Genomic DNA, 72,089 nt, shown 5'->3' on the forward strand with positions numbered 1-72,089 from the left:
ATATTGTACATATAATATTAACTAAAAGTACACCAAATATATTTTATATATTGTAAATAAAATATCCAATAGTACAGTAAATATATGTTACATACTGTACATAAAATGTCAAAAAGTACACCAAATATGTGTTATATATACTGTAAATAAACTATAAAAACTACAGTAATTATATTTAATATACTGTACATAAAATATAAAAATTATTCAAAATGTATATTATATACTGTTAATAAAATATCAAAAATTACAGTAAATATATATTACACATTCTATTTAAAATATCAAAACTACACCAAAAATATATTATATAATTTACATAAAATACCAAAGGTACACCAAATAGATATTATATACAGTACATAAAATATCAAAAAGTACAGTAAATATATTTCATATATTGTACATATCATATTAACTAAAAGTACACCAAATACATTTTATATACTGTAAATAAAATATCCAATAGTACAGTAAATATATATTACATACTGTACATAAAATATCAAAAAGTACACCAAATATGTGTTATATATACTGTAAATAAACAATCAAATACTACAGTAATTATATTTAATATTCTGTACATAAAATATCAAAAATTACACGAAATGTATACTATATATCATAAAAAAAATCCATAATTACAGTAAATATATATTACACAATCTATGTAAAATATCAAAAACTACGCCAAATATATATTATATAATTTACATAAAATATCAAAAGTACGCCAAATAGATATTATATACAGTACATGAAATATCAAAAAGTACAGTAAATATATTTCATATATTGTACATATAATATTAACTAAAAGTACACCAAATATATTTTATATACTGTAAATAAAATATCCAATAGTACAGTAAATATATATTACATACTGTACATAAAATGTCAAAAAGTACACCAAATATGTGTTATATATACTGTAAATAAACTATGAAAACTACAGTAATTATATTTAATATACTGTACATAAAATATCAAAAATTACTCAAAATGTATATTATATACTGTTAATAAAATATCAAAAATTACAGTAAATATATATTACACATTCTATTTAAAATATCAAAACTACACCAAAAATATATTTTATAATTTACATAAAATATCAAAAGTTCACCAAATATATATTATATACTGTACATTAAATATCAAAATGCACAGTAAATCTATTTCATATATTGTACATATAATATTAACTGAAAGTACTCAAATACATTTTATATAATGTAAATAAAATGTCCAAAGGCACAGTAAATATATATTACATACTGTACATAAAATACCAAAAAGTACACCAAATATGTGTTATATATACTCTAAATAAACAATCAAAAAATACACTAATTATATTTAATATAGTGTACATAAAATATCAAAAATTACAGGAAATGTATACTATATACCGTAAAAAAAAATCTAAAATTACAGTAAATATATATAGCACACTCTATGTAAAATATCAAAAGCTACGCCAAATATATATAATATAATTTACATAAAATATCAAAAGTACACCAAATAGATATTATATACAGTACATAAAATATCAAAAATACAGTAAATATATTTCATATATTGTACATATAATATTAACTGAAAGTACACCAAATACATTTTATATACTGTAAATAAAATATCCAATAGTACAGTAAATATATATTACATACTGTACATAAAATATCAAAAAGTACACCAAATATGTGTTATATATACTGTAAATAAACAATCAAAAACTACAGTAATTATATTTAATATACTGTACATAAAATATCAAAAATTACATGAAATGTATACTATATACCATAAAAAAAATCTAAAATTACTGTAAATATATATTACACACTCTATGTAAAATATCAAAAACTACGCCAAATATACATTATATAATTTACATAAAATATCAAAAGTACACCAAATAGATATTATATACAGTACATGAAATATCAAAAAGTACAGTAAATATATTTCATATATTGTACATATAATATTAACTAAAAGTACACCAAATACATTTTATATACTGTAAATAAAATATCCAATAGTACAGTAAATATATATTACATACTGTACATAAAATATCAAAAAGTACACCAAATATGTGTTATATATACTGTAAATAAACAATCAAAAACTACAGTAATTATATTTAATATACTGTACATAAAATATCAAAAATTACACGAAATGTATACTATATACCGTAAAAAAAATATCCAAAATTACAGTAAATATATATTACACACTCTATGTAAAATATCAAAAACTACACCAAATATATAATATATAATTTACATAAAATATCAAAAGTACACCAAATAGATATTATATACATTACATGAAATATCAAAAAGTACAGTAAATATATTTCATATATTGTAGATATAATATTAACTAAAAGTACACCAGATATATTTTATATACTGTAAATAAAATATCCAATAGTACAGTAAATATATATTACATACTGCACATAAAATGTCAAAAAGTACACCAAATATGTGTTATATATACTGTAAATAAACTATAAAAACTGCAGTAATTACATTTAATATACTGTACATAAAATATCAAAAATTACTCAAAATGTATGTTATATACTGTAAATAAAATAACAAAAATTACAGTAAATATTTATTACACATTCTATTTAAAATATCAACACTACACCAAAAACATATTTTATAATTTACATAAAATATCAAAAGTACACCAAATATATATTATATACTGTACATTAAATATCAAAATGCACAGTAAATCTATTTCATATATTGTACATATAATATTAACTGAAAGTACACCAAATACATTTTATATAATGTTAAAAAAATGTCCAAAAGCACAGTAAATATATATTACATACTGTACATAAAATACCAAAAAGTACACCAAATATGTGTTATATATACTGTAAATAATCAAAAAATACACTAAATATATTTAATATACTGTACATAAAATATCAAAAATTACACGAAATGTATACTATATACCGTAAAAAAATATCTAAAATTACAGTAAATATATATTGCACACTCTTTGTAAAATATCAAAAACTACGCCAAATATATATTATATAATTTTCATAAAATAACAAAAGTACACCAAATAGATATTATATACAGTACATAAAATATCAAAAAGTACAGTAAATATATTTCATATATTGTACATATAATATTAACTAAAAGTACACCAAATAGCTTTTATATACTGTAAATAAAATATCCAATAGTACAGTAAATATATATTACATACTGTACATAAAATATCAAAAAGTACACCAAATATGTGTTATATATACTGTAAATAAACAATCAAAAACTACAGTAATTATATTTAATATACTGTACATAAAATATCAAAAATTACACGAAATGTATACTATATACCGTAAAAAAAATATCTAAAATTACAGTAAATATATATTACACACTCTATGTAAAATATCAAAAACTACGCCAAATATATGTTATATAATTTACATAAAATATCAAAAGTACACCAAATAGATATTATATACAGTACATGAAATATCAAAAAGTACAGTAAATATATTTCATATATTGTACATATAATATTAATTAAAGTACACAAGATATATTTTATATACTGTAAATAAAATATCCAATAGTACAGTAAATATATATTACATACTGTACATAAAATGTCAAAAAGTACACCAAATATGTGTTATATATACTGTAAATAAACTATAAAAACTACAGTAATTATATTTATTATACTGTACATAAAATATCAAAAATTACTCAAAATGTATATTATATACTGTTAATAAAATATCAAAAATTACAGTAAATATATATTACACATTCTATTTAAAATATCAAAACTACACCAAAAATATATTTTAAAATTTACATAAAATATCAAAAGTACACCAAATATATATTATATACTGTACATTAAATATCAAACTGCACAGTAAATCTATTCCATATATTGTACATATAATATTAACTGAAAGTACACCAAATACATTTTGTATAATGTAAATAAAATGTCCAAAAGCACAGCAAATATATATAAAATACTGTACATAAAATACCAAAAAGTACACCAAATATGTGTTATATATACTGTAAATAAACAATCAAAAAATACACTAATTATATTTAATATACTGTACAAAAAATATCAAAAATTACACGAAATGTATACTATATACCATAAAAAAATATCTAAAATTACAGTAAATATATATTGCACACTCTATGTAAAATATCAGAAACTACGCCAAATATATATTATATAATTTACATAAAATATCAAAAGTACACCAAATAGATATTATATAGAGTACATAAATTATCAAAATGTACAGTAAATATATTTCATATATTGTACATATAATATTAACTACAAGTACACCAAATACATTTTATATACTGTAAATAAAATATCCAATAGTACAGTAAATATATATTACATACTGTACATAAAATATCAAAAAGTACACCAAATATGTGTTATATATACTGTAAATAAACAATCAAAAACTACAGTAATTATATTTCATATACTGTACATAAAATATCAAAAATCACACGAAATGTATACTCTATACCGTAAAAAAATATCTAAAATTACAGTAAATATATATTACACACTCTATGTAAAATATCATAAACTACGCCAAATGTATATTATATAATTTACATAAAATATCAAAAGTACACCAAATAGATATTATATACAGTACATGAAATATCAAAAAGTACAGTAAATATATTTCATATATTGTACATGTAATATTAACTAAAAGTACACCAAATATATTTTATATACTGTAAATAAAATATCCAATAGTACAGTAAATATATATTACATACTGTACATAAAATGTCAAAAAGTACACGAAATATGTGTTATATATACTGTAAATAAACAATCAAAAAATACACTACTTATATTTAATATACTGTGCATAAAATATCAAAAATTACACGAAATGTATACTACATACCGTAAAAAACATATCTAAAATTACAGTAAATATATATTGCACACTCTATGTAAAATATCAAAAACTACGCCAAATATATATTATATAATTTACATAAAATATCAAAAGTACACCAAATATATATTATATACAGTACATGAAATATCAAAAAGTACAGTAAATATATTTCATATATTGTACATGTAATATTAACTAAAAGTACACCAAATATATTTTATATACTGTAAATAAAATATCCAATATTACAGTAAATATATATTACATACTGTACATAAAATGTCAAAAAGTACACGAAATATTTGTTATGTATACTGTAAATAAACAATCAAAAAATACACTAATTATATTTAATATACTGTACATAAAATATCAAAAATTACACGAAATGTATACTATACACCGTAAAAAAATATCTAAAATTACAGTAAATATATATAACACACTCTATGTAAAATATCATAAACTACCCCAAATGTAAATTATATAATTTACATAAAATATCAAAAGTACACCAAATAGATATTATATACAGTACATGAAATATCAAAAAGTACAGTAAATATATTTCATATGTTGTACATATAATATTAACTAAAAGTACACCAAATATAATTTATATACTGTAAAAAAAATATCCAATAGTACAGAAAATATATATTACATACTGTACATAAAATGTCAAAAAGTACACCAAATAGGTGTTATATATACTGTAAATAAACTGTAAAAACTACAGTAATTATATTTATTATACTGTACATAAAATATCAAAAATTACTCAAAATGTATATTATATACTGTTAATAAAATATCAAAAATTACAGTAAATATAAATTACACATTCTATTTAAAATATCAAAACTAAACCAAAAATATATTTTATAATTTACATAAAATATCAATAGTAAACCAAATATATGTTATATACTGTACATTAAATATCAAAATACACAGTAAATCTATTTCATATATTGTACCTATAATATTAACTGAAAGTACACCAAATACATTTTATATAATGTAAATAAAATGTCCAAAAGCACAGTAAACATATATTACATACTGTACATAAAATACCAAAAAGTACACCAAATATGTGTTATATATACTGTAAATAAACAATCAAACAATACACTAATTATATTTAATATACTGTACATAAAATATCAAAAATTACACGAAATGTATACTATATACCGTAAAAAAATATCTAAAATTATAGTAAATATATATTGCACACTCTATGTAAAATATCAAAAACTACGCCAAATATATATTATATAATTTACATAATATATCAAAAGTACACCAAGTAGATATTATATACAGTACATAAAATATCAAAAAGTACAGTAAATATATTTCATATATTGTACATATAATATTAACTAAAAGTACACCAAATACATTTTATATACTGTAAATAAAATATCCAATAGTACAGTAAATATATATTACATACTGTACATAAAATATCAAAAAGTACACCAAATATGTGTTATATATACTGTAAATAAACAATCAAAAACTACAGTAATTATATTTAATATACTGTACATAAAATATCAAAAATTACACGAAATGTATTCTATATACCGTAAAAAAAATCTAAAATTACAGTAAATATATATTACACACTCTATGTAAAATATCAAAAACTACACCAAATATATATTATATAATTTACATAAAATATCAAAAGTACACCAAATAGATATTATATACAGTACATGAAATATGAAAAAGTACAGTAAATATATTTCATATATTGTACATATAATATTAACTAAAAGTACACCAAATATATTTTATATACTGTAAATTAAATATCCAATAGTACAGTAAATATATATTACATACTGTACATAAAATGTCAAGAAGTACACCAAATATGTGTTATATATACTGTAAATAAACTATAAAAACTACAGTAATTATATTTAATATACTGTACATAAAATATCAAAAATTACTCAAAATGTATATTATATACTGTTAATAAAATATCAAAAATTACAGTAAATATATATTACACATTCTATTTAAAATATCAAAACTACACCAAAAATAAATTTTATAATTTACATAAAATATCAGAAGTACATCAAATATATATTATATACTGTACATTAAATATCAAAATGCACAGTAAATCTATTTCATATATTGTACATATAATATTAACTGAAAGTACACCAAATACATTTTATATAATGTAAATAAAATGTCCAAAAGCACAGTAAATATGTATTACATACTGTACATAAAATAAAAAAAAGTTCACCAAATATGTGTTATATATACTGTAAATAAACAATCAAAAAACACACTAATTATATTTAATATACTGTACATAAAATATCAAAAATTACACGAAATGTATACTTTATACCGTAAAAAAAATATCTAAAATTACAGTAAATATATATTGCACACTCTATGTAAAATATCAAAAACTACACCAAATATATATTATATAATTTACATAAAATATCAAAAGTACACCAAATAGATATTATATAGAGTACATAAAATATCAAAAAGTACAGTAAATATATTTCATATATTGTACATATAATATTAACTAAATGTACACCAAATACATTTTATATACTGTAAATAAAATATCCAATAGTACAGTAAATATATATTACATACTGTACATAAAATATCAAAAAGTACACCAAATATGTGTTATATATACTGTAAATAAACAATCAAAAACTACAGTAATTATATTTAATATACTGTACATAATATATCAAAAATTACACGAAATGTGTACTATATGCCGTAAAAAAAATATCTAAAATTACAGTAAATATATATTGCACACTCTATGTAAAATATCAAAAACTACGCCAAATATATATTATATAATTTACATAAAATATCAATAGTACACCAAATAGATATTATATACAGTACATGAAATATCAAAAAGTTCAGTAAATATATTTCATATATTGTACATATAATATTAACTAAAAGTACACCAAATATATTTTATATATTGTAAATAAAATATCCAATAGTACAGTAAATATATGTTACATACTGTACATAAAATGTCAAAAAGTACACCAAATATGTGTTATATATACTGTAAATAAACTATAAAAACTACAGTAATTATATTTAATATACTGTACATAAAATATAAAAATTATTCAAAATGTATATTATATACTGTTAATAAAATATCAAAAATTACAGTAAATATATATTACACATTCTATTTAAAATATCAAAACTACACCAAAAATATATTATATAATTTACATAAAATACCAAAGGTACACCAAATAGATATTATATACAGTACATAAAATATCAAAAAGTACAGTAAATATATTTCATATATTGTACATATCATATTAACTAAAAGTACACCAAATACATTTTATATACTGTAAATAAAATATCCAATAGTACAGTAAATATATATTACATACTGTACATAAAATATCAAAAAGTACACCAAATATGTGTTATATATACTGTAAATAAACAATCAAATACTACAGTAATTATATTTAATATTCTGTACATAAAATATCAAAAATTACACGAAATGTATACTATATATCATAAAAAAAATCCATAATTACAGTAAATATATATTACACAATCTATGTAAAATATCAAAAACTACGCCAAATATATATTATATAATTTACATAAAATATCAAAAGTACGCCAAATAGATATTATATACAGTACATGAAATATCAAAAAGTACAGTAAATATATTTCATATATTGTACATATAATATTAACTAAAAGTACACCAAATATATTTTATATACTGTAAATAAAATATCCAATAGTACAGTAAATATATATTACATACTGTACATAAAATGTCAAAAAGTACACCAAATATGTGTTATATATACTGTAAATAAACTATGAAAACTACAGTAATTATATTTAATATACTGTACATAAAATATCAAAAATTACTCAAAATGTATATTATATACTGTTAATAAAATATCAAAAATTACAGTAAATATATATTACACATTCTATTTAAAATATCAAAACTACACCAAAAATATATTTTATAATTTACATAAAATATCAAAAGTTCACCAAATATATATTATATACTGTACATTAAATATCAAAATGCACAGTAAATCTATTTCATATATTGTACATATAATATTAACTGAAAGTACTCAAATACATTTTATATAATGTAAATAAAATGTCCAAAGGCACAGTAAATATATATTACATACTGTACATAAAATACCAAAAAGTACACCAAATATGTGTTATATATACTCTAAATAAACAATCAAAAAATACACTAATTATATTTAATATAGTGTACATAAAATATCAAAAATTACAGGAAATGTATACTATATACCGTAAAAAAAAATCTAAAATTACAGTAAATATATATAGCACACTCTATGTAAAATATCAAAAGCTACGCCAAATATATATAATATAATTTACATAAAATATCAAAAGTACACCAAATAGATATTATATACAGTACATAAAATATCAAAAATACAGTAAATATATTTCATATATTGTACATATAATATTAACTGAAAGTACACCAAATACATTTTATATACTGTAAATAAAATATCCAATAGTACAGTAAATATATATTACATACTGTACATAAAATATCAAAAAGTACACCAAATATGTGTTATATATACTGTAAATAAACAATCAAAAACTACAGTAATTATATTTAATATACTGTACATAAAATATCAAAAATTACATGAAATGTATACTATATACCATAAAAAAAATCTAAAATTACTGTAAATATATATTACACACTCTATGTAAAATATCAAAAACTACGCCAAATATACATTATATAATTTACATAAAATATCAAAAGTACACCAAATAGATATTATATACAGTACATGAAATATCAAAAAGTACAGTAAATATATTTCATATATTGTACATATAATATTAACTAAAAGTACACCAAATACATTTTATATACTGTAAATAAAATATCCAATAGTACAGTAAATATATATTACATACTGTACATAAAATATCAAAAAGTACACCAAATATGTGTTATATATACTGTAAATAAACAATCAAAAACTACAGTAATTATATTTAATATACTGTACATAAAATATCAAAAATTACACGAAATGTATACTATATACCGTAAAAAAAATATCCAAAATTACAGTAAATATATATTACACACTCTATGTAAAATATCAAAAACTACACCAAATATATAATATATAATTTACATAAAATATCAAAAGTACACCAAATAGATATTATATACATTACATGAAATATCAAAAAGTACAGTAAATATATTTCATATATTGTAGATATAATATTAACTAAAAGTACACCAGATATATTTTATATACTGTAAATAAAATATCCAATAGTACAGTAAATATATATTACATACTGCACATAAAATGTCAAAAAGTACACCAAATATGTGTTATATATACTGTAAATAAACTATAAAAACTGCAGTAATTACATTTAATATACTGTACATAAAATATCAAAAATTACTCAAAATGTATGTTATATACTGTAAATAAAATAACAAAAATTACAGTAAATATTTATTACACATTCTATTTAAAATATCAACACTACACCAAAAACATATTTTATAATTTACATAAAATATCAAAAGTACACCAAATATATATTATATACTGTACATTAAATATCAAAATGCACAGTAAATCTATTTCATATATTGTACATATAATATTAACTGAAAGTACACCAAATACATTTTATATAATGTTAAAAAAATGTCCAAAAGCACAGTAAATATATATTACATACTGTACATAAAATACCAAAAAGTACACCAAATATGTGTTATATATACTGTAAATAATCAAAAAATACACTAAATATATTTAATATACTGTACATAAAATATCAAAAATTACACGAAATGTATACTATATACCGTAAAAAAATATCTAAAATTACAGTAAATATATATTGCACACTCTTTGTAAAATATCAAAAACTACGCCAAATATATATTATATAATTTTCATAAAATAACAAAAGTACACCAAATAGATATTATATACAGTACATAAAATATCAAAAAGTACAGTAAATATATTTCATATATTGTACATATAATATTAACTAAAAGTACACCAAATAGCTTTTATATACTGTAAATAAAATATCCAATAGTACAGTAAATATATATTACATACTGTACATAAAATATCAAAAAGTACACCAAATATGTGTTATATATACTGTAAATAAACAATCAAAAACTACAGTAATTATATTTAATATACTGTACATAAAATATCAAAAATTACACGAAATGTATACTATATACCGTAAAAAAAATATCTAAAATTACAGTAAATATATATTACACACTCTATGTAAAATATCAAAAACTACGCCAAATATATGTTATATAATTTACATAAAATATCAAAAGTACACCAAATAGATATTATATACAGTACATGAAATATCAAAAAGTACAGTAAATATATTTCATATATTGTACATATAATATTAATTAAAGTACACAAGATATATTTTATATACTGTAAATAAAATATCCAATAGTACAGTAAATATATATTACATACTGTACATAAAATGTCAAAAAGTACACCAAATATGTGTTATATATACTGTAAATAAACTATAAAAACTACAGTAATTATATTTATTATACTGTACATAAAATATCAAAAATTACTCAAAATGTATATTATATACTGTTAATAAAATATCAAAAATTACAGTAAATATATATTACACATTCTATTTAAAATATCAAAACTACACCAAAAATATATTTTAAAATTTACATAAAATATCAAAAGTACACCAAATATATATTATATACTGTACATTAAATATCAAACTGCACAGTAAATCTATTCCATATATTGTACATATAATATTAACTGAAAGTACACCAAATACATTTTGTATAATGTAAATAAAATGTCCAAAAGCACAGCAAATATATATAAAATACTGTACATAAAATACCAAAAAGTACACCAAATATGTGTTATATATACTGTAAATAAACAATCAAAAAATACACTAATTATATTTAATATACTGTACAAAAAATATCAAAAATTACACGAAATGTATACTATATACCATAAAAAAATATCTAAAATTACAGTAAATATATATTGCACACTCTATGTAAAATATCAGAAACTACGCCAAATATATATTATATAATTTACATAAAATATCAAAAGTACACCAAATAGATATTATATAGAGTACATAAATTATCAAAATGTACAGTAAATATATTTCATATATTGTACATATAATATTAACTACAAGTACACCAAATACATTTTATATACTGTAAATAAAATATCCAATAGTACAGTAAATATATATTACATACTGTACATAAAATATCAAAAAGTACACCAAATATGTGTTATATATACTGTAAATAAACAATCAAAAACTACAGTAATTATATTTAATATACTGTACATAAAATATCAAAAATTACATGAAATGTATACTATATACCGTAAAAACAATATCTAAAATTACAGTAAATATATATTACACACTCTATGTAAAATATCAAAAACTACGCCAAATATACATTATATAATTTACATAAAATATCAAAAGTACACCAAATAGATATTATATACAGTACATGAAATATCAAAAAGTACAGTAAATATATTTCATATATTGTACATATAATATTAACTAAAAGTACACCAAATACATTTTATATACTGTAAATAAAATATCCAATAGTACAGTAAATATATATTACATACTGTACATAAAATATCAAAAAGTACACCAAATATGTGTTATATATACTGTAAATAAACAATCAAAAACTACAGTAATTATATTTAATATACTGTACATAAAATATCAAAAATTACACGAAATGTATACTATATACCGTAAAAAAAAATCCAAAATTACAGTAAATATATATTACACACTCTATGTAAAATATCAAAAACTACGCCAAATATATATTATATAATTTACATGAAATATCAAAAGTACACCAAATAGATATTATATACAGTACATGAAATATCAAAAAGTACAGTAAATATATTTCATATATTGTACATATAATATTAACTAAAAGTACACCAGATATATTTTATATACTGTAAATAAAATATCCAATAGTACAGTAAATATATATTACATACTGTACATTAAATGTCAAAAAGTACACCAAATATGTGTTATATATACTGTAAATAAACTATAAAAACTACAGTAATTATATTTAATATACTGTACATAAAATATCAAAAATTACTCAAAATGTATATTATATACTGTTAATAAAATATCAAAAATTACAGTAAATATATATTACACATTCTATTTAAAATATCAAAACTACACCAAAAATATATTTTATAATTTACATAAAATATCAAAAGTACACCAAATATATATTATATACTGTACATTAAATATCAAAATGCACAGTAAATCTATTTCATATATTGTACATATAATATTAACTGAAAGTACACCAAATACATTTTATATAATGTCAATAAAATGTCCAAAAGCACAGTAAATATATATTACATACTGTACATAAAATACCAAAAAGTACACCAAATATGGGTTATATATACTGTAAATAAACAATCAAAAAATACACTAAATATATTTAATATGCTGTACATAAAATATCAAAAATTACACGAAATGTATACTATATACCGTAAAAAAAATATCTAAAATTACAGTAAATATATATTGCACACTCTATGTAAAATATCAAAAACTACACCAAATATATATTATATAATTTACATAAAATATCAAAAGTACACCAAATAGATATTATATACAGTACATAAAATATCAAAAAGTACAGTAAATATATTTCATATATTGTACATATAATATTAACTAAAAGTACACCAAATACCTTTTATATACTGTAAATAAAATATCCAATAGTACAGTAAATATATATTACATACTGTACATAAAATATCAAAAAGTACACCAAATATGCGTTATATATACTGTAAATAAACAATCAAAAGCTACAGTAATTATATTTAATATACTGTACATAAAATATCAAAAATTACACGAAATGTATACTATATCCCGTAAAAAAAATATCCAAAATTACAGTAAATATATATTACACACTCTATGTAAAATATCAAAAACTACACCAAATATATATTATATAATTTACATAAAATATCAAAAGTACACCAAGTAGATATTATATACAGTACATGAAATATCAAAAAGTACAGTAAATATATTCCATATATTGTAGATATAATATTAACTAAAAGTACACCAGATATATTTTATATACTGTAAATAAAATATCCAATAGTACAGTAAATATATATTACATACTGTACATAAAATGTCAAAAAGTACACCATATATGTGTTATATATACTGTAAATAAACTCTAAAAACTACAGTAATTATATTTAATATACTGTACATAAAATATAAAAAATTACTCAAAATATATATTATATACTGTTAATAAAATATCAAAATTACAGTAAATATATATTACACATTCTATTTAAAATATCAAAACTACACCAAAAATATATTTTATAATTTACATAAAATATCAAAAGTACACCCAATATATATTATATACTGTACATTAAATATCAAAATGCACAGTAAATCTATTTCATATATTGTACATATAATATTAACTGAAAGTACACCAAATACATTTTATATAATGTAAATAAAATGTCCGAAAGCACAGTAAATATATATTACATACTGTACATAAAATACCAAAAATACACCAAATATGTGTTATATATACTGTAAATAAACAATCAAAAAATACACTAATTATATTTAATATACTGTACATAAAATATCAAAAATTACACGAAATGTATACTATATACCGTAAAAAAATATCTAAAATTACAGTAAATATATATTGCACACTCTATGTAAAATATCAAAAACTACGCCAAATATATATTATATAATTTACATAAAATATCAGAAGTACACCAGATAGATATTATATACAGTACATGAAATATCAAAAAGTACAGTAAATATATTTCATATATTGGACATATAATATTAACTAAAAGTACACCAAATATATTTTATATACTGTAAATAAAATATCCAATAGTACAGTAAATATATATTACATACTCTACATAAAATGTCAAATAGTACACCAAATATGTGTTATATATACTGTAAATAAACTATAAAAACTACAGTAATTATATTTAATATACTGTACATAAAATATCAAAAATTACTCAAAATGTATATTATATACTGTTAATAAAATATCAAAAATTACAGTAAATATATATTACACATTCTGTTTAAAATAACAAAACTACACCAAAAATATATTTTATAATTTACATAAAATATCAAAAGTACACCAAATAGATATTATATACTGTACATTAAATATCAAAATGCACAGTAAATCTATTTCATATATTGTACATATAATATTAACTAAAAGTACACCAAATACATTTTACATACTGTAAATAAAATATCCAATAGTACAGTAAAAGTATATTACCTACTGTACATAAAATATCAAAAATTACACGAAATGTATACTATATACCGTAAAAAAAATCTAAAATTACAGTAAATATATATTGCACACTCTATGTAAAATATCAAAAACTACGCCAAATATATATTATATAATTTACATAAAATATCAAAAGTACACCAAATAGGTAATATATACAGTACATAAAATATCAAAAAGTACAGTAAATATATTTCATATATTGTACATATAATATTAACTAAAAGTACACCAAATACATTTTATATACTGTAAATAAAGTATCCAATAGTACAGTAAATATATATTACATACTGTACATAAAATATCAAAAAGTACACCAAATATGCGTTATATATACTGTAAATAAACAATCAAAAACTACAGTAATTATATTTAATATACTGTACATAAAATATCAAAAATCACACGAAATGTATACTATATAGCGTAAAAAAATATCTAAAATTACAGTAAATATATATTACACACTCTATGTAAAATATCAAAAACTACGCCAAATGTATATTATATAATTTTCATAAAATATCAAAAGAACACCAAATAGATATTATATACAGTATATGAAATATCAAAAAGTACAGTAAATATATTTCATATGTTGTACATATAATATTAACTAAAAGTACACCAAATATATTTTATATACTGTAAAAAATATATCCAATAGTACAGAAAATATATATTACATACTGTACATAAAATGTCAAAAAGTACACCAAATATGTGTTATATATACTGTAAATAAACTATAAAAACTACAGTAATTATATTTAATATACTGTACATAAAATATCAAAAATTACTCAAAATGTATATTATATACTGTTAATAAAATATCAAAAATTACAGTAAATATATATTATACATTCTATTTAAAATATCAAAACTACACCAAAAATATATTTTATAATTTACATAAAATATCAAAAGTTCACCAAATAGATATTATATACTGTACATTAAATATCAAAATGCACAGTAAATCTATTTCATATATTGTACATATAATATTAACTAAAACTACACCAAATACATTTTATATACTGTAAATAAAATATCCAATACTACAGTAAATATATATTACATACTGTACATAAATATCAAAAAGTACACCAAATATGTGTTATATATACTGTAAATAAACAATCAAAAACTACAGTAATTATATTTAATATACTGTACATAAAATATCAAAAATTACACGAAATGTATACTATATACCGTAAAAAAATCTAAAATTACAGTAAATATATATTGCACACTCTATGTAAAATATCAAAAACTACGCCAAATATATATTATATAATTTACATAAAATATCAAAAGTACACCAGATAGATATTATATACAGTACATGAAATATCAAAAACTACAGTAAATATATTTCATATATTGTACATATAATATTAACTAAAAGTACACCAAATATATTTTATATACTGTAAATAAAATATCCAATAGTACAGTAAATATATATTACATACTCTACATAAAATGTCAAAAAGTACACCAAATATGTGTTATATATACTGTAAATAAACAATCAAATAATACACTAATTATATTTAATATACTGTACATAAAATATCAAAAATTACACGAAATGTATACTATATACCGTAAAAAAATATCTAAAATTACAGTAAATATGTATTGCACACTCTATGTAAAATATAAAAACTACGCCAAATGTATATTATATAATTTACATAAAATATCAAAAGTACACCAAATACATATTATATACAGTACATAAAATATCAAAAAGTACAGTAAATATATTTCATATATTGTACATATAATATTATCTAAAAGTACACCAAATACATTTTATATACTGTAAATAAAATATCCAATAGTACAGTAAATATATATTACATACTGTACATAAAATGAGAAAAAGTACACCAAATATGTGTTATATATACTGTAAATAAACAATCAAAAAATACACTAATTACATTTAATATACTGTACATAAAATATCAAAAATTACACGAAATGTATACTATATACCGTAAAAAAAATCTCTAAAATTACAGTAAATATATATTGCACACTCTATGTAAAATATCAAAAACTACGCCAAATATATATAGTATAATTTACATAAAATATCAAAAGTACACCAAATAGATATTATATACAGTACATAAAATATCAAAAAGTACAGTAAATATATTTCATATATTGTACATATAATATTAACTAAAATACACCAAATACATTTTATATACTGTAAATAAAATATCCAATAGTACAGTAAATATATATTACATACTGTACATAAAATGTCAAAAAGTACACCAAATATGTGTTATATATACTGTAAATAAACAATCAAAAACTACAGTAATTATATTTAATATACTGTACATAAAATATCAAAAATTACAGGAAATGTATACTATATACCATAAAACAAATCTAAAATTACACTAAATATATATTAGACACTCTATGTAAAATATCAAAAACTACACCAAATGTATATTATATAATTTACATAAAATATCAAAAGTACACCAAATAGATATTATATACAGTACATGAAATATCAAAATGTACAGTAAATATATTTCATATGTTGTACATATATTAACTAAAAGTACACCAAATATATTTTATATACTGTAAAAAAAAATCCAATAGTACAGAAAATATATATTACATACTGGACATAAAATGTCAAATAGTACACCAAATATGTGTTGTATATACTGTAAATAAACTATAAAAACTACAGTAATTGTATTTAATATACTGTACATAAAATATCAAAAATTACTCAAAATGTATATTATATACTGTCAATAAAATATCAAAAATTACAGTAAATATATATTACACATTCTGTTTAAAATAACAAAACTACACCAAAAATATATTTTATAATTTACATAAAATATCAAAAGTACACCAAATAGATATTATATACTGTACATTAAATATCAAAATGCACAGTAAATCTATTTCATATATTGTACATATAATATTAACTAAAAGTACACCAAATACATTTTACATACTGTAAATAAAATATCCAATAGTACAGTAAAGGTATATTACCTACTGTACATAAAATATCAAAAATTACACGAAATGTATACTATATACCGTAAAAAAAATCTAAAATTACAGTAAATATATATTGCACACTCTATGTAAAATATCAAAAACTACGCCAAATATATATTATATAATTTACATAAAATATCAAAAGTACACCAAATAGGTATTATATACAGTACATAAAATATCAAAAACTACAGTAAATATATTTCATATATTGTACATATAATATTAACTAAAAGTACACCAAATACATTTTATATACTGTAAATAAAATATCCAATAGTACAGTAAATATATATTACATACTGTACATAAAATATCAAAAAGTACACCAAATATGTGTTATATATACTGTAAATAAACAATCAAAAAATACACTAATTATATTTAATATACTGTACATAAAATATCAAAAATTACACGAAATGTATACTATATACCGTAAAAAAATATCTAAAATTACAGTAAATATGTATTGCACACTCTATGTAAAATATAAAAACTTCCGACAAATATATATTATATAATTTACATAAAATATCAAAAGTACACCAAATAGATATTATATACAGTACATAAAATATCAAAAAGTACAGTAAATATATTTCATATATTGTACATATAATATTATCTAAAAGTACACCAAATACATTTTATATACTGTAAATAAAATATCCAATAGTACAGTAAATATATATTACATACTGTACATAAAATGTCAAAAAGTACACCAAATATGTGTTATATATACTGTAAATAAACAATCAAAAACTACAGTAATTATATTTAATATACTGTACATAAAATATCAAAAATCACACGAAATGTATACTATATAGCGTAAAAAAATATCTAAAATTACAGTAAATATATATTACACACTCTATGTAAAATATCAAAAACTACGCCAAATGTATATTATATAATTTTCATAAAATATCAAAAGAACACCAAATAGATATTATATACAGTATATGAAATATCAAAAAGTACAGTAAATATATTTCATATGTTGTACATATAATATTAACTAAAAGTACACCAAATATATTTTATATACTGTAAAAAATATATCCAATAGTACAGAAAATATATATTACATACTGTACATAAAATGTCAAAAAGTACACCAAATATGTTTTATATATACTGTAAATAAACTATAAAAACTACAGTAATTATATTTAATATACTGTACATAAAATATCAAAAATTACTCAAAATGTATATTATATACTGTTAATAAAATATCAAAAATTACACTAAATATATATTACACATTCTATTTAAAATATCAAAATTACACCAAAAATATATTTTATAATTTACATAAAATATCAAAAGTACACCAAATAGATATTATATGCTGTACATTAAATATCAAAATGCACAGTAAATCTATTTCATATATTGTACATATAATATTAACTAAAAGTACACCAAATACATTTTATATACTGTAAATAATATATCCAATAGTACAGTAAATATATATTACATACTGTACATAAAATATCAAAAAGTACACCAAATATGTGTTATATATACTGTAAATAAACAATCAAAACTACAGTAATTATATTTAATATACTGTACATAAAATATCAAAAATTACACGAAATGTATACTATATACCGTAAAAAAAATTTAAATTTACAGTAAATATATATTGCACACTCTATGTAAAATATCAAAAACTACACCAAATATATATTATATAATTTACATAAAATATCAAAAGTACACCAAATAGATATTATATACAGTTCATAAAATACCAAAAAGTACAGTAAATATATTTCATATATTGTACATATAATATTAACTAAAAGTACACCAAATACATTTTATATACTGTAAATAAAATATCCAATAGTACAGTAAATATATATTACATACTGTACATAAAATGTCAAAAAGTACACCAAATATGTGTTATATATACTGTAAATAAACAATCAAAAAATACACTAATTATATTTAATATACTGTACATAAAATATCAAAAATTACACGAAATGTATACTATATACCGTAAAAAAAATATCTAAAATTACAGTAAATATATATTGCACACTCTATGTAAAATATCAAAAACTACGCCAAATATATATTATATAATTTACATAAAATATCAAAAGTACACCAAATAGATATTATATACAGTACATAAAATATCAAAAAGTACAGTAAATATATTTCATATATTGTACATATAATATTAACTAAAATACACCAAATACATTTTATATACTGTAAATAAAATATCCAATAGTACAGTAAATATATATTACATACTGTACATAAAATGTCAAAAAGTACACCAAATATGTGTTATATATACTGTAAATAAACAATCAAAAACTACAGTAATTATATTTAATATACTGTACATAAAATATCAAAAATTATAGGAAATGTATACTATATACCATAAAACAAATCTAAAATTACACTAAACATATATTAGACACTCTATGTAAAATATCAAAAACTACGCCAAATGTATATTATATAATTTACATAAAATATCAAAAGTACACCAAATAGATATTATATACAGTACATGAAATATCAAAGAGTACAGTAAATATATTTCATATGTTGTACATATATTAACTAAAAGTACACCAAATATATTTTATATACTGTAAAAAAAATCCAATAGTACAGAAAATATATATTACATACTGTATATAAAATGTCAAATAGTACACCAAATATGTGTTATATATACTGTAAATAAACTATAAAAACTACAGTAATTATATTTAATATACTGTACATAAAATATCAAAAATTACTCAAAATGTATATTATATACTGTTAATAAAATATCAAAAATTACAGTAAATATATATTACATATTCTGTTTAAAATATCAAAACTACACCAAAAATATATTTTATAATTTACATAAAATATCAAAAGTACACCAAATAGATATTATATAGTGTACATTAAATATCAAAATGCACAGTAAATCTATTTCATATATTGTACATATAATATTAACTAAAAGTACACCAAATACATTTTACATACTGTAAATAAAATATCCAATATACAGTAAATGTATATTACATACTGTACATAAAATATCAAAAATTACACGAAATGTATACTATATACCGTAAAAAAATCTAAAATTACAGTAAATATATATTGCACACTCTATGTAAAATATCAAAAACTACGCCAAATATATATTATATAATTTACATAAAATATCAAATGTACACCAAATAGATATTATATACAGTACATAAAATATCAAAAACTACAGTAAATATATTTCATATATTGTACATATAATATTAACTAAAAGTACACCAAATACATTTTATATACTGTAAATAAAATATCCAATAGTACAGTAAATATATATTACATACTGTACATAAAATATCAAAAAGTACACCAAATATGTGTTATATATACTGTAAATAAACAATCAAAAAATACACTAATTATATTTAATATACTGTACATAAAATATCAAAAATTACACGAAATGTATACTATATACCGTAAAAAAATATCTAAAATTACAGTAAATATGTATTGCACACTCTATGTAAAATATAAAAACTACGCCAAATATATATTATATAATTTACATAAAATATCAAAAGTACACCAAATACATATTATATACAGTACATAAAATATCAAAAAGTACAGTAAATATATTTCATATATTGTACATATAATATTATCTAAAAGTACACCAAATACATTTTATATACTGTAAATAAAATATCCAATGGTACAGTAAATATATATTACATACTGTACATAAAATGTCAAAAAGTACACCAAATATGTGTTATATATACTGTAAATAAACAATCAAAAAATACACTATATTTAATATACTGTACATAAAATATCAAAAATTACACGAAATGTATACTATATACCGTAAAAAAAATCTCTAAAATTACAGTAAATATATATTGCACACTCTATGTAAAATATCAAAAATTACGCCAAATATATATAGTATAATTTACATAAAATATCAAAAGTACACCAAATAGATATTATATACAGTACATAAAATATCAAAATGTACAGTAAATATATTTCATATATTGTACATATAATATTAACTAAAAGTACACCAAATACATTTTATATACTGTAAATAAAGTATCCATTAGTACAGTAAATATATAGTACATACTGTACATAAAATGTCAAAAAGTACACCAAATATGTGTTATATATACTGTAAATAAACAATCAAAAAATACACTAATTATATTTAATATACTGTACATAAAATATCAAAAATTACACGAAATGTATACTATATAACGTAAAAAAAAATCTAAAATTACAGTAAATATATATTGCACACTCTATGTAAAATATCAAAAACTACCCCAAATATATATTATATAATTTACATAAAATATCAAAAGTAAACCAAATAGATATTATATACAGTACATAAAATATCAAAAAGTACAGTAAATATATTTCATATATTGTACATATAATATTAACTAAAAGTACACCAAATACATTTTATATACTGTAAATAAAATATCCAACATTACAGTAAATATATATTACATACTGTACATAAAATGTCAAAAAGTACACCAAATATGTGTTATATATACTGTAAATAAACAATCAAAAAATACACTAATTATATTTAATATACTGTACATAAAATATCAAAAATTACACGAAATGTATACTATATACCGTAAAAAAAATATCGAAAATTACAGTAAATATATATTGCACACTCTATGTAAAATATCAAAAACTACGCCAAATATATATTATATAATTTACATAAAATATCAAAAGTACACCAAATAGATATTATATACAGTACATAAAATATCAAAAAGTACAGTAAATATATTTCATATATTGTACATATAATATTAACTAAAATACACCAAATACATTTTATATACTGTAAATAAAATATCCAATAGTACAGTAAATATATATTACATACTGTACATAAAATGTCAAAAAGTACACCAAATATGTGTTATATATACTGTAAATAAACAATCAAAAACTACAGTAATTATATTTAATATACTGTACATAAAATATCAAAAATTATAGGAAATGTATACTATATACCATAAAACAAATCTAAAATTACACTAAATATATATTAGACACTCTATGTAAAATATCAAAAACTACGCCAAATGTATATTATATAATTTACATAAAATATCAAAAGTACACCAAATAGATATTATATACAGTACATGAAATATCAAAAAGTACAGTAAATATATTTCATATGTTGTACATATATTAACTAAAAGTACACCAAATATATTTTATATACTGTAAAAAAAATCCAATAGTACAGAAAATATATATTACATACTGTATATAAAATGTCAAATAGTACACCAAATATGTGTTATATATACTGTAAATAAACTATAAAAACTACAGTAATTATATTTAATATACTGTACATAAAATATCAAAAATTACTCAAAATGTATATTATATACTGTTAATAAAATATCAAAAATTACAGTAAATATATATTACATATTCTGTTTAAAATATCAAAACTACACCAAAAATATATTTTATAATTTACATAAAATATCAAAAGTACACCAAATAGATATTATATAGTGTACATTAAATATCAAAATGCACAGTAAATCTATTTCATATATTGTACATATAATATTAACTAAAAGTACACCAAATACATTTTACATACTGTAAATAAAATATCCAATAGTACAGTAAATGTATATTACATACTGTACATAAAATATCAAAAATTACACGAAATGTATACTATATACCGTAAAAAAATCTAAAATTACAGTAAATATATATTGCACACTCTATGTAAAATATCAAAAACTACGCCAAATATATATTATATAATTTACATAAAATATCAAATGTACACCAAATAGATATTATATACAGTACATAAAATATCAAAAACTACAGTAAATATATTTCATATATTGTACATATAATATTAACTAAAAGTACACCAAATACATTTTATATACTGTAAATAAAATATCCAATAGTACAGTAAATATATATTACATACTGTACATAAAATATCAAAAAGTACACCAAATATGTGTTATATATACTGTAAATAAACAATCAAAAAATACACTAATTATATTTAATATACTGTACATAAAATATCAAAAATTACACGAAATGTATACTATATACCGTAAAAAAATATCTAAAATTACAGTAAATATGTATTGCACACTCTATGTAAAATATAAAAACTACGCCAAATATATATTATATAATTTACATAAAATATCAAAAGTACACCAAATACATATTATATACAGTACATAAAATATCAAAAAGTACAGTAAATATATTTCATATATTGTACATATAATATTATCTAAAAGTACACCAAATACATTTTATATACTGTAAATAAAATATCCAATGGTACAGTAAATATATATTACATACTGTACATAAAATGTCAAAAAGTACACCAAATATGTGTTATATATACTGTAAATAAACAATCAAAAAATACACTAATTATATTTAATATACTGTACATAAAATATCAAAAATTACACGAAATGTATACTATATACCGTAAAAAAAATCTCTAAAATTACAGTAAATATATATTGCACACTCTATGTAAAATATCAAAAATTACGCCAAATATATATAGTATAATTTACATAAAATATCAAAAGTACACCAAATAGATATTACATACAGTACATAAAATATCAAAATGTACAGTAAATATATTTCATATATTGTACATATAATATTAACTAAAAGTACACCAAATACATTTTATATACTGTAAATAAAGTATCCATTAGTACAGTAAATATATAGTACATACTGTACATAAAATGTCAAAAAGTACACCAAATATGTGTTATATATACTGTAAATAAACAATCAAAAAATACACTAATTATATTTAATATACTGTACATAAAATATCAAAAATTACACGAAATGTATACTATATAACGTAAAAAAAAATCTAAAATTACAGTAAATATATATTGCACACTCTATGTAAAATATCAAAAACTACCCCAAATATATATTATATAATTTACATAAAATATCAAAAGTAAACCAAATAGATATTATATACAGTACATAAAATATCAAAAAGTACAGTAAATATATTTCATATATTGTACATATAATATTAACTAAAAGTACACCAAATACATTTTATATACTGTAAATAAAATATCCAACATTACAGTAAATATATATTACATACTGTACATTAAATATCAAAAAGTACACCAAATATGTGTTATATATACTGTAAATAAACAATCAAAAACTACAGTAATTATATTTAATATACTGTACATAAAATATCAAAAATTACACGAAATGTTTACTATATACCGTAAAAAAATATCTAAAATTACAGTAAATATATATTACACACTCTATGTAAAATATCAAAAACTACGCCAAATGTATATTATATAATTTACATAAAATATCAAAAGTACACAAAATAGACATTATATACAGTACATGAAATATCAAAAAGTACAGTAAATATATTTCATATGTTGTACATATAATATTAACTAAAAGTACACCAAATATATTTAATATAGTGTAAAAAAAAATCCAATAGTACAGAAAATATATATTACATACTATACATAAAATGTCAAAAAGTACACCAAATATGTGTTATATATACTGTAAATAAACTATAAAACCTACAGTAATTATATTTAATATACTGTACATAAAATATCAAAAATTACTCAAAATGTATATTGTATACTGTTAATAAAATATCAAAAATTACAGTAAATATATATTACACATTCTATTTAAAATATCAAAACTACACCAAAAATATATTTTATAATTTACATAAAATATCAAAAGTACACCAAATAGATATTATATACTGTACATTAAATATCAAAATGCACATTAAATCTATTTCATATATTGTACATATAATATTAACTAAAAGTACACCAAATACATTTTATATACTGTAAATAAAATATCGAATAGTACAGTAAATATATATTACATACTGTACATGAAATATCAAAAAGTACACCAAATATGTGTTATATATACTGTAAATAAACAATCAAAAACTACAGTAATTATATTTAATATACTGTACATAGAATATCAAAAATTACACGAAATGTATACTATATACCGTAAAAAAATATCTAAAATTACAGTAAATATATATTGCACACTCTATGTAAAATATCTAAAACTACGCCAAATATATATTATATAATTTACATAAAATATCAAAAGTACACCAAATAGATATTATATACAGTACATAAATTATCAAAAAGTACAGTAAATATATTTCATATATTGTACATATAATATTAACTAAAAGTACACCAAATACATTTTATATACTGTAAATAAAATATCCAATAGTACAGTAAATATATATTACATACTGTACATAAAATGTCAAAAAGTACACCAAATATGTGTTATATATACTGTAAATAAACAATCAAAAAATACACTAATTATATTTAATATACTGTACATAAAATATCAAAAATTACACGAAATGTATACTATATAGCGTAAAAAAAATCTAAAATTACAGTAAATATATATTACACACTCTATGTAAATTATCAAAAACTATGCCAAATGTATATTATATAATTTACATAAAATATCAAAAGTACACCAAATAGATATTATATACAGTACATGAAATATCAAAAAGTACAGTAAATATATTTCATATGTTGTACATATAATATTAACTAAAAGTACACCAAATATATTTTATATACTGTAAAAAAAATCCAATAGTACAGAAAATATATATTACATACTGTACATAAAATGTCAAAAAGTACACCAAATATATGTTATATATACTGTAAATAAACTCTAACAACTACAGTAATTATATTTATTATACTGTACATAAAATATCAAAAATTACTCAAAATGTATATTATATACTGTTAATAAAATATCAAAAATTACAGTAAATATATATTACACATTATATTTAAAATATCAAAACTACACCAAAAATATATTTTATAATTTACATAAAATATCAAAAGTACACCAAATAGATATTATATACCGTACATTAAATATCAAAATGCACAGTAAATCTATTTCATATATTGTACATATAATATTAACTAAAAGTACACCAAATACATTTTATATACTGTAAATAAAATATCCAATAGTACAGTAAATATATAGTACATACTGTACATAGAATGTCAAAAAGTACACCAAATATGTGTTATATATACTGTAAATAAACAATCAAAAAATACACTAATTATATTTAATATACTGTACATAAAATATCAAAAATTACACGAAATGTATACTATATACCGTAAAAAAAATATCTAAAATTACAGTAAATATATATTGCACACTCTATGTAAAATATCAAAAACTACGCCAAATATATATTATATAATTTACATAAAATATCAAAAGTACACCAAATAGATATTATATACAGTACATAAAATATCAAAAAGTACAGTGAATATATTTCATATATTGTACACATAATATTAACTAAAAGTACACCAAATACATTTTATATACTGTAAATAAAATATCCAACAGTACAGTAAATATATATTACATACTGTACATAAAATATCAAAAAGTACACCAAATATGTGTTATATATACTGTAAATAAACAATCAAAAACTACAGTAATTATATTTCATATACTGTACATAAAATATCAAAAATCACACGAAATGTATACTCTATACCGTAAAAAAATATCTAAAATTACAGTAAATATATATTACACACTCTATGTAAAATATCAAAAACTACGCCAAATGTATATTATATAATTTACATAAAATATCAAAAGTACACCAAATAGATATTATATACAGTACATGAAATATCAAAAAGTACAGTCAATATATTTCATATGATGTACATATAATATTAACTAAAAGTACACCAAATATATTTTATATACTGTAAAAAAAAATCCAATAGTACAGAAAATATATATTACATACTGTACATAAAATGTCAAAAAGTACACCAAATATGTGTTATATATACTGTAAATAAACTATAAAAACTACACTAATTATATTTAATATACTGTACATAAAATATCAAAAATTACTCAAAATGTGTATTATATACTGTTAATAAAATATCAAAAATTACAGTAAATATATATTACATATTCTATTTAAAATATCAAAACTATACCAAAAATATATTTTATAATTTACATAAAATATCAAAAGTACACCAAATAGATATTATATACTGTACATTAAATATAAAAATGCACAGTAAATCTATTTCATATATTGTACATATAATATTAACTAAAAGTACACCAAATACATTTTATATAGTGTAAATAAAATATCCAATAGTACAGTAAATATATATTACATACTGTACATAAAATATCAAAAAGTACACCAAATATGTGTTATATATACTGTAAATAAACAATCAAAAACTACAGTAATTATATTTAATATACTCTAGATAAAATATCAAAAATTACACGAAATGTACACTATATACCGTAAAAAAATATCTAAAATTACAGTAAATATATATTGCACACTCTATGTAAAATATCAAAAACTACGCCAAATATATATTATATAATTTACATAAAATATCAAAAGTACACCAAATAGATATTATATACAGTACATAAAATATCAAAAAGTACAGTAAATATATTTCATATATTGTACATATAATATTAACTAAAAGTACACCAAATACATTTTATATACTCTAAATAAAATATCCAATAGTACAGTAAATATATATTACATACTGTACATAAAATATCAAAAAGTACACCAAATATGTGTTATATATACTGTAAATAAACAATGAAAAAATACACTACTTATATTTAATATACTGTACATAAAATATCAAAAATTACACGAAATGTATACTATATACCGTAAAAAAAATATCTAAAATTACAGTAAATATATATTGCACACTCTATGTAAAATATCAAAAACTACGCCAAATATATATTATATAATTTACATAAAATATCAAAAGTACACCAAATATATATTATATACAGTACATGAAATATCAAAAAGTACAGTAAATATATTTCATATATTGTACATGTAATATTAACTAAAAGTACACCAAATATATTTTATATACTGTAAATAAAATATCCAATAGTACAGTAAATATATATTACATACTGTACATAAAATGTCAAAAAGTACACGAAATATTTGTTATGTATACTCTAAATAAACAATCAAAAAATACACTAATTATATTTAATATACTGTACATAAAATATCAAAAATTACACGAAATGTATACTATACACCGTAAAAAAATATCTAAAATTACAGTAAATATATATTACACACTCTATGTAAAATATCATAAACTACGCCAAATGTATATTATATAATTTACATAAAATATCAAAAGTACACCAAATAGATATTATATACAGTACATGAAATATCAAAAAGTACAGTAAATATATTTCATATGTTGTACATATAATATTAACTAAAAGTACACCAAATATATTTTATATACTGTAAAAAAAATATCCAATAGTACAGAAAATATATATTACATACTGTACATAAAATGTCAAAAAGTACACCAAATAGGTGTTATATATACTGTAAATAAACTATAAAAACTACAGTAATTATATTTATTATACTGTACATAAAATATCAAAAATTACTCAAAATGTATATTATATACTGTTAATAAAATATCAAAAATTACAGTAAATATAAATTACACATTCTTTTTAAAATATCAAAACTAAACCAAAAATATATTTTATCATTTACATAAAATATCAAAAGTACACCAAATATATGTTATATACTGTACATTAAATATCAAAATACACAGTAAATCTATTTCATATATTGTACATATAATATTAACTGAAAGTACACCAAATATATTTTATATAATGTAAATAAAATGTCCAAAAGCACAGTAAACATATATTACATACTGTACATAAAATACCAAAAAGTACACCAAATATGTGTTATATATACTGTAAATAAACAATCAAACAATACACTAATTATATTTAATATACTGTACATAAAATATCAAAAATTACACGAAATGTATACTATATACCGTAAAAAAATATCTAAAATTACAGTAAATATATATTGCACACTCTATGTAAAATATCAAAAACTACGCCAAATATATATTATATAATTTACATAATATATCAAAAGTACACCAAGTAGATATTATATACAGTACATAAAATATCAAAAAGTACAGTAAATATATTTCATATATTGTACATATAATATTAACTAAAAGTACACCAAATACATTTTATATACTGTAAATAAAATATCCAATAGTACAGTAAATATATATTACATACTGTACATAAAATATCAAAAAGTACACCAAATATGTGTTATATATACTGTAAATAAACAATCAAAAACTACAGTAATTATATTTAATATACTGTACATAAAATATCAAAAATTACACGAAATGTATACTATATACCGTAAAAAAAATCTAAAATTACAGTAAATATATATTACACACTCTATGTAAAATATCAAAAACTACGCCAAATATATATTATATAATTTACATAAAATATCAAAAGTACACCAAATAGATATTATATACAGTACATGAAATATGAAAAAGTACAGTAAATATATTTCATATATTGTACATATAATATTAACTAAAAGTACACCAAATATATTTTATATACTGTAAATAAAATATCCAATAGTACAGTAAATATATATTACATACTGTACATAAAATGTCAAGAAGTACACCAAATATGTGTTATATATACTGTAAATAAACTATAAAAACTACAGTAATTATATTTAATATACTGTACATAAAATATCAAAAATTACTCAAAATGTATATTATATACTGTTAATAAAATATCAAAAATTACAGTAAATATATATTACACATTCTATTTAAAATATCAAAACTACACCAAAAATAAATTTTATAATTTACATAAAATATCAGAAGTACACCAAATATATATTATATACTGTACATTAAATATCAAAATGCACAGTAAATCTATTTCATATATTGTACATATAATATTAACTGAAAGTACACCAAATACATTTTATATAATGTAAATAAAATGTCCAAAAGCACAGTAAATATGTATTACATACTGTACATAAAATACCAAAAAGTTCACCAAATATGTGTTATATATACTGTAAATAAACAATCAAAAAACACACTAATTATATTTAATATACTGTACATAAAATATCAAAAATTACACGAAATGTATACTATATACCGTAAAAAAAATATCTAAAATTACAGTAAATATATATTGCACACTCTATGTAAAATATCAAAAACTACACCAAATATATATTATATAATTTACATAAAATATCAAAAGTACACCAAATAGATATTATATAGAGTACATAAAATATCAAAAAGTACAGTAAATATATTTCATATATTGTACATATAATATTAACTAAAAGTACACCAAATACATTTTATATACTGTAAATAAAATATCCAATAGTACAGTAAATATATATTACATACTGTACATAAAATATCAAAAAGTACACCAAATATGTGTTATATATACTGTAAATAAACAATCAAAAACTACAGTAATTATATTTAATATACTGTACATAATATATCAAAAATTACACGAAATGTGTACTATATGCCGTAAAAAAAATATCTAAAATTACAGTAAATATATATTGCACACTCTATGTAAAATATCAAAAACTACGCCAAATATATATTATATAATTTACATAAAATATCAATAGTACACCAAATAGATATTATATACAGTACATGAAATATCAAAAAGTTCAGTAAATATATTTCATATATTGTACATATAATATTAACTAAAAGTACACCAAATATATTTTATATATTGTAAATAAAATATCCAATAGTACAGTAAATATATGTTACATACTGTACATAAAATGTCAAAAAGTACACCAAATATGTGTTATATATACTGTAAATAAACTATAAAAACTACAGTAATTATATTTAATATACTGTACATAAAATATAAAAATTACTCAAAATGTATATTATATACTGTTAATAAAATATCAAAAATTACAGTAAATGTATATTACACATTCTATTTAAAATATCAAAACTACACCAAAAATATATTATATAATTTACATAAAATACCAAAGGTACACCAAATAGATATTATATACAGTACATAAAATATCAAAAAGTACAGTAAATATATTTCATATATTGTACATATCATATTAACTAAAAGTACACCAAATACATTTTATATACTGTAAATAAAATATCCAATAGTACAGTAAATATATATTACATACTGTACATAAAATATCAAAAAGTACACCAAATATGTGTTATATATACTGTAAATAAACAATCAAATACTACAGTAATTATATTTAATATTCTGTACATAAAATATCAAAAATTACACGAAATGTATACTATATATCATAAAAAAAATCCATAATTACAGTAAATATATATTACACAATCTATGTAAAATATCAAAAACTACGCCAAATATATATTATATAATTTACATAAAATATCAAAAGTACGCCAAATAGATATTATATACAGTACATGAAATATCAAAAAGTACAGTAAATATATTTCATATATTGTACATATAATATTAACTAAAAGTACACCAAATATATTTTATATACTGTAAATAAATTATCCAATAGTACAGTAAATATATATTACATACTGTACATAAAATGTCAAAAAGTACACCAAATATGTGTTATATATACTGTAAATAAACTATGAAAACTACAGTAATTATATTTAATATACTGTACATAAAATATCAAAAATTACTCAAAATGTATATTATATACTGTTAATAAAATATCAAAAATTACAGTAAATATATATTACACATTCTATTTAAAATATCAAAACTACACCAAAAATATATTTTATAATTTACATAAAATATCAAATGTTCACCAAATATATATTATATACTGTACATTAAATATCAAAATGCACAGTAAATCTATTTCATATATTGTACATATAATATTAACTGAAAGTACTCAAATACATTTTATATAATGTAAATAAAATGTCCAAAGGCACAGTAAATATATATTACATACTGTACATAAAATACCAAAAAGTACACCAAATATGTGTTATATATACTCTAAATAAACAATCAAAAAATACACTAATTATATTTAATATAGTGTACATAAAATATCAAAAATTACACGAAATGTATACTATATACCGTAAAAAAAATCTAAAATTACAGTAAATATATATAGCACACTCTATGTAAAATATCAAAAGCTACGCCAAATATATATAATATAATTTACATAAAATATCAAAAGTACACCAAATAGATATTATATACAGTACATAAAATATCAAAAATACAGTAAATATATTTCATATATTGTACATATAATATTATCTAAAAGTACACCAAATACATTTTATATACTGTAAATAAAATATCAAATAGTACAGTAAATATATATTACATACTGTACATAAAATATCAAAAAGTACACCAAATATGTGTTATATATACTGTAAATAAACAATCAAAAACTACAGTAATTATATTTAATATACTGTACATAAAATATCAAAAATTACATGAAATGTATACTATATACCATAAAAAAAATCTAAAATTACTGTAAATATATATTACACACTCTATGTAAAATATCAAAAACTACGCCAAATATACATTATATAATTTACATAAAATATCAAAAGTACACCAAATAGATATTATATACAGTACATGAAATATCAAAAAGTACAGTAAATATATTTCATATATTGTACATATAATATTAACTAAAAGTACACCAAATACATTTTATATACTGTAAATAAAATATCCAATAGTACAGTAAATATATATTACATACTGTACATAAAATATCAAAAAGTACACCAAATATGTGTTATATATACTGTAAATAAACAATCAAAAACTACAGTAATTATATTTAATATACTGTACATAAAATATCAAAAATTACACGAAATGTATACTATATACCGTAAAAAAAATATCCAAAATTACAGTAAATATATATTACACACTCTATGTAAAATATCAAAAACTACACCAAATATATAACATATAATTTACATAAAGTATCAAAAGTACACCAAATAGATATTATATACAGTACATGAAATATCAAAAAGTACAGTAAATATATTTCATATATTGTAGATATAATATTAACTAAAAGTACACCAGATATATTTTATATACTGTAAATAAAATATCCAATAGTACAGTAAATATATATTACATACTGCACATAAAATGTCAAAAAGTACACCAAATATGTGTTATATATACTGTAAATAAACTATAAAAACTACAGTAATTACATTTAATATACTGTACATAAAATATCAAAAATTACTCAAAATGTATGTTATATACTGTAAATAAAATAACAAAAATTACAGTAAATATTTATTACACATTCTATTTAAAATATCAACACTACACCAAAAACATATTTTATAATTTACATAAAATATCAAAAGTACACCAAATATATATTATATACTGTACATTAAATATCAAAATGCACAGTAAATCTATTTCATATATTGTACATATAATATTAACTGAAAGTACACCAAATACATTTTATATAATGTTAATAAAATGTCCAAAAGCACAGTAAATATATATTACATACTGTACATAAAATACCAAAAAGTACACCAAATATGTGTTATATATACTGTAAATAATCAAAAAATACACTAAATATATTTAATATACTGTACATAAAATATCAAAAATTACACGAAATGTATACTATATACCGTAAAAAAATATCTAAAATTACAGTAAATATATATTGCACACTCTATGTAAAATATCAAAAACTACGCCAAATATATATTATATAATTTACATAAAATAACAAAAGTACACCAAATAGATATTATATACAGTACATAAAATATCAAAAAGTACAGTAAATATATTTCATATATTGTACATATAATATTAACTAAAAGTACACCAAATACCTTTTATATACTGTAAATAAAATATCCAATAGTACAGTAAATATATATTACATACTGTACATAAAATATCAAAAAGTACACCAAATATGTGTTATATATACTGTAAATAAACAATCAAAAACTACAGTAATTATATTTAATATACTGTACATAAAATATCAAAAATTACACGAAATGTATACTATATACCGTAAAAAAAATATCTAAAATTACAGTAAATATATATTACACACTCTATGTAAAATATCAAAAACTACGCCAAATATATGTTATATAATTTACATAAAATATCAAAAGTACACCAAATAGATATTATATACAGTACATGAAATATCAAAAAGTACAGTAAATATATTTCATATATTGTACATATAATATTAACTAAAAGTACACAAGATATATTTTATATACTGTAAATAAAATATCCAATAGTACAGTAAATATATATTACATACTGTACATAAAATGTCAAAAAGTACACCAAATATGTGTTATATATACTGTAAATAAACTATAAAAACTACAGTAATTATATTTATTATACTGTACATAAAATATCAAAAATTACTCAAAATGTATATTATATACTGTTAATAAAATATCAAAAATTACAGTAAATATATATTACACATTCTATTTAAAATATCAAAACTACACCAAAAATATATTTTAAAATTTACATAAAATATCAAAAGTACACCAAATATATATTATATACTGTACATTAAATATCAAACTGCACAGTAAATCTATTTCATATATTGTACATATAATATTAACTGAAAGTACACCAAATACATTTTGTATAATGTAAATAAAATGTCCAAAAGCACAGTAAATATATATAAAATACTGTACATAAAATACCAAAAAGTACACCAAATATGTGTTATATATACTGTAAATAAACAATCAAAAAATACACTAATTATATTTAATATACTGTACAAAAAATATCAAAAATTACACGAAATGTATACTATATACCATAAAAAAATATCTAAAATTACAGTAAATATATATTGCACACTCTATGTAAAATATCAGAAACTACGCCAAATATATATTATATAATTTACATAAAATATCAAAAGTACACCAAATAGATATTATATAGAGTACATAAATTATCAAAATGTACAGTAAATATATTTCATATATTGTACATATAATATTAACTAAAAGTACACCAAATACATTTTATATACTGTAAATAAAATATCCAATAGTACAGTAAATATATATTACATACTGTACATAAAATATCAAAAAGTACACCAAATATGTGTTATATATACTGTAAATAAACAATCAAAAACTACAGTAATTATATTTAATATACTGTACATAAAATATCAAAAATTACATGAAATGTATACTATATACCGTAAAAACAATATGTAAAATTACAGTAAATATATATTACACACTCTATGTAAAATATCAAAAACTACGCCAAATATACATTATATAATTTACATAAAATATCAAAAGTACACCAAATAGATATTATATACAGTACATGAAATATCAAAAAGTACAGTAAATATATTTCATATATTGTACATATAATATTAACTAAAAGTACACCAAATACATTTTATATACTGTAAATAAAATATCCAATAGTACAGTAAATATATATTACATACTGTACATAAAATATCAAAAAGTACACCAAATATGTGTTATATATACTGTAAATAAACAATCAAAAACTACAGTAATTATATTTAATATACTGTACATAAAATATCAAAAATTACACGAAATGTATACTATATACCGTAAAAAAAAATCCAAAATTACAGTAAATATATATTACACACTCTATGTAAAATATCAAAAACTACGCCAAATATATATTATATAATTTACATGAAATATCAAAAGTACACCAAATAGATATTATATACAGTACATGAAATATCAAAAAGTACAGTAAATATATTTCATATATTGTACATATAATATTAACTAAAGTACACCAGATATATTTTATATACTGTAAATAAAATATCCAATAGTACAGTAAATATATATTACATACTGTACATAAAATGTCAAAAAGTACACCAAATATGTGTTATATATACTGTAAATAAACTATAAAAACTACAGTAATTATATTTAATATACTGTACATAAAATATCAAAAATTACTCAAAATGTATATTATATACTGTTAATAAAATATCAAAAATTACAGTAAATATATATTACACATTCTATTTAAAATATCAAAACTACACCAAAAATATATTTTATAATTTACATAAAATATCAAAAGTACACCAAATATATATTATATACTGTACATTAAATATCAAAATGCACAGTAAATCTATTTCATATATTGTACATATAATATTAACTGAAAGTACACCAAATACATTTTATATAATGTCAATAAAATGTCCAAAAGCACAGTAAATATATATTACATACTGTACATAAAATACCAAAAAGTACACCAAATATGGGTTATATATACTGTAAATAAACAATCAAAAAATACACTAAATATATTTAATATGCTCTACATAAAATATCAAAAATTACACGAAATGTATACTATATACCGTAAAAAAAATATCTAAAATTACAGTAAATATATATTGCACACTCTATGTAAAATATCAAAAACTACACCAAATATATATTATATAATTTACATAAAATATCAAAAGTACACCAAATAGATATTATATACAGTACATAAAATATCAAAAAGTACAGTAAATATATTTCATATATTGTACATATAATATTAACTAAAAGTACACCAAATACCTTTTATATACTGTAAATAAAATATCCAATAGTACAGTAAATATATATTACATACTGTACATATAATATCAAAAAGTACACCAAATATGCGTTATATATACTGTAAATAAACAATCAAAAGCTACAGTAATTATATTTAATATACTGTACATAAAATATCAAAAATTACACGAAATGTATACTATATACCGTAAAAAAAATATCCAAAATTACAGTAAATATATATTACACACTCTATGTAAAATATCAAAAACTACACCAAATATATATTATATAATTTACATAAAATATCAAAAGTACACCAAGTAGATATTATATACAGTACATGAAATATCAAAAAGTACAGTAAATATATTCCATATATTGTAGATATAATATTAACTAAAAGTACACCAGATATATTTTATATACTGTAAATAAAATATCCAATAGTACAGTAAATATATATTACATACTGTACATAAAATGTCAAAAAGTACACCAAATATGTGTTATATATACTGTAAATAAACTCTAAAAACTACAGTAATTATATTTAATATACTGTACATAAAATATCAAAAATTACTCAAAATATATATTATATACTGTTAATAAAATATCAAAATTACAGTAAATATATATTACACATTCTATTTAAAATATCAAAACTACACCAAAAATATATTTTATAATTTACATAAAATATCAAAAGTACACCCAATATATATTATATACTGTACATTAAATATCAAAATGCACAGTAAATCTATTTCATATATTGTACATATAATATTAACTGAAAGTACACCAAATACATTTTATATAATGTAAATAAAATGTCCGAAAGCACAGTAAATATATATTACATACTGTACATAAAATACCAAAAATACACCAAATAAGTGTTATATATACTGTAAATAAACAATCAAAAAATACACTAATTATATTTAATATACTGTACATAAAATATCAAAAATTACACGAAATGTATACTATATACCGTAAAAAAATATCTAAAATTACAGTAAATATATATTGCACACTCTATGTAAAATATCAAAAACTACGCCAAATATATATTATATAATTTACATAAAATATCAGAAGTACACCAGATAGATATTATATACAGTACATGAAATATCAAAAAGTACAGTAAATATATTTCATATATTGTACATATAATATTAACTAAAAGTACACCAAATATATTTTATATACTGTAAATAAAATATCCAATAGTACAGTAAATATATATTACATACTCTACATAAAATGTCAAATAGTACACCAAATATGTGTTATATATACTGTAAATAAACTATAAAAACTACAGTAATTATATTTAATATACTGTACATAAAATATCAAAAATTACTCAAAATGTATATTATATACTGTTAATAAAATATCAAAAATTACAGTAAATATATATTACATATTCTGTTTAAAATATCAAAACTACACCAAAAATATATTTTATAATTTACATAAAATATCAAAAGTACACCAAATAGATATTATATACTGTACATTAAATATCAAAATGCACAGTAAATCTATTTCATATATTGTACATATAATATTAACTAAAAGTACACCAAATACATTTTACATACTGTAAATAAAATATCCAATAGTACAGTAAATGTATATTACATACTGTACATAAAATATCAAAAATTACACGAAATGTATACTATATACCGTAAAAAAATCTAAAATTACAGTAAATATATATTGCACACTCTATGTAAAATATCAAAAACTACGCCAAATATATATTATATAATTTACATAAAATATCAAAAGTACACCAAATAGATATTATATACAGTACATAAAATATCAAAAACTACAGTAAATATATTTCATATATTGTACATATAATATTAACTAAAAGTACACCAAATACATTTTATATACTGTAAATAAAATATCCAATAGTACAGTAAATATATATTACATACTGTACATAAAATATCAAAAAGTACACCAAATATGTGTTATATATACTGTAAATAAACAAACAAAAAATACACTAATTATATTTAATATACTGTACATAAAATATCAAAAATTACACGAAATGTATACTATATACCGTAAAAAAATATCTAAAATTACAGTAAATATGTATTGCACACTCTATGTAAAATATAAAAACTACGCCAAATATATATTATATAATTTACATAAAATATCAAAAGTACACCAAATAGATATTATATACAGTACATAAAATATCAAAAAGTACAGTAAATATATTTCATATATTGTACATATAATATTATCTAAAAGTACACCAAATACATTTTATATACTGTAAATAAAATATCCAATAGTACAGTAAATATATATTACATACTGTACATAAAATGTCAAAAAGTACACCAAATATGTGTTATATATACTGTAAATAAACAATCAAAAAATACACTAATTATATTTAATATACTGTACATAAAATATCAAAAATTACACGAAATGTATACTATATACCGTAAAAAAATCTCTAAAATTACAGTAAATATATATTGCACACTCTATGTAAAATATCAAAAACTACGCCAAATATATATAGTATAATTTACATAAAATATCAAAAGTACACCAAATAGATATTATATACAGTACATAAAATATCAAAAAGTACAGTAAATATATTTCATATATTGTACATATAATATTAACTAAAATACACCAAATACATTTTATATACTGTAAATAAAATATCCAATAGTACAGTAAATATATATTACATACTGTACATAAAATGTCAAAAAGTACACCAAATATGTGTTATATATACTGTAAATAAACAATCAAAAACTACAGTAATTATATTTAATATACTGTACATAAAATATCAAAAATTACAGGAAATGTATACTATATACCATAAAACAAATCTAAAATTACACTAAATATATATTAGACACTCTATGTAAAATATCAAAAACTACACCAAATGTATATTATATAATTTACATAAAATATCAAAAGTACACCAAATAGATATTATATACAGTACATGAAATATCAAAAAGTACAGTAAATATATTTCATATGTTGTACATATATTAACTAAAAGTACACCAAATATATTTTATATACTGTAAAAAAAATCCAATAGTACAGAAAATATATATTACATACTGGACATAAAATGTCAAATAGTACACCAAATATGTGTTATATATACTGTAAATAAACTATAAAAACTACAGTAATTATATTTAATATACTGTACATAAAATATCAAAAATTACTCAAAATGTATATTATATACTGTTAATAAAATATCAAAAATTACAGTAAATATATATTACACATTCTGTTTAAAATAACAAAACTACACCAAAAATATATTTTATAATTTACATAAAATATCAAAAGTACACCAAATAGATATTATATACTGTACATTAAATATCAAAATGCACAGTAAATCTATTTCATATATTGTACATATAATATTAACTAAAAGTACACCAAATACATTTTACATACTGTAAATAAAATATCCAATAGTACAGTAAAAGTATATTACCTACTGTACATAAAATATCAAAAATTACACGAAATGTATACTATATACCGTAAAAAAAATCTAAAATTACAGTAAATATATATTGCACACTCTATGTAAAATATCAAAAACTACGCCAAATATATATTATATAATTTACATAAAATATCAAAAGTACACCAAATAGGTATTATATACAGTACATAAAATATCAAAAAGTACAGTAAATATATTTCATATATTGTACATATAATATTAACTAAAAGTACACCAAATACATTTTATATACTGTAAATAAAATATCCAATAGTACAGTAAATATATATTACATACTGTACATAAAATATCAAAAAGTACACCAAATATGCGTTATATATACTGTAAATAAACAATCAAAAACTACAGTAATTATATTTAATATACTGTACATAAAATATCAAAAATCACACGAAATGTATACTATATAGCGTAAAAAAATATCTAAAATTACAGTAAATATATATTACACACTCTATGTAAAATATCAAAAACTACGCCAAATGTATATTATATAATTTTCATAAAATATCAAAAGAACACCAAATAGATATTATATACAGTATATGAAATATCAAAAAGTACAGTAAATATATTTCATATGTTGTACATATAATATTAACTAAAAGTACACCAAATATATTTTATATACTGTAAAAAATATATCCAATAGTACAGAAAATATATATTACATACTGTACATAAAATGTCAAAAAGTACACCAAATATGTGTTATATATACTGTAAATAAACTATAAAAACTACAGTAATTATATTTAATATACTGTACATAAAATATCAAAAATTACTCAAAATGTATATTATATACTGTTAATAAAATATCAAAAATTACAGTAAATATATATTACACATTCTATTTAAAATATCAAAACTACACCAAAAATATATTTTATAATTTACATAAAATATCAAAAGTACACCAAATAGATATTATATACTGTACATTAAATATCAAAATGCACAGTAAATCTATTTCATATATTGTACATATAATATTAACTAAAACTACACCAAATACATTTTATATACTGTAAATAAAATATCCAATACTACAGTAAATATATATTACATACTGTACATAAATATCAAAAAGTACACCAAATATGTGTTATATATACTGTAAATAAACAATCAAAAACTACAGTAATTATATTTAATATACTGTACATAAAATATCAAAAATTACACGAAATGTATACTATATATCGTAAAAAAATCTAAAATTACAGTAAATATATATTGCACACTCTATGTAAAATATCAAAAACTACGCCAAATATATATTATATAATTTACATAAAATATAAAAGTACACCAGATAGATATTATATACAGTACATGAAATATCAAAAACTACAGTAAATATATTTCATATATTGTACATATAATATTAACTAAAAGTACACCAAATATATTTTATATACTGTAAATAAAATATCCAATAGTACAGTAAATATATATTACATACTCTACATAAAATGTCAAAAAGTACACCAAATATGTGTTATATATACTGTAAATAAACAATCAAATAATACACTAATTATATTTAATATACTGTACATAAAATATCAAAAATTACACGAAATGTATACTATATACCGTAAAAAAATATCTAAAATTACAGTAAATATGTATTGCACACTCTATGTAAAATATAAAAACTACGCCAAATGTATATTATATAATTTACATAAAATATCAAAAGTACACCAAATACATATTATATACAGTACATAAAATATCAAAAAGTACAGTAAATATATTTCATATATTGTACATATAATATTATCTAAAAGTACACCAAATACATTTTATATACTGTAAATAAAATATCCAATAGTACAGTAAATATATATTACATACTGTACATAAAATGAGAAAAAGTACACCAAATATGTGTTATATATACTGTAAATAAACAATCAAAAAATACACTAATTACATTTAATATACTGTACATAAAATATCAAAAATTACACGAAATGTATGCTATATACCGTAAAAAAAATCTCTAAAATTACAGTAAATATATATTGCACACTCTATGTAAAATATCAAAAACTACGCCAAATATATATAGTATAATTTACATAAAATATCAAAAGTACACCAAATAGATATTATATACAGTACATAAAATATCAAAAAGTACAGTAAATATATTTCATATATTGTACATATAATATTAACTAAAATACACCAAATACATTTTATATACTGTAAATAAAATATCCAATAGTACAGTAAATATATATTACATACTGTACATAAAATGTCAAAAAGTACACCAAATATGTGTTATATATACTGTAAATAAACAATCAAAAACTACAGTAATTATATTTAATATACTGTACATAAAATATCAAAAATTACAGGAAATGTATACTATATACCATAAAACAAATCTAAAATTACTCTAAATATATATTAGACACTCTATGTAAAATATCAAAAACTACACCAAATGTATATTATATAATTTACATAAAATATCAAAAGTACACCAAATAGATATTATATACAGTACATGAAATATCAAAAAGTACAGTAAATATATTTCATATGTTGTACATATATTAACTAAAAGTACACCAAATATATTTTATATACTGTAAAAAAAAATCCAATAGTACAGAAAATATATATTACATACTGGACATAAAATGTCAAATAGTACACCAAATATGTGTTGTATATACTGTAAATAAACTATAAAAACTACAGTAATTGTATTTAATATACTGTACATAAAATATCAAAAATTACTCAAAATGTATATTATATACTGTCAATAAAATATCAAAAATTACAGTAAATATATATTACACATTCTGTTTAAAATAACAAAACTACACCAAAAATATATTTTATAATTTACATAAAATATCAAAAGTACACCAAATAGATATTATATACTGTACATTAAATATCAAAATGCACAGTAAATCTATTTCATATATTGTACATATAATATTAACTAAAAGTACACCAAATACATTTTACATACTGTAAATAAAATATCCAATAGTACAGTAAAAGTATATTACCTACTGTACATAAAATATCAAAAATTACACGAAATGTATACTATATACCGTAAAAAAAATCTAAAATTACAGTAAATATATATTGCACACTCTATGTAAAATATCAAAAACTACGCCAAATATATATTATATAATTTACATAAAATATCAAAAGTACACCAAATAGGTATTATATACAGTACATAAAATATCAAAAACTACAGTAAATATATTTCATATATTGTACATATAATATTAACTAAAAGTACACCAAATACATTTTATATACTGTAAATAAAATATCCAATAGTACAGTAAATATATATTACATACTGTACATAAAATATCAAAAAGTACACCAAATATGTGTTATATATACTGTAAATAAACAATCAAAAAATACACTAATTATATTTAATATACTGTACATAAAATATCAAAAATTACACGAAATGTATACTATATACCGTAAAAAAATATCTAAAATTACAGTAAATATGTATTGCACACTCTATGTAAAATATAAAAACTTCCGCCAAATATATATTATATAATTTACATAAAATATCAAAAGTACACCAAATAGATATTATATACAGTACATAAAATATCAAAAAGTACAGTAAATATATTTCATATATTGTACATATAATATTATCTAAAAGTACACCAAATACATTTTATATACTGTAAATAAAATATCCAATAGTACAGTAAATATATATTACATACTGTACATAAAATGTCAAAAAGTACACCAAATATGTGTTATATATACTGTAAATAAACAATCAAAAACTACAGTAATTATATTTAATATACTGTACATAAAATATCAAAAATCACACGAAATGTATACTATATAGCGTAAAAAAATATCTAAAATTACAGTAAATATATATTACACACTCTATGTAAAATATCAAAAACTACGCCAAATGTATATTATATAATTTTCATAAAATATCAAAAGAACACCAAATAGATATTATATACAGTATATGAAATATCAAAAAGTACAGTAAATATATTTCATATGTTGTACATATAATATTAACTAAAAGTACACCAAATATATTTTATATACTGTAAAAAATATATCCAATAGTACAGAAAATATATATTACATACTGTACATAAAATGTCAAAAAGTACACCAAATATGTTTTATATATACTGTAAATAAACTATAAAAACTACAGTAATTATATTTAATATACTGTACATAAAATATCAAAAATTACTCAAAATGTATATTATATACTGTTAATAAAATATCAAAAATTACACTAAATATATATTACACATTCTATTTAAAATATCAAAATTACACCAAAAATATATTTTATAATTTACATAAAATATCAAAAGTACACCAAATAGATATTATATGCTGTACATTAAATATCAAAATGCACAGTAAATCTATTTCATATATTGTACATATAATATTAACTAAAAGTACACCAAATACATTTTATATACTGTAAATAATATATCCAATAGTACAGTAAATATATATTACATACTGTACATAAAATATCAAAAAGTACACCAAATATGTGTTATATATACTGTAAATAAACAATCAAAACTACAGTAATTATATTTAATATACTGTACATAAAATATCAAAAATTACACGAAATGTATACTATATACCGTAAAAAAAATTTAAATTTACAGTAAATATATATTGCACACTCTATGTAAAATATCAAAAACTACACCAAATATATATTATATAATTTACATAAAATATCAAAAGTACACCAAATAGATATTATATACAGTTCATAAAATACCAAAAAGTACAGTAAATATATTTCATATATTGTACATATAATATTAACTAAAAGTACACCAAATACATTTTATATACTGTAAATAAAATATCCAATAGTACAGTAAATATATATTACATACTGTACATAAAATGTCAAAAAGTACACCAAATATGTGTTATATATACTGTAAGTAAACAATCAAAAAATACACTAATTATATTTAATATACTGTACATAAAATATCAAAAATTACACGAAATGTATACTATATACCGTAAAAAAAATATCTAAAATTACAGTAAATATATATTGCACACTCTATGTAAAATATCAAAAACTACGCCAAATATATATTATATAATTTACATAAAATATCAAAAGTACACCAAATAGATATTATATACAGTACATAAAATATCAAAAAGTACAGTAAATATATTTCATATATTGTACATATAATATTAACTAAAATACACCAAATACATTTTATATACTGTAAATAAAATATCCAATAGTACAGTAAATATATATTACATACTGTACATAAAATGTCAAAAAGTACACCAAATATGTGTTATATATACTGTAAATAAACAATCAAAAACTACAGTAATTATATTTAATATACTGTACATAAAATATCAAAAATTATAGGAAATGTATACTATATACCATAAAACAAATCTAAAATTACACTAAATATATATTAGACACTCTATGTAAAATATCAAAAACTACGCCAAATGTATATTATATAATTTACATAAAATATCAAAAGTACACCAAATAGATATTATATACAGTACATGAAATATCAAAAAGTACAGTAAATATATTTCATATGTTGTACATATATTAACTAAAAGTACACCAAATATATTTTATATACTGTAAAAAAAATCCAATAGTACAGAAAATATATATTACATACTGTATATAAAATGTCAAATAGTACACCAAATATGTGTTATATATACTGTAAATAAACTATAAAAACTACAGTAATTCTATTTAATATACTGTACATAAAATATCAAAAATTACTCAAAATGTATATTATATACTGTTAATAAAATATCAAAAATTACAGTAAATATATATTACATATTCTGTTTAAAATATCAAAACTACACCAAAAATATATTTTATAATTTACATAAAATATCAAAAGTACACCAAATAGATATTATATAGTGTACATTAAATATCAAAATGCACAGTAAATCTATTTCATATATTGTACATATAATATTAACTAAAAGTACACCAAATACATTTTATATACTGTAAATAAAGTATCCATTAGTACAGTAAATATATAGTACATACTGTACATAAAATGTCAAAAAGTACACCAAATATGTGTTATATATACTGTAAATAAACAATCAAAAAATACACTAATTATATTTAATATACTGTACATAAAATATCAAAAATTACACGAAATGTATACTATATAACGTAAAAAAAAATCTAAAATTACAGTAAATATATATTGCACACTCTATGTAAAATATCAAAAACTACCCCAAATATATATTATATAATTTACATAAAATATCAAAAGTAAACCAAATAGATATTATATACAGTACATAAAATATCAAAAAGTACAGTAAATATATTTCATATATTGTACATATAATATTAACTAAAAGTACACCAAATACATTTTATATACTGTAAATAAAATATCCAACATTACAGTAAATATATATTACATACTGTACATTAAATATCAAAAAGTACACCAAATATGTGTTATATATACTGTAAATAAACAATCAAAAACTACAGTAATTATATTTAATATACTGTACATAAAATATCAAAAATTACACGAAATGTTTACTATATACCGTAAAAAAATATCTAAAATTACAGTAAATATATATTACACACTCTATGTAAAATATCAAAAACTACGCCAAATGTATATTATATAATTTACATAAAATATCAAAAGTACACAAAATAGACATTATATACAGTACATGAAATATCAAAAAGTACAGTAAATATATTTCATATGTTGTACATATAATATTAACTAAAAGTACACCAAATATATTTAATATAGTGTAAAAAAAAATCCAATAGTACAGAAAATATATATTACATACTATACATAAAATGTCAAAAAGTACACCAAATATGTGTTATATATACTGTAAATAAACTATAAAACCTACTGTAATTATATTTAATATACTGTACATAAAATATCAAAAATTACTCAAAATGTATATTGTATACTGTTAATAAAATATCAAAAATTACAGTGAATATATATTACACATTCTATTTAAAATATCAAAACTACACCAAAAATATATTTTATAATTTACATAAAATATCAAAAGTACACCAAATAGATATTATATACTGTACATTAAATATCAAAATGCACATTAAATCTATTTCATATATTGTACATATAATATTAACTAAAAGTACACCAAATACATTTTATATACTGTAAATAAAATATCGAATAGTACAGTAAATATATATTACATACTGTACATGAAATATCAAAAAGTACACCAAATATGTGTTATATATACTGTAAATAAACAATCAAAAACTACAGTAATTATATTTAATATACTGTACATAGAATATCAAAAATTACACGAAATGTATACTATATACCGTAAAAAAATATCTAAAATTACAGTAAATATATATTGCACACTCTATGTAAAATATCTAAAACTACGCCAAATATATATTATATAATTTACATAAAATATCAAAAGTACACCAAATAGATATTATATACAGTACATAAATTATCAAAAAGTACAGTAAATATATTTCATATATTGTACATATAATATTAACTAAAAGTACACCAAATACATTTTATATACTGTAAATAAAATATCCAATAGTACAGTAAATATATATTACATACTGTACATAAAATGTCAAAAAGTACACCAAATATGTGTTATATATACTGTAAATAAACAATCAAAAAATACACTAATTATATTTAATATACTGTACATAAAATATCAAAAATTACACGAAATGTATACTATATAGCGTAAAAAAAATCTAAAATTACAGTAAATATATATTACACACTCTATGTAAAATATCAAAAACTATGCCAAATGTATATTATATAATTTACATAAAATATCAAAAGTACACCAAATAGATATTATATACAGTACATGAAATATCAAAAAGTACAGTAAATATATTTCATATGTTGTACATATAATATTAACTAAAAGTACACCAAATATATTTTATATACTGTAAAAAAAAATCCAATAGTACAGAAAATATATATTACATACTGTACATAAAATGTCAAAAAGTACACCAAATATGTGTTATATATACTGTAAATAAACTCTAAAAACTACAGTAATTATATTTATTATACTGTACATAAAATATCAAAAATTACTCAAAATGTATATTATATACTGTTAATAAAATATCAAAAATTACAGTAAATATATATTACACATTATATTTAAAATATCAAAACTACACCAAAAATATATTTTATAATTTACATAAAATATCAAAAGTACACCAAATAGATATTATATACCGTACATTAAATATCAAAATGCACAGTAAATCTATTTCATATATTGTACATATAATATTAACTAAAAGTACACCAAATACATTTTATATACTGTAAATAAAATATCCAATAGTACAGAAAATATATATTACATACTGTACATAAAATGTCAAAAAGTACACCAAATAGGTGTTATATATACTGTAAATAAACTATAAAAACTACAGTAATTATATTTATTATACTGTACATAAAATATCAAAAATTACTCAAAATGTATATTATATACTGTTAATAAAATATCAAAAATTACAGTAAATATAAATTACACATTCTTTTTAAAATATCAAAACTAAACCAAAAATATATTTTATAATTTACATAAAATATCAAAAGTACACCAAATATATGTTATATACTGTACATTAAATATCAAAATACACAGTAAATCTATTTCATATATTGTACATATAATATTAACTGAAAGTACACCAAATATATTTTATATAATGTAAATAAAATGTCCAAAAGCACAGTAAACATATATTACATACTGTACATAAAATACCAAAAAGTACACCAAATATGTGTTATATATACTGTAAATAAACAATCAAACAATACACTAATTATATTTAATATACTGTACATAAAATATCAAAAATTACACGAAATGTATACTATATACCGTAAAAAAATATCTAAAATTACAGTAAATATATATTGCACACTCTATGTAAAATATCAAAAACTACGCCAAATATATATTATATAATTTACATAATATATCAAAAGTACACCAAGTAGATATTATATACAGTACATAAAATATCAAAAAGTACAGTAAATATATTTCATATATTGTACATATAATATTAACTAAAAGTACACCAAATACATTTTATATACTGTAAATAAAATATCCAATAGTACAGTAAATATATATTACATACTGTACATAAAATATCAAAAAGTACACCAAATATGTGTTATATATACTGTAAATAAACAATCAAAAACTACAGTAATTATATTTAATATACTGTACATAAAATATCAAAAATTACACGAAATGTATACTATATACCGTAAAAAAAATCTAAAATTACAGTAAATATATATTACACACTCTATGTAAAATATCAAAAACTACGCCAAATATATATTATATAATTTACATAAAATATCAAAAGTACACCAAATAGATATTATATAAAGTACATGAAATATGAAAAAGTACAGTAAATATATTTCATATATTGTACATATAATATTAACTAAAAGTACACCAAATATATTTTATATACTGTAAATAAAATATCCAATAGTACAGTAAATATATATTACATACTGTACATAAAATGTCAAGAAGTACACCAAATATGTGTTATATATACTCTAAATAAACTATAAAAACTACAGTAATTATATTTAATATACTGTACATAAAATATCAAAAATTACTCAAAATGTATATTATATACTGTTAATAAAATATCAAAAATTACAGTAAATATATATTACACATTCTATTTAAAATATCAAAACTACACCAAAAATAAATTTTATAATTTACATAAAATACCAGAAGTACACCAAATATATATTATATACTGTACATTAAATATCAAAATGCACAGTAAATCTATTTCATATATTGTACATATAATATTAACTGAAAGTACACCAAATACATTTTATATAATGTAAATAAAATGTCCAAAAGCACAGTAAATATGTATTACATACTGTACATAAAATACCAAAAAGTTCACCAAATATGTGTTATATATACTGTAAATAAACAATCAAAAAACACACTAATTATATTTAATATACTGTACATAAAATATCAAAAATTACACGAAATGTATACTATATACCGTAAAAAAAATATCTAAAATTACAGTAAATATATATTGCACACTCTATGTAAAATATCAAAAACTACACCAAATATATATTATATAATTTACATAAAATATCAAAAGTACACCAAATAGATATTATATAGAGTACATAAAATATCAAAAAGTACAGTAAATATATTTCATATATTGTACATATAATATTATCTAAAAGTACACCAAATACATTTTATATACTGTAAATAAAATATCCAATAGTACAGTAAATATATATTACATACTGTACATAAAATGAGAAAAAGTACACCAAATATGTGTTATATATACTGTAAATAAACAATCAAAAAATACACTAATTACATTTAATATACTGTACATAAAATATCAAAAATTACACGAAATGTATGCTATATACCGTAAAAAAAATCTCTAAAATTACAGTAAATATATATTGCACACTCTATGTAAAATATCAAAAACTACGCCAAATATATATAGTATAATTTACATAAAATATCAAAAGTACACCAAATAGATATTATATACAGTACATAAAATATCAAAAAGTACAGTAAATATATTTCATATATTGTACATATAATATTAACTAAAATACACCAAATACATTTTATATACTGTAAATAAAATATCCAATAGTACAGTAAATATATATTACATACTGTACATAAAATGTCAAAAAGTACACCAAATATGTGTTATATATACTGTAAATAAACAATCAAAAACTACAGTAATTATATTTAATATACTGTACATAAAATATCAAAAATTACAGGAAATGTATACTATATACCATAAAACAAATCTAAAATTACTCTAAATATATATTAGACACTCTATGTAAAATATCAAAAACTACACCAAATGTATATTATATAATTTACATAAAATATCAAAAGTACACCAAATAGATATTATATACAGTACATGAAATATCAAAAAGTACAGTAAATATATTTCATATGTTGTACATATATTAACTAAAAGTACACCAAATATATTTTATATACTGTAAAAAAAAATCCAATAGTACAGAAAATATATATTACATACTGGACATAAAATGTCAAATAGTACACCAAATATGTGTTGTATATACTGTAAATAAACTATAAAAACTACAGTAATTGTATTTAATATACTGTACATAAAATATCAAAAATTACTCAAAATGTATATTATATACTGTCAATAAAATATCAAAAATTACAGTAAATATATATTACACATTCTGTTTAAAATAACAAAACTACACCAAAAATATATTTTATAATTTACATAAAATATCAAAAGTACACCAAATAGATATTATATACTGTACATTAAATATCAAAATGCACAGTAAATCTATTTCATATATTGTACATATAATATTAACTAAAAGTACACCAAATACATTTTACATACTGTAAATAAAATATCCAATAGTACAGTAAAAGTATATTACCTACTGTACATAAAATATCAAAAATTACACGAAATGTATACTATATACCGTAAAAAAAATCTAAAATTACAGTAAATATATATTGCACACTCTATGTAAAATATCAAAAACTACGCCAAATATATATTATATAATTTACATAAAATATCAAAAGTACACCAAATAGGTATTATATACAGTACATAAAATATCAAAAACTACAGTAAATATATTTCATATATTGTACATATAATATTAACTAAAAGTACACCAAATACATTTTATATACTGTAAATAAAATATCCAATAGTACAGTAAATATATATTACATACTGTACATAAAATATCAAAAAGTACACCAAATATGTGTTATATATACTGTAAATAAACAATCAAAAAATACACTAATTATATTTAATATACTGTACATAAAATATCAAAAATTACACGAAATGTATACTATATACCGTAAAAAAATATCTAAAATTACAGTAAATATGTATTGCACACTCTATGTAAAATATAAAAACTTCCGCCAAATATATATTATATAATTTACATAAAATATCAAAAGTACACCAAATAGATATTATATACAGTACATAAAATATCAAAAAGTACAGTAAATATATTTCATATATTGTACATATAATATTATCTAAAAGTACACCAAATACATTTTATATACTGTAAATAAAATATCCAATAGTACAGTAAATATATATTACATACTGTACATAAAATGTCAAAAAGTACACCAAATATGTGTTATATATACTGTAAATAAACAATCAAAAACTACAGTAATTATATTTAATATACTGTACATAAAATATCAAAAATCACACGAAATGTATACTATATAGCGTAAAAAAATATCTAAAATTACAGTAAATATATATTACACACTCTATGTAAAATATCAAAAACTACGCCAAATGTATATTATATAATTTTCATAAAATATCAAAAGAACACCAAATAGATATTATATACAGTATATGAAATATCAAAAAGTACAGTAAATATATTTCATATGTTGTACATATAATATTAACTAAAAGTACACCAAATATATTTTATATACTGTAAAAAATATATCCAATAGTACAGAAAATATATATTACATACTGTACATAAAATGTCAAAAAGTACACCAAATATGTTTTATATATACTGTAAATAAACTATAAAAACTACAGTAATTATATTTAATATACTGTACATAAAATATCAAAAATTACTCAAAATGTATATTATATACTGTTAATAAAATATCAAAAATTACACTAAATATATATTACACATTCTATTTAAAATATCAAAATTACACCAAAAATATATTTTATAATTTACATAAAATATCAAAAGTACACCAAATAGATATTATATGCTGTACATTAAATATCAAAATGCACAGTAAATCTATTTCATATATTGTACATATAATATTAACTAAAAGTACACCAAATACATTTTATATACTGTAAATAATATATCCAATAGTACAGTAAATATATATTACATACTGTACATAAAATATCAAAAAGTACACCAAATATGTGTTATATATACTGTAAATAAACAATCAAAACTACAGTAATTATATTTAATATACTGTACATAAAATATCAAAAATTACACGAAATGTATACTATATACCGTAAAAAAAATTTAAATTTACAGTAAATATATATTGCACACTCTATGTAAAATATCAAAAACTACACCAAATATATATTATATAATTTACATAAAATATCAAAAGTACACCAAATAGATATTATATACAGTTCATAAAATACCAAAAAGTACAGTAAATATATTTCATATATTGTACATATAATATTAACTAAAAGTACACCAAATACATTTTATATACTGTAAATAAAATATCCAATAGTACAGTAAATATATATTACATACTGTACATAAAATGTCAAAAAGTACACCAAATATGTGTTATATATACTGTAAATAAACAATCAAAAAATACACTAATTATATTTAATATACTGTACATAAAATATCAAAAATTACACGAAATGTATACTATATACCGTAAAAAAAATATCTAAAATTACAGTAAATATATATTGCACACTCTATGTAAAATATCAAAAACTACGCCAAATATATATTATATAATTTACATAAAATATCAAAAGTACACCAAATAGATATTATATACAGTACATAAAATATCAAAAAGTACAGTAAATATATTTCATATATTGTACATATAATATTAACTAAAATACACCAAATACATTTTATATACTGTAAATAAAATATCCAATAGTACAGTAAATATATATTACATACTGTACATAAAATGTCAAAAAGTACACCAAATATGTGTTATATATACTGTAAATAAACAATCAAAAACTACAGTAATTATATTTAATATACTGTACATAAAATATCAAAAATTATAGGAAATGTATACTATATACCATAAAACAAATCTAAAATTACACTAAATATATATTAGACACTCTATGTAAAATATCAAAAACTACGCCAAATGTATATTATATAATTTACATAAAATATCAAAAGTACACCAAATAGATATTATATACAGTACATGAAATATCAAAAAGTACAGTAAATATATTTCATATGTTGTACATATATTAACTAAAAGTACACCAAATATATTTTATATACTGTAAAAAAAATCCAATAGTACAGAAAATATATATTACATACTGTATATAAAATGTCAAATAGTACACCAAATATGTGTTATATATACTGTAAATAAACTATAAAAACTACAGTAATTCTATTTAATATACTGTACATAAAATATCAAAAATTACTCAAAATGTATATTATATACTGTTAATAAAATATCAAAAATTACAGTAAATATATATTACATATTCTGTTTAAAATATCAAAACTACACCAAAAATATATTTTACAATTTACATAAAATATCAAAAGTACACCAAATAGATATTATATAGTGTACATTAAATATCAAAATGCACAGTAAATCTATTTCATATATTGTACATATAATATTAACTAAAAGTACACCAAATACATTTTATATACTGTAAATAAAGTATCCATTAGTACAGTAAATATATAGTACATACTGTACATAAAATGTCAAAAAGTACACCAAATATGTGTTATATATACTGTAAATAAACAATCAAAAAATACACTAATTATATTTAATATACTGTACATAAAATATCAAAAATTACACGAAATGTATACTATATAACGTAAAAAAAAATCTAAAATTACAGTAAATATATATTGCACACTCTATGTAAAATATCAAAAACTACCCCAAATATATATTATATAATTTACATAAAATATCAAAAGTAAACCAAATAGATATTATATACAGTACATAAAATATCAAAAAGTACAGTAAATATATTTCATATATTGTACATATAATATTAACTAAAAGTACACCAAATACATTTTATATACTGTAAATAAAATATCCAACATTACAGTAAATATATATTACATACTGTACATAAAATGTCAAAAAGTACACCAAATATGTGTTATATATACTGTAAATAAACTCTAAAAACTACAGTAATTATATTTATTATACTGTACATAAAATATCAAAAATTACTCAAAATGTATATTATATACTGTTAATAAAATATCAAAAATTACAGTAAATATATATTACACATTATATTTAAAATATCAAAACTACACCAAAAATATATTTTATAATTTACATAAAATATCAAAAGTACACCAAATAGATATTATATACCGTACATTAAATATCAAAATGCACAGTAAATCTATTTCATATATTGTACATATAATATTAACTAAAAGTACACCAAATACATTTTATATACTGTAAATAAAATATCCAATAGTACAGAAAATATATATTACATACTGTACATAAAATGTCAAAAAGTACACCAAATAGGTGTTATATATACTGTAAATAAACTATAAAAACTACAGTAATTATATTTATTATACTGTACATAAAATATCAAAAATTACTCAAAATGTATATTATATACTGTTAATAAAATATCAAAAATTACAGTAAATATAAATTACACATTCTTTTTAAAATATCAAAACTAAACCAAAAATATATTTTATAATTTACATAAAATATCAAAAGTACACCAAATATATGTTATATACTGTACATTAAATATCAAAATACACAGTAAATCTATTTCATATATTGTACATATAATATTAACTGAAAGTACACCAAATATATTTTATATAATGTAAATAAAATGTCCAAAAGCACAGTAAACATATATTACATACTGTACATAAAATACCAAAAAGTACACCAAATATGTGTTATATATACTGTAAATAAACAATCAAACAATACACTAATTATATTTAATATACTGTACATAAAATATCAAAAATTACACGAAATGTATACTATATACCGTAAAAAAATATCTAAAATTACAGTAAATATATATTGCACACTCTATGTAAAATATCAAAAACTACGCCAAATATATATTATATAATTTACATAATATATCAAAAGTACACCAAGTAGATATTATATACAGTACATAAAATATCAAAAAGTACAGTAAATATATTTCATATATTGTACATATAATATTAACTAAAAGTACACCAAATACATTTTATATACTGTAAATAAAATATCCAATAGTACAGTAAATATATATTACATACTGTACATAAAATATCAAAAAGTACACCAAATATGTGTTATATATACTGTAAATAAACAATCAAAAACTACAGTAATTATATTTAATATACTGTACATAAAATATCAAAAATTACACGAAATGTATACTATATACCGTAAAAAAAATCTAAAATTACAGTAAATATATATTACACACTCTATGTAAAATATCAAAAACTACGCCAAATATATATTATATACTTTACATAAAATATCAAAAGTACACCAAATAGATATTATATACAGTACATGAAATATGAAAAAGTACAGTAAATATATTTCATATATTGTACATATAATATTAACTAAAAGTACAGCAAATATATTTTATATACTGTAAATAAAATATCCAATAGTACAGTAAATATATATTACATACTGTACATAAAATGTCAAGAAGTACACCAAATATGTGTTATATATACTGTAAATAAACTATAAAAACTACAGTAATTATATTTAATATACTGTACATAAAATATCAAAAATTACTCAAAATGTATATTATATACTGTTAATAAAATATCAAAAATTACAGTAAATATATATTACACATTCTATTTAAAATATCAAAACTACACCAAAAATAAATTTTATAATTTACATAAAATATCAGAAGTACACCAAATATATATTATATACTGTACATTAAATATCAAAATGCACAGTAAATCTATTTCATATATTGTACATATAATATTAACTGAAAGTACACCAAATACATTTTATATAATGTAAATAAAATGTCCAAAAGCACAGTAAATATGTATTACATACTGTACATAAAATACCAAAAAGTTCACCAAATATGTGTTATATATACTGTAAATAAACAATCAAAAAACACACTAATTATATTTAATATACTGTACATAAAATATCAAAAATTACACGAAATGTATACTATATACCGTAAAAAAAATATCTAAAATTACAGTAAATATATATTGCACACTCTATGTAAAATATCAAAAACTACACCAAATATATATTATATAATTTACATAAAATATCAAAAGTACACCAAATAGATATTATATAGAGTACATAAAATATCAAAAAGTACAGTAAATATATTTCATATATTGTACATATAATATTAACTAAAAGTACACCAAATACATTTTATGTACTGTAAATAAAATATCCAATAGTACAGTAAATATATATTACATACTGTACATAAAATATCAAAAAGTACACCAAATATGTGTTATATATACTGTAAATAAACAATCAAAAACTACAGTAATTATATTTAATATACTGTACATAATATATCAAAAATTACACGAAAGGTGTACTATATGCCGTAAAAAAAATATCTAAAATTACAGTAAATATATATTGCACACTCTATGTAAAATATCAAAAACTACGCCAAATATATATTATATAATTTACATAAAATATCAATAGTACACCAAATAGATATTATATACAGTACATGAAATATCAAAAAGTTCAGTAAATATATTTCATATATTGTACATATAATATTAACTAAAAGTACACCAAATATATTTTATATATTGTAAATAAAATATCCAATAGTACAGTAAATATATGTTACATACTGTACATAAAATGTCAAAAAGTACACCAAATATGTGTTATATATACTGTAAATAAACTATAAAAACTACAGTAATTATATTTAATATACTGTATATAAAATATAAAAATTACTCAAAATGTATATTATATACTGTTAATAAAATATCAAAAATTACAGTAAATGTATATTACACATTCTATTTAAAATATCAAAACTACACCAAAAATATATTATATAATTTACATAAAATACCAAAGGTACACCAAATAGATATTATATACAGTACATAAAATATCAAAAAGTACAGTAAATATATTTCATATATTGTACATATCATATTAACTAAAAGTACACCAAATACATTTTATATACTGTAAATAAAATATCCAATAGTACAGTAAATATATATTACATACTGTACATAAAATATCAAAAAGTACACCAAATATGTGTTATATATACTGTAAATAAACAATCAAATACTACAGTAATTATATTTAATATTCTGTACATAAAATATCAAAAATTACACGAAATGTATACTATATATCATAAAAAAAATCCATAATTACAGTAAATATATATTACAAAATCTATGTAAAATATCAAAAACTACGCCAAATATATATTATATAATTTACATAAAATATCAAAAGTACACCAAATAGATATTATATACAGTACATGAAATATCAAAAAGTACAGTAAATATATTTCATATATTGTACATATAATATTAACTAAAAGTACACCAAATATATTTTATATACTGTAAATAAAATATCCAATAGTACAGTAAATATATATTACAAACTGTACATAAAATGTCAAAAAGTACACCAAATATGTGTTATATATACTGTAAATAAACTATGAAAACTACAGTAATTATATTTAATATACTGTACATAAAATATCAAAAATTACTCAAAATGTATATTATATACTGTTAATAAAATATCAAAAATTACAGTAAATATATATTACATATTCTATTTAAAATATCAAAACTACACCAAAAATATATTTTATAATTTACATAAAATATCAAAAGTTCACCAAATATATATTATATACTGTACATTAAATATCAAAATGCACAGTAAATCTATTTCATATATTGTACATATAATATTAACTGAAAGTACTCAAATACATTTTATATAATGTAAATAAAATGTCCAAAGGCACAGTAAATATATATTACATACTGTACATAAAATACCAAAAAGTACACCAAATATGTGTTATATATACTCTAAATAAACAATCAAAAAATACACTAATTATATTTAATATAGTGTACATAAAGTATCAAAAATTACACGAAATGTATACTATATACCGTAAAAAAAAATCTAAAATTACAGTAAATATATATAGCACACTCTATGTAAAATATCAAAAGCTACGCCAAATATATATAATATAATTTACATAAAATATCAAAAGTACACCAAATAGATATTATATACAGTACATAAAATATCAAAAATACAGTAAATATATTTCATATATTGTACATATAATATTAACTAAAAGTACACCAAATACATTTTATATACTGTAAATAAAATATCCAATAGTACAGTAAATATATATTACATACTGTACATAAAATATGAAAAAGTACACCAAATATGTGTTATATATACTGTAAATAAACAATCAAAAACTACAGTAATTATATTTAATATACTGTACATAAAATATCAAAAATTACATGAAATGTATACTATATACCATAAAAAAAATCTAAAATTACTGTAAATATATATTACACACTCTATGTAAAATATCAAAAACTACGCCAAATATACATTATATAATTTACATAAAATATCAAAAGTACACCAAATAGATATTATATACAGTACATGAAATATCAAAAAGTACAGTAAATATATTTCATATATTGTACATATAATATTAACTAAAAGTACACCAAATACATTTTATATACTGTAAATAAAATATCCAATAGTACAGTAAATATATATTACATACTGTACATAAAATATCAAAAAGTACACCAAATATGTGTTATATATACTGTAAATAAACAATCAAAAACTACAGTAATTATATTTAATATACTGTACATAAAATATCAAAAATTACACGAAATGTATACTATATACCGTAAAAAAAATCCAAAATTACAGTAAATATATATTACACACTCTATGTAAAATATCAAAAACTACACCAAATATATATTATATAATTTACATAAAATATCAAAAGTACACCAAATAGATATTATATACAGTACATGAAATATCAAAAAGTACAGTAAATATATTTCATGTATTGTAGATATAATATTAACTAAAAGTACACCAGATATATTTTATATACTGTAAATAAAATATCCAATAGTACAGTAAATATATATTACATACTGCACATAAAATGTCAAAAAGTACACCAAATATGTGTTATATATACTGTAAATAAACTATAAAAACTACAGTAATTACATTTAATATACTGTACATAAAATATCAAAAATTACTCAAAATGTATGTTATATACTGTAAATAAAATAACAAATATTACAGTAAATATATATTACACATTCTATTTAAAATATCAACACTACACCAAAAACATATTTTATAATTTACATAAAATATCAAAAGTACACCAAATATATATTATATACTGTACATTAAATATCAAAATGCACAGTAAATCTATTTCATATATTGTACATATAATATTAACTGAAAGTACACCAAATACATTTTATATAATGTTAATAAAATGTCCAAAAGCACAGTAAATATATATTACATACTGTACATAAAATACCAAAAAGTACACCAAATATGTGTTATATATACTGTAAATAATCAAAAAATACACTAAATATATTTAATATACTGTACATAAAATATCAAAAATTACACGAAATGTATACTATATACCGTAAAAAAATATCTAAAGTTACAGTAAATATATATTGCACACTCTATGTAAAATATCAAAAACTACGCCAAATATATATTATATAATTTACATAAAATAACAAAAGTACACCAAATAGATATTATATACAGTACATAAAATATCAAAAAGTACAGTAAATATATTTCATATATTGTACATATAATATTAACTAAAAGTACACCAAATACCTTTTATATACTGTAAATAAAATATCCAATAGTACAGTAAATATATATTACATACTGTACATAAAATATCAAAAAGTACACCAAATATGTGTTATATATACTGTAAATAAACAATCAAAAACTACAGTAATTATATTTAATATACTGTACATAAAATATCAAAAATTACACGAAATGTATACTATATACCGTAAAAAAAATATCTAAAATTACAGTAAATATATACTACACACTCTATGTAAAATATCAAAAACTACGCCAAATATATGTTATATAATTTACATAAAATATCAAAAGTACACCAAATAGATATTATATACAGTACATGAAATATCAAAAAGTACAGTAAATATATTTCATATATTGTACATATAATATTAACTAAAAGTACACAAGATATATTTTATATACTGTAAATAAAATATCCAATAGTACAGTAAATATATATTACATACTGTACATAAAATGTCAAAAAGTACACCAAATATGTGTTATATATACTGTAAATAAACTATAAAAACTACAGTAATTATATTTATTATACTGTACATAAAATATCAAAAATTACTCAAAATGTATATTATATACTGTTAATAAAATATCAAAAATTACAGTAAATATATATTACACATTCTATTTAAAATATCAAAACTACACCAAAAATATATTTTATAATTTACATAAAATATCAAAAGTACACCAAATATATATTATATACTGTACATTAAATATCAAACTGCACAGTAAATCTATTTCATATATTGTACATATAATATTAACTGAAAGTACACCAAATACATTTTGTATAATGTAAATAAAATGTCCAAAAGCATAGTAAATATATATAAAATACTGTACATAAAATACCAAAAAGTACACCAAATATGTGTTATATATACTGTAAATAAACAATCAAAAAATACACTAATTATATTTAATATACTGTACAAAAAATATCAAAAATTACACGAAATGTATACTATATATCATAAAAAATATCTAAAATTACAGTAAATATATATTGCACACTCTATGTAAAATATCAAAAACTACGCCAAATATATATTATATAATTTACATAAAATATAAAAAGTACACCAAATAGATATTATATAGAGTACATAAATTATCAAAATGTGCAGTAAATATATTTCATATATTGTACATATAATATTAACTAAAAGTACACCAAATACATTTTATATACTGTAAATAAAATATCCAATAGTACAGTAAATATATATTACATACTGTACATAAAATGTCAAAAAGTACACCAAATATGTGTTATATATACTGTAAATAAACAATCAAAAAATACACTAATTATATTTAATATACTGTACATAAAATATCAAAAATTACACGAAATGTATACTATATTCCGTAAAAAAAATATCTAAAATTACAGTAAATATATATTGCACACTCTATGTAAAATATCAAAAACTACGCCAAATATATATTATATAATTTACATAAAATATCAAAAGTACACCAAATAGATATTATATACAGTACATAAAATATCAAATAGTACAGTATATCTATTTCATATATTGTACATATAATATTAACTAAAAGTACACCAAATACATTTTATATACTGTAAATAAAATATCCAATTGTACAGTAAATATATATTACATACTGTACATAAAATATCAAAAAGTACACCAAATATGTGTTATATATACTGTAAATAACCAATCAAAAAATACACTAATTATATTTAATATACTGTACATAAAATATCAAAAATTACACGAAATGTATACTATATACCGTAAAAAAAATCTAAAATTACAGTAAATATATATTGCACACTCTATGTAAAATATCAAAAACTACGCCAAATAAATATTATATAATTTACATAAAATATCAAAAGTACACCAAAGAGATATTATATACACTACATAAATTATCAAATAGTACAGTAAATATATTTCATATATTGTACATATAATATTAACTAAAAGTACACCAAATACATTTTATATACTGTAAATAAAATATCCAATAGTACAGTAAATATATATTATATACTGTACATAAAATGTCAAAAAGTACACCAAATATGTGTTATATATACTGTAAATAAACAATCAAAAAATACACTAATTATATTTAATATACTGTACATAAAATATCAAAAATTACACGAAATGTATACTATATACCGTAAAAAAATATCTAAAATTACAGTAAATATATATTACACACTCTATGTAAAATATCAAAAACTACGCCAAATGTATATTATATAATTTACATAAAATATCAAAAGTACACCAAATAGATATTATATACAGTACATAAAATATCAAAATGTACAGTAAATATATTTCATATATTGTACATATAGTATTAACTAAAAGTACACCAAATACATTTTATATACTGTAAATAAAATATCCAATAGTACAGTAAATATATATTACATACTGTACATAAAATATCAAAAAGTACACCAAATATGTGTTATATATACTGTAAATAAACAATCAAAAAATAAACTAATTATATTTAATATACTGTACATAAAATATCAAAAATTACACGAAATGTATACTATATACCGTAAAAAAAATATCTAAAATTACAGTAAATATATATTGCACACTCTATGTAAAATATCAAAAACTATGCCAAATATATATTATATAATTTACATAAAATATCAAAAGTACACCAAATAGATATTATATACAGTACATAAAATATCAAAAAGTACAGTAAATATATTTCATATATTGTACATACAATATTAACTAAAAGTACACCAAATACATTTTATATACTGTAAATAAAATATCCAATAGTACAGTAAATATATATTATATACTGTACATAAAATGTCAAAAAGTACACCAAATATGTGTTATATATACTGTAAATAAACAATCAAAAAATACACTAATTATATTTAATATACTGTACATAAAATATAAAAAATTACACGAAATGTATACCATATACCGTAAAAAAAAATCTAAAATTACAGTAAATATATATTGCACACTCTATGTAAAATATCAAAAACTACGCCAAATATATATTATATAATTTACATAAAATATCAAAAGTACACCAAATAGATATTATATACAGTACATAAAATATCAAAAAGTACAGTAAATATATTTCATATATTGTACATATAATATTAACTAAAAGTACACCAAATATATTTTATATACTGTAAATAAAATATCCAATAGTACAGTAAATATATATTACATACTGTACATAAAATATCAAAAAGTACACCAAATATGTGTTATATATACTGTAAATAAACAATCAAAAACTACAGTAATTATATTTAATACACTGTACATAAAATATCAAAAATTACACGAAATGTATACTATATACCGTAAAAAAAAATCTAAAATTACAGTAAATATATATGGCACACTCTATGTAAAATATCAAAAACTACGCCAAATATATATTATATAATTTACATAAAATATCAAAAGTACACCAAATAGATATTATATACAGTACATGAAATATCAAAAAGTACAGTAAATATATTTCATATATTGTACATATAATATTAACTAAAAGTACACCAAATACATTTTATATACTGTAAATAAAATATCCAACAGTACAGTAAATATATATTACATACTGTACATAAAATATCATAAAGTACACCAAATATGTGTTATATATACTGTAAATAAACAATCAAAAAATACACTAATTATATTTAATATACTGTACATAAAATATCAAAAATTACACGAAATGTATACTCTATACCGTAAAAAAAAATCTAAAATTACAGTAAATATATATTGCACACTCTAGGTAAAATATCAAAAACTACGCCAAATGTATATTATATAATTTTCATAAAATATCAAAAGAACACCAAATAGATATTATATACAGTATATGAAATATCAAAAACTACAGTAAATATATTTCATATGTTGTACATATAATATTAACTAAAAGTACACCAAATATATTTTATATACTGTAAAAAATATATCCAATAGTACAGAAAATATATATTACATACTGTACATAAAATGTCAAAAAATACACCAAATATGTGTTATATATACTGTAAATAAACTATAAATACTACAGTAATTATATTTAATATACTGTATATAAAATATCAAAAATTACTCAAAATGTATATTATATACTGTTAATAAAATATCAAAAATTACAGTAAATATATATTACACATTCTATTTAAAATATCAAAACTACACCAAAAATATATTTTATAATTTACATAAAATATCAAAAGTACACCAAATAGATATTATATACTGTACATTAAATATCAAAATGCACAGTAAATCTATTTCATATATTGTACATATAATATTAACTAAAACTACACCAAATACATTTTATATACTGTAAATAAATATCCAATACTACAGTAAATATATATTACATACTGTACATAAATATCAAAAAGTACACCAAATATGTGTTATATATACTGTAAATAAACAATCAAAACTAAAGTAATTATATTTAATATACTGTACATAAAATATCAAAAATTACACGAAATGTATACTATATACCGTAAAAAAAATCTAAAATTACAGTAAATATATATTGCACACTCTATGTAAAATATCAAAAACTACGCCAAATATATATTATATAATTTACATAAAATATCAAAAGTACACCAAATAGATATTATATACAGTACATAAAATATCAAAAAGTACAGTAAATATATTTCATATATTGTACATATAATATTAACTAAAAGTACACCAAATACATTTTATATACTGTAAATAAAATATCCAATAGTACAGTAAATATATATTACATACTGTACATAAAATATCAAAAAGTACACCAAATATGTGTTATATATACTGTAAATAAACAATCAAAAAATACACTAATTATATTTAATATACTGTACATAAAATATCAAAAATTACACGAAATGTATACTATATACCATAAAAAAAATCTAAAATTACAGTAAATATTTATTGCACACTCTATGTAAAATATAAAAACTACGCCAAATATATATTATATAATTTACATAAAATATCAAAAGTACACCAAATAGATATTATATACAGTACATAAAATATCAAAAAGTACAGTAAATATATTTCATATATTGTACATATAATATTATCTAAATGTACACCAAATACATTTTAACTACTGTAAATAAAATATCCAATAGTACAGTAAATATATATTACATACTGTACATAAAATGTCAAAAAGTACACCAAATATGTGTTATATATACTGTAAATAAACAATCAAAAACTACAGTAATTATATTTAATATACTGTACATAAAATATCAAAAATCACACGAAATGTATACTATATAGCGTAAAAAAATATCTAAAATTACAGTAAATATATATTACACACTCTATGTAAAATATCAAAAACTACGCCAAATGTATATTATATAATTTTCATAAAATATCAAAAGAACACCAAATAGATATTATATACAGTATATGAAATATCAAAAAGTACAGTAAATATATTTCATATGTTGTACATATAATATTAACTAAAAGTACACCAAATATATTTTATATACTGTAAAAAATATATCCAATAGTACAGAAAATATATATTACATACTGTACATAAAATGTCAAAAAGTACACCAAATATGTGTTATATATACTGTAAATAAACTATAAAAACTACAGTAATTATATTTAATATACTGTACATAAAATATCAAAAATTACTCAAAATGTATATTATATACTGTTAATAAAATATCAAAAATTACAGTAAATATATATTACACATTCTATTTAAAATATCAAAACTACACCAAAAATATATTTTATAATTTACATAAAATATCAAAAGTACACCAAATAGATATTATATGCTGTACATTAAATATCAAAATGCACAGTAAATCTATTTCATATATTGTATATATAATAATAACTAAAAGTACACCAAATACATTTTATATACTGTAAATAAAATATCCAATAGTACAGTAAATATATATTTCATACTGTACATAAAATATCAAAAAGTACACCAAATATGTGTTATATATACTGTAAATAAACAATCAAAAACTACAGTAATTATATTTAATATACTGTACATAAAATATCAAAAATTACACGAAATGTATACTATATACGGTAAAAAAAAATCTAAAATTACAGTAAATATATATTGCACACTCTATGTAAAATATCAAAAACTACACCAAATATATATTATATAATTTACATAAAATATCAAAAGTACACCAAATAGATATTGTATACATTACATAAAATATCAAAAAGTACAGTAAATATATTTCATATATGGTACATATAATATTAACTAAAAGTACACCAAATACATTTTATATACTGTAAATAAAATATCCAATAGTACAGTAAATATATATTACATACTGTACATAAAATGTCAAAAAGTACACCAAATATGTGTTATATATACTGTAAATAAACAATCAAAAAATACACTAATTATATTTAATATACTGTACATAAAATATCAAAAATTACACGAAATGTATACTATATACCGTAAAAAAAATATCTAAAATTACAGTAAATATATATTCCACACTCTATGTAAAATATCAAAAACTACGCCAAATATATATTATATAATTTACATAAAATATCAAAAGTACACCAAATAGATATTATATACAGTACATAAAATATCAAAAATACAGTAAATATATTTCATATATTGTACATATAATATTAACTAAAATACACCAAATACATTTTATATACTGTAAATAAAATATCCAATAGTACAGTAAATATATATTACATACTGTACATAAAATGTCAAAAAGTACACCAAATATGTGTTATATATACTGTAAATAAACAATCAAAAACTACAGTAATTATATTTAATATACTGTACATAAAATATCAAAAATTACAGGAAATGTATACTATATACCATAAAACAAATCTAAAATTACACTAAATATATATTAGACACTCTATGTAAAATATCAAAAACTACGCCAAATGTATATTATATAATTTACATAAAATATCAAAAGTACACCAAATAGATATTATATACAGTACATGAAATATCAAAAAGTACAGTAAATATATTTCATATGTTGTACATATATTAACTAAAAGTACACCAAATATATTTTATATACTGTAAAAAAAAATCCAATAGTACAGAAAATATATATTACATACTGGACATAAAATGTCAAATAGTACACCAAATATGTGTTATATATACTGTAAATAAACTATAAAAACTACAGTAATTATATTTAATATACTGTACATAAAATATCAAAAATTACTCAAAATGTATATTATATACTGTTAATAAAATATCAAAAATTACAGTAAATATATATTACACATTCTGTTTAAAATAACAAAACTACACCAAAAATATATTTTATAATTTACATAAAATATCAAAAGTACACCAAATAGATATTATATACTGTACATTAAATATCAAAATGCACAGTAAATCTATTTCATATATTGTACATATAATATTAACTAAAAGTACACCAAATACATTTTACATACTGTAAATAAAATATCCAATAGTACAGTAAATGTATATTACCTACTGTACATAAAATATCAAAAATTACACGAAATGTATACTATATACCGTAAAAAAAATCTAAAATTACAGTAAATATATATTGCACACTCTATGTAAAATATCAAAAACTACGCCAAATATATATTATATAATTTACATAAAATATCAAAAGTACACCAAATAGATATTATATACAGTACATAAAATATCAAAAAGTACAGTAAATATATTTCATATATTGTACATATAATATTAACTAAAAGTACACCAAATACATTTTATATACTGTAAATAAAATATCCAATAGTACAGTAAATATATATTACATACTGTACATAAAATATCAAAAAGTACACCAAATATGTGTTATATATACTGTAAATAAACAATCAAAAAATACACTAATTATATTTAATATACTGTACATAAAATATCAAAAATTACACGAAATGTATACTATATACCGTAAAAAAATATCTAAAATTACAGTAAATATTTATTGTACACTCTATGTAAAATATAAAAACTACGCCAAATATATATTATATAATTTACATAAAATATCAAAAGTACACCAAATAGATATTATATACAGTACATAAAATATCAAAAAGTACAGTAAATATATTTCATATATTGTACATATAATATTATCTAAATGTACACCAAATACATTTTAACTACTGTAAATAAAATATCCAATAGTACAGTAAATATATATTACATACTGTACATAAAATGTCAAAAAGTACACCAAATATGTGTTATATATACTGTAAATAAACAATCAAAAACTACAGTAATTATATTTAATATACTGTACATAAAATATCAAAAATCACACGAAATGTATACTATATAGCGTAAAAAAATATCTAAAATTACAGTAAATATATATTACACACTCTATGTAAAATATCAAAAACTACGCCAAATGTATATTATATAATTTTCATAAAATATCAAAAGAACACCAAATAGATATTATATACAGTATATGAAATATCAAAAAGTACAGTAAATATATTTCATATGTTGTACATATAATATTAACTAAAAGTACACCAAATATATTTTATATACTGTAAAAAA

Source organism: Pan paniscus, chromosome 17 (genome assembly GCF_029289425.2).
Source record: "Pan paniscus chromosome 17, NHGRI_mPanPan1-v2.0_pri, whole genome shotgun sequence".
Taxonomy (NCBI): Eukaryota; Metazoa; Chordata; class Mammalia; order Primates; family Hominidae; genus Pan; species Pan paniscus.